Source organism: Manacus vitellinus, unplaced genomic scaffold, assembly GCF_001715985.3.
Source record: "Manacus vitellinus isolate BGI_N305 unplaced genomic scaffold, ASM171598v3 scaffold_37_pilon, whole genome shotgun sequence".
In the NCBI taxonomy this organism is placed as follows: domain Eukaryota; kingdom Metazoa; phylum Chordata; class Aves; order Passeriformes; family Pipridae; genus Manacus; species Manacus vitellinus.
Window position 1 is genome coordinate 5,319,716 of NW_021940517.1, and position 60,948 is coordinate 5,380,663.

Here is a 60,948-nt window from a genome sequence, read left to right on the forward strand (position 1 = left end):
ATTGTGTCTGATTTGAGCAGATAATTAGAGAAAAAACTTTCAATACTGGTTTGTAAGATTTATTTTGGCCAACAAATCCAAATACTATCTAGTAGGATGATCAGCCTAGTATTCCTTGTTTGTGTTTTGAGCATATACTTGGTTCTAGTTCCATGTCCTGGTAAAAAAAGAAATAAAATCCCTCCCAAAGTCACCTACCTTTAGCCAGATAACTCCTTTAGCAGTCAAGGATCTGGATAAACAGGAGACATTAATACTCTTACTCATCCCTGCTGCTGCCAATTAACAAGTATCTAGCTAGAACAGATAAATTTGGCTTTGCTGTAAGTCATATCTCAGAAGCTTTCCCACTAAAAATGATTTTAAGGTGACCTGTGTATGATACAAATACTGTGCATTTGTCTTGATGTCCTTGATTAGTCTTCCCTCCAAAATCTACTCAATCTTTGAGAAATATTGGAATCAGAGTAGCAAGTTAAAGTCACCAAGGTCTTATTTCTTTTCAAAAATTTTTGTTTTCACAGCTTAACATGTTACCTTGAGCATGGATTCATTTATGTTCTTGCTATGGGGCTCCAAGTATTTGAGAAACAAAAATATATACTAAACTCCAAGATTTGAATTTTTTTATGTCCTTATCTGTGATACAGGTATTGCAGCTTCTGATGTCCTGTCCTCAGATTCATGAAACTTAGTCTGTTATGAACCTCAGTATCTGCCTTCAGAATGAAGCCAAAATCCTTGCCCTAGCAGCTGAAACACACCTAGGTCATCATGAATCTCTCTGTCATGAAAATTACTCTGGCTTCACTTCCTCGTTATTCCCCTTCATCTACCTTTTATTTGGTTAAAGAGCATTTTTGATCTTTGTGTATAAGGCATGGCTGTTTCTGGTTAAGAGGGGGGTGAGTACAGCCAGAAGTACCTAAGCCTACAATCCCACTTAGACCTGGGTAAATTCAAAACACATTGAACTATGTCAAGTGCAAATAGTAGTGCAAGCACCTACCTGCTTTCTGGGACAGATGGTGAATGTAAAATATTCAGCTGTGGATGTTTTTGAATTCGTACTGTCAAAGTGGATACTGAATATGAAATGGTTCTAGAAATACAAAATGGACTTGATGCTGTTAATGCTGTTGTTGAGATTGTACCCCTTTTTAAATTTCTTTTTTTTTTTTTTGCTGAGTGAAAATAAGCTAAGTGACCATTAGTTTCTTTAAAAGGAGCCATTTATATTGTATGCTGAAACAGAAACATTTGATAGCATTCTATGGGCAGATATTGTAGTAGAGTGAGAGAGATGTTAAAATAAAAACTGTGCCTTTTCTTCAAGTCTTTTGCTGAAAGATTGACTCAGAAGGGGTCCGAGTATTGACCTGGAGCAGCTTGACATCAAGCAGTGCACTGCCAATTGTTCTAATGCCAGCTTTCTTCCTAAAATAAAAGGGAGATGGGATTCTTTCTTTTTAAGCTGAAATGGGCAGCTAAAGGGAGAATCCCTAAGCACAATACTTTAATCAGAGAAGGAGCAAGAAATAAGTGTAACAACAGCTGTTCAAAACTTTACTTCCAAGCTTTCAGTTTCTACTGAATCCTTTTAATCTGTACGATAACCTCTTCCTAACCTGTTCTTCTCTGCTGCAGCATTTAGTTTCTCTAATTGTATTTTGCTTCCTAGAATTCTCTGCTGTCATAAAAATGAACATTTCTCTTATATCTTAATACAGATTCTACCAGTACTTCACATTTTAACATCATGTTCTCAGTCATTATGAAACTTCCTTTCTTTTATTCTTCTGGAATTTTACTCTGCTGGACATCATGTCTTCACTGTTCCTGTTAAAATTGCAGCCAGTCAGGAGCAGGGATCCATCAAATTTTGCTGCTTAGTAAGCCAAGCTTTTTACAATTTTGCTCTGTTCCATGTGTCCAGGAGAAGGTGAAGGTCTTCCAGATTTTAAGTTCTCACCTAGCTTACACAAAAGTAACTGTTAGGGGTGACAGCCTTTTGAACTACCCTTGCTGAAAGATGGTTTGCTTGAGTTCAGTCCTTATTAGATAGCACATTTGTAGTGAGAAGAACCTGTAGGCTCCGATGGCATTTCCTGTGATGAAAAAGCTAGTTGGTGTTGAAAAGCAAGGTCATGTGAAACTAGACTCTGCCTGTTCTTTCCTTCATACTGTCACATAAAGATGACATCTGGTACTTCTAATATACCAAAATTATGGCCGGATGCCCCTGACCACACTGCTCACACTCTCCTGCTACAGCTGATGTTCCAGATCTGCTTTTGTGGGAGATGCAATATGTGAACAACTGTCACACCCACTACAACATCAAACTTATCTCTGAAAAACTGGAAGGAATACAGCATGCAGCCCAACAAAATTTGAGTTCAGTTCTAAAAGTGGTGTTTATCTATGAGTTTGGTTATCCCATGATTATTCAATTTTCTTTTTCATGAAGATTGCACTTCATGGGTGTCAGCTGCCCCTGCATTGAGTTTTGAGTTAGCATTTTGTTGGGTCCAAGGTGTAAATACATCTGTGCTCCTGCTGCCTAATAGAAGAGACCAGTGGAAGTTTAGAGGCCAATGCACTGAGTAATGGGCCCAATTCTTTACAGCAAGCATTTAAGGGATATTCTCCCTTCTCCCTCACCTTTGTATGTGTGAGTGGACATTGGGTTTCCTGTGTCTGGTTCTTCCCTTGCTTTGCTCAGTGTACCCTGGAGTCCCTTATTCCCCATACACTGGTTCTAGAGTCAGGGGGAAGTGGACAAAACCAAGTGATAATATTTATAAAGAAAACAAAATGTTATATTTGTTTAAGCAGTTTTGGTGTGGCTGTTGTTTTTCTTCTCTTTGAGACTAGCTGAACTATCTGTTCTGCATACTGGTGGAGCTTGAATGCTTCCTAAAGAAAGGAGACAACACACAGATACATTTTAAGTTTTGCTTAAAACCTCCATTGTAAGTTGCCTTGTCTGTAATTTAGAAGAGGGAGGAGAAAGTAAGCAAGCTTTTAAACTGAAGTAAAAAAAAAGTTTTTTTCCAAGCAGAGTCTTTAAGCACATCTTCTGCTATGTCTTCAAGGACTCTCTACTATACTTGTCACTACCCATTCTTTTGCAGTCTGTTTTCTGGGTTTTTTTACAGACTGCATCACCTGGCATTGTAATACTTATGTCACTAAGTCATTTCTTTGGAACAACCCTTGGCCAGAAGAAGTATGCTTAATCTCACTTTAAAAACTTGCACTTCAGTGTAGGGTTGCACTGATACCTAAGAATAATTTGATCATTGTAGTTTAAGGTTAAATATCTACCTCAGATGCTTTCTGCTGGGCTGGAGCTGAAAAGACCCTAGAAGAGATTAGTGTTGTCAATTAACTCCCAAACTGTAGCCTCAGAATTTCTTAGAAGAGATCCCTTTTGATGTTTATTGAAAGTACAACTTGTTTGCTTTACATCCTTATAACAGTAGAAAATTTGGTATCAGGTCTGAGTGGTAGAAACTAACATTAAGTCCCATGATCAAAAGGAAAAATCCATGTTTCCTGAAGAACACGAGTTTCAATTTGCTTGCCAAGGTTTGCGAAGAGTGGCCATAATCTATGGAGTGGTAGTTGGAAGGCCCAGAATAGGGACAACAGGACTTGCAGGATAGACTGCAGAGCATTTTTGTAGTAAAAAGACATCCCCCTCTTTCCCTACTGCTACGCATATTGCAGCCTCAGTTTTGCTTTTAAGATTAATAATTTGCATGGCTGACTGCAAAATGAGTTTGTGCTCTGGAAACCTGTTTCCACTAGGGAGAAACACAAGGCTGTTACATGTCCTTTTGATTTGTGAGTGATGCAAATTAAAAAGGTGAATATTGAGGGATGTGAATATAGTACATTATTCTTTAAATCCAGACAAGCGTATGAGCATGTGCTTAAATAAATGCATTTGTGGTACTACTTTAGGGATAGAGTATAGTGACATGAAAACTGTTATACTAGCGCAGAAGTACTTCTGACTGATAACACCACTCCCCTGTTCTTACAAGAAGTCAGTTTTCTAGTGGGACAAAGGGAAATGACTCCTTTTTATACTGGTATAAAACCTATAGTAGATCAGCTGAAGCTCATAGGATTTGAGTGCACACTCAGCTCTCTGCTAAAGAGAGGGTGAACTGTATCTGCTAAGCTACTTTAGTCCTGAGTGCAATTACTGAAGAACTCTAGAGCAGTGTTCTCCAAACATTTTTGATCATTTACCCCTATCAGCAGAAGCTTTTTCATCAGGTACCCCGAATCTATGTATATTTATTTATTTACAGATTATATACATGCACTGCTGTACTAGTATACTATGTGCATTACAAAGCATGCACAAAAATAGAAATTAAACCGAGATGAGATAAAGTTGAAGTAAACACAATGTAATTTGTTTATTTTGTATTTGTTAACAATACAAAAAAATACTTTCTTTCAGCACCCTAGTAGATTGTCTTGTGCAGCACCCCATGTTGGAAACCACTGTGCTAGAGCCTATGAAAGGATCTTGATACAAAGTTCACGGCCAAGCAGACAGTGCCTGGCAAGCAGGACTGTGGTCATTTGTGTCCTGCTCTGGCAAACTGCTTCAGTCCAGATTCAGAAAGATAATTTCTGTAAAGTGGCTTAAATCTCTCTGCCAGGGGTACTACCAGACCCAGATGTAGCTGTGATGAAAAGCAGTATGTTCACCTGCTTTCTCTGTCTTCTCTCTCCTTCCCAGATAAATAAGATTCTAGCTTGCCTAGCAGGCTTGGGGTTTTGATCATGCAAGGTTATAAAAACTCCAGGCCCAGCTTTGCTAATAATCTGAAGGCTTTTTTATTTCCTGCTAAAACATCAATGGGGGTTATAGCATTTCAGACTTAGTAGAGTCTGACCCTTAAGGGAGGAATGTAATAAGTTCTTCATGTGGAAGGTAGAATTCACCTATTCAGAACTATTCACAATAAGCAGGAAAGGAGCTGCATCAGATGATAGAAGAAACTGATGGGGTTGAATGAGATGCAGCAGGTCTCTTTTCTTAATTTTAGTTTATGAGGCATTCAACATAAATAAAGAGTGAATTTGAGAATAAAATAAAATTAAAAGAATAAAATGTTTAAATGAGAGCTTTGTGAACATAGCAACAAGTGGCCAAGGAACTGGAAGGGCCACGTAAAGGAGCAAATCTGTCTAAACCCAACTTCAGCAGTTAGGTCCAGAAGGCTTAGGAAGCGGGAGGCTCCCTGTGGAGATGTATATTCTTCTTCTGTATTTGCCTTACTGTTTCTACATACAGAGCCAAGAGAGCAATGAGAGACTTAGCAATGAAAACTTGAGGTTCTCGGATACTCCTTTCCCTGGGGGATTCCATATTCAAAAAGCGCTTAAAAAACCTAGAAAATGAAAGAAGATTTGGAAACAGGTGCAGTGCTGTTATCCTGACTGGAGCAGCAGCATATGCTGATCTCTTCCAGAAAGCAGGTTGACACCAGGGCTTCTGATGGATGAACACTGGCTAAGGCCTTGTCTTAGTGAGGGCATGAAAGGAGTTCTCAACTTTCTATGAAACACAGTGGTAAAGAGACAGAGATGCTTGGATGTCAGTAGCAGTAAAAGGAAAAAGAATTTTGCCATGTGAGAACAGTGACTTGCTTAAATAACCCTCAGTTGTTGCATAAGTGGAGGCTGAGACATCTAGAGAATTGAGTTTTCCTCGCAGAAAATGTTATGGTACTGGATAAACACTGATGTGCTCCACACAGATGTTGGGCATTTCCTTGCCAACAGAAACTGGCCAACGCAAGGAGGAGACTTGCAAGAGCAGCTCTATGTGAATTGTTTCACATCTACTGTGTAATTAAATTGATTTTGGTGGCCTGGCCGTCTGAGCTATATAGAAGGTTACATTTCTGCCTTTGATCACTTACGGAAGTATGTATGTCACCTTACTGGTGTTTTGATTTTAAGCCTATAGATTTGAATCCATGCTTTAAGGTTTTCAGTGTTTTCATTATGTTGAGGATGATTGAAGAGAGTGTAGATGTGGCATGCTCACATCTGTGGATTGTAGGAATAGAGGCAGAGAATACAAATTTCAGCACTTTTATGTAATGTTACACTGTCTTCAAACTGTCTCAGAACATGTGACCTTAGAAACAGCAGTTGTAGACTTGAAAAATTCATACTAAATAAACCTCATCTCATTACTTCAGTGAAATGCCAATGGAATGGGAAACTTTGAGGTATGGCAGTGTCTCAAAAATGCAGGAGGAATGGAGGAGAAAGCAGCAGAGAAGTGGAGCTGGGTGAAGGTCAGGGTCAGATAACAGCAAGCAGCTGTGAAGGCTGAGAATGTGCAGAATGGAGCAAAGGAGAGCAGGGCATAGGTTCCAGTACCAGCCTGAGACATGATAAGCCAGAAAAACAGATGATATGATTAACCAGAGATATTAGAGCATATCAGTCACAGACTGAAACATTTATGGAGGCTCACTTCCAGTTCCTGAACTCAGGAAATATTTTCTATATCTCGATGGGCAGGCAGTTTGGAAGGGAAGCACCACTTCTGTCTGAGTGACAGTCAAAATTCACAGCCCTTATTTAAATGAAAACTTTTCCAGTTACTTGTCACTGAGTAAATAGACTCCATCATATCATGAAACCATAAGCCACCCTGATACGAAGACAGCAGCTTACATCTTTTCGCTTTTTAGAAAATCAATCTTTAAGTAGATAAGAGCGTGCAGGGCAGGACATGGGGCCAGGATTTACAGAGCAAAAAACATACTGTGAACTTCCTTATTGCTATGTTAGTAAAACTTTACCTTAAACATGCATTTGACTCTGCATGTCTGTGTCGCTGTCTATGGCCTCTAATTGTCATTGGCTTTTGTTCCAGGTAGATAATTTTCAAATTGTGGAGGATCTAGCTCTGGTATAGTCATTCAAAGATCTGTTCTGAACCCTACTGTGAAGACTGTGTGCTTCTTCTGTAAGAGAAATACTATAGCTAGGAAATGTGAAGCTCCAGTCACTGAGGTCTCAAGCTATAAATATCCTAATCTGTGGTTACAGAGTGGGAAGCTATTATTTCTGTTGTGATAATGCCCAGAAGCCTCTGTAGGAATCCTTAATGTGAGGTGCTTGGCACTTTGCAAACAGAAGGACACCCTTTGCAGTAGTTATTCCCATGTTACTAATTTAAATTTACCTTGCAGGTGCATGCTTTATAATTATATTTGCAGATTCAAAGAACTGATGTTTGTTTCTGTTTTATATATAGCAGAAAGATTTATTGGCTTTGTCTTCCACTCCACTACTTAATATGACCCAGATTTCATCACCAAGAACCATTTTTAAATTTTTTCTTTTAATGTCAGCACACTGTGAAGTTCTTTGAAAATCTCTGCTGTATGAAATGTCTGTTGCTGCTAGGTCCAAGATGAGAAATAGAAGCTACTTTCTCCTTTTATAAACTGAAGTATGTTCTTATAGCAATTAATTCTTATGAAATGTTTCAGCCTTTATTGTTTCACATGTTGACAACCCCCAAGAAGCCTGGACAAGATGACCTCCAAGTATAGCTGTGATCTGGGTTTCTGGATGACTACCAGTAAGCAATACCAGTCTGATGACCTCAAATCTTTTACCTACCTAATCTCAGAGTACAGCCTACTAACCCTGTGTTTGAAGAGATAGACTTTGGCTCCAGAGTAACAAAGCATCTTGCCTGTAAGGCTGTGGGGGAAGGCACACAATGCTTTTCTTTGCAAACCTAGTTCCATGGCCTGGTTCCAGCTCCACTTGCACCCCGGCAGCTGTGCGGCGTGGCGTGGGCCGTGATGCGAAGCAGTTCTGCAGGCTGCACATAGCAGCTGGGCAGAGGGTGCAGGAGCGGTGCTGTGTTGCTGAAGGACTGCTGAGGATGAGTGGTGCTGTGCCACTGAGGATCCTGCTCTGACTTCATGCACTATTTAGCTCTGAGTTGTGCTTCTGGCTTGCTCTCTGCAGATACAACTCCCTGAAAGCCTTCCCTGGGGGTGCAGTGACTTGTAAACACGTTGGTGTCACCCCAAAGTTAACACAGGCAGTACAAGTAATAAATCCATCTCTTTCACAGGTGACTGCCTTTTTTCTTCAGTCTTCGTTGTTGAAGAAATGCACTGATTTCTTAAAACTGACGAAGTCTAGATTTATAAGACTTATTAGGAACCCTAAGCAGTTGGAGTGCTGTGGAGTGTGCCATGTGTCCCGCGTGTGGTAAGAGGATTAGGGATGTTAGTGTACACAGTATAAAGAAGTCATTTATTGAACTTTCTGGCTACTTGCCTATTTTGAGTTGAGATGTTCAGACAGCCTGTAACACTGGTCACTTCTAAGGGCAGGCAGAAAAAGAATGGAAAAAGGCAGTCTAACAACAGGGGCAGGAGAAAAAGTACAAAAATAAAACAGAAAGCACACAAAGTGATACTGTGCATGTGTAAAGGAGCCCTGACTCTAGCAAGATTGCACATGTGACCTCCACTTGCACCTTATGTGTCCTAAGAAAATATTTAAACGTTCATCTGCCCCTAAGCCTAATGCACCAGCAGAGAGACGTGGCTTGTAATTTCTTGTTCTAAGGTTTTTGAGGGTGTTGAGAAAGAACATGGAGGATAGAAAGTGAGAAAGTTACAAGTTTAAAAGCAGGTGTGTAAATGCAGATGCATTTTGGAGTGACAAGAGCTCCTCTGCCTCCTAGTCTGGGGTGAGAGCAGCAGAGAAACCTTGTCTTACTGGTCAGTTCATGAATCACAGAATCAATTAGGTTGGAAAAGACCTCTGAGGTCATTGAGTCCAACCTATGAACACCACTAGGCCAACTAGACCATGGCACTAAGTGCCACATCCAGTCTTTCTTTAAACACCTCTGGGGATGGTGACTCCTCCACCTCCCTGGGCAGTCCATTCCAATGTTTAATCCCTTCTGTGAAGAAATTCTTCCTAATGTCCACCTAAACCTCCTCTGGCACAGCTTAAGGCTATGTGCTCTTGTCCTCTTGCTGGTTTTCTGTGAGAAGATGCTGACCCCCACCTGGCTACCACCTCCTTTCAGGGAGTTGTAGCTGAGCCTCCTTTTCTCCAGGCTAGCTCGTCTAGATGAAGCTCACTTAGAAATGCATGTGTACACTTTCCTACAGAGAGTAGTAAAATTTGTGGGAGGCTGATACGACCCAAAAGAAGCAGGTTGGAAAAAGAGCCTGAATATTATTCCCATGCAGCTCCTGTTATCCGTCTCCTTGGCAGATTCTAGGTTTTGAGCTCTTCTAGCAGGGCAGCAGAAAGAGCACCCCGCTCATCACCCTATCCCAGGTGAGTGCAGCAGTACATGCTTAGTTCTGTTCATGGGAAGTAGCATCAAACACTTTGGGAACTATGCAGCAGTACATGCTTAGTTCTGTTCATGGGAAGTAGCATCAAACACTTTGGGAACTATGTGCTTACCCTGACAACTACTCTCTGTCTTCTGCAGGAAGAGCCTGTTGCTGCTGGGAAGCAACTGCAGAGATCAGTACTGTAGCTACCTTAGCTCAGTTGGGATGGAAATGAATTGTTAAGAGGTTCTGTACTGAAATCAACGTTCTTGCATGATAAGGTTGTCTCTAATGCTTTTCTAAACTATCTGGATTTCTTGGTTGATTTTTTTTTAAAATAATCAATTTTTGAGCAAAGCAGAAAAACATTTCCTCATGAGATTTGCTCAAAGCGAGGAAGTTTCAGTGGCATATGTGTGTGTTGCATGTAAATGCAGGTGCTGATGTGAAGGCTTTCAGCATCTCATTAATTGGATCATTTGCTAATTGACTTTTATTTACAAAAGATAAATGAAATGTTCTGATGATTTGCTTGGAATACATACTAGGCTATTTTCCCTCCTTCAAACACAAAAGCCCTACCTTTTAAGGCAGGGTCCTGACATCAAATATTGCTGACACTTATACAGCTGGATTTTTATTTTAAATTTCTGGAAAGGAGCAAGTTGCATGTGTGAACAATGTACCCTAGAACAGACCAGGAGCCTGGGACAGAAAGATGTGATCGTGGATTGCATCTGCAAGAGTTGCCAGCGCAGCGGGGGGCTCCGCCATGGAACCATCCCAAAGCAGCCTTCTGGGATTTAGTTATGAAGGTCACCCTGCTGGTAGTGGAAGTTGTGCTGACATAAAACAATCCATTCTGCTTTGTAGAGTTATTTCATAAATGTGCACAACTCTGTTTCCAGCCAGATGTGTAACTGCTACGTGATCTACTAAAAGCTGTATTACAGATGATGTATGAAGTCAGCACGTTGATGGTTGTCTCTAATCTGCTAGATATGCTCAGTGTCATCTGGTCTGCCAGGAGCAGCAAGTCTGCTCTGATGGTTGAGTGCAGTAAAATGTTAATAAAAAAATACAGTGGCAAAAGAAAGTGCAGTGGACTATTGCCAAGGGAGCTGCTGCAGCAGGAGTCCCCCTGATGAGGGACAAGCATATTTAGTCTCACAACCAAATGAATAATGTGAAAAGGATTTTGTAAACTAACACAGTATGGTACTGGTGTAGCGTTGACTCTGCTGCTTAAAGGTGTTTGGCTTTTTGAAATTATTTTAACCATAAGACTTGTACCAGTGTTTTGGGAGGTTCTGTTGATAATGGTGGTTGGTAGGTTGCAAGATCTCACCAGAGAAATCAATTATATAATTAAAGATGTCAACATTAGCTGCAGTGGGCTTTTTATTCTTTGTACTTGTCGCAACTTGAAAGCTTTGTAGCTTTAAAACGTGATGGTAAACACAAAGAAATACTTTCTTAATTAAATGGTTTTTTACCATGGCTTTAATCTGCAACAAACCACACTTCCATGGAAGACTGCCACAACATGCCTCACATGTTCTCATTCTCAGACCAATGCTGTTGGTTGTACAACATACATGTGGTCAATGGGAAAGGTGTAAGACCTGGCTGCCTGATCCACTGAAAATGTCCAGAAATTCAATTGTTTTCTACAGTGTCTTATCACACATGGTAATCTACTGACTAATACCTAAAATTCTTTACCTTTGGCATCCCAGTCTTGTTCTTAGGTGCCCCATGGAAGCTCTTCACCTTTTCTGGGTTGAACTGCCAGCTAGCACACAGCACTACAGGGAAGGAGGAATGGGCAGGCTGCCTTGGTTATCACCACGGGCCTTGGGTCACCATCACATTGAGTGGGAAGGTTGTCTGGTGTTGGGTAAATTATTTGTCCCTGACCTATGCCGGGTTGACCTGCTTAGACTTGACTCTCAAGGGGTTTTGCTGTAATGCTGAAGAAAGCTGGATGACAGTCTGGATTCAGTATACAGCAGGAAAACAAGCTGAATTGCAGGAAGTTCTGTGGTTTGCTAAATACTTTGTTAAATTTTACCATTTAATTTAAATTTTGCTGTTTGATTTACTAAATAAGTTCTCTATTTAATTTGTCATTAACTCAGCGGTGTCTGCTGTGGAGGCCAGGGACTCTTTTGACCAGAGTCAGCACATAGCAGCTGTGTGCTGATTTTCAGTCCTCTTTCATTTGTCCTTGGGTTGCTTTGAGACACAGCTCTTAATGCTCTCTATGGATAGAAGTCAGACTGCAGTGTGTGGATCGCTTTATTGCTGACGCTGTGAGGAAAACAATCCTTTTTAATGCCGGGGAGGGAAGAGAAAGTGGCCTTTCACAGAAGCTGTTTGGAACAATTTTTTTGACTACGGTTATTAGGTGCAGACGTGGAGGCATTGTCAAAGGCTTACTTATAAGGTTGGAAGGGTGCAGTTAAATCACACTTTGCTAAATAGCTTGGAATAAACTTAACTGAACCCAAATGTAGAGCGGAAATGCCTCTACTGAGTGCCCACGCAAAAGTGCAAAATAAGTTTCCAGGGGAAGGTGACCTTGTAAAAACTTAACCAGAAGCATGGGCTGCTGAGAGAGAGCTCTTATGGTCTAAGAGAACCATCTTCATAAGGACTATGTCCATTTTCTTCTTTCTAAGCCGATACAGTGTCTGTTTGGGAGTTGTCGGCTTTTTTATTTCATCTTCATAGGTTGGCTCTCAACTCTAAGCAATGCCACAGTATGGATCATGTTTTCATCATTTATATTGAGTTTTTGTGCTAGGCAGTCCTAAAGGAAACTAAGATTCATCTACCAAAATAACAGATGCAGACATCTACTTGCCCTAAAATACTGATCAGAACCACAGCTGGTATAAACTAGGATGACTCCTTTGACTTAGCAAAGCAGGCTTGTCACTGAAGCTTTTGTAGCTTTTTCTAATGAAGATGAACAAAATACATGCAGCATAATATCCTGAATATCCTGGATACTGCTCTCCTGTAGGAACAGGGCAGCAAGTAGCAGGTATCTGAAATAAACTGGAATAAAACTCAGAAGAGAACTGTTACATGCACTTACTTTAAGCTGTCTTGACAGGCTTGTCATAAGGCTGTCAAACTGGCTATGGTTTGAGGATGGTCTGATACACATTTCTTCCAGGCCATTAAGAATAGAGCTTATAAGAACTGATATTCTGGAAAGTCAGATAAGCTCCAGTGCTTCCAAAGCTTACGTGAGGAAACTTAGTGTGAACAGAAATTCTGAAAAATCTCACATGGCAAATATTAGAACATAGTTTTTGATTTTGTTGCTATATTTTTAGCTCTTTGTATTCCTCTCTACATATTGAAAAAGATGATAAGTTGTTTTAACTCTGTCGTATTTCATCAATCAACACTTTCCATGAAGACATCATGATTTTTTTGATGAATGTGTATTTTCTGACAGAAGTCTTCTGTCAGCGCTTTTTAATGTTCTCTAAATAAGACCCAAAAATCCAATTGTACTTTTGCAAAGGTAACTTCTCAGGAATATGAAACAGTCTCTAATTATCTGGACTTAGGAAGGAGAAATTAATTGTCTTTTCAAACCTTGGTCTTTGAAAGCTGTGCCATATGTTGGAGGAGAAAGTACTTCGTTATGGCCAAAAAATAACAGTTTCTGCATCAATTTTTCTTAGATAGGTATCTGTGTTTAATATACTTAAATGTACTATCCTCATGGGTGACTATAAATTTTTAGATTTTTCCTCAAAGAAGGCAATAAAATTACTTTTAGATTCTCAAACTGATGCTTCTACCCACTCCTGTGCCTGATTTGGGAGTACTGGGGTCTGCCAAGCTGCAAATGAAGTTACATTAATTTCAAAGTCAGCCCTGATTAGCTCTGCACAAGGTTTGTTTCCAAGTCATGCAATTTGGATTATCATTTGTAAGGTAATACCTGGGCCTATCAACATAATGGTATATTTTATTATGAACCTCCATTACATTTTGAATAAGAACAGAGTTTTTTGCACAACAGAGCAAAAGGAGAATTTTCTTTCACTGTGTTATCTTCTTACAAATCTGATTTATCTTGCCCAAAATGACAATGCTCTTGACCTCCTTAAGAATTATATGCTATGTTGTAAGCACTGATAGCTTTCCATCTTTTATCCATCCTTTATTCTGAGTCTGTGAACTCTGAGCTACTAAATTACAGGTTGGTAATCAGAACAGAAAAAGTGAAAAAGGATACAAGAACTTCTTAAAAATGCACTCAAATTACTTAGTTCTGCAAACCAGCTAAGTAAGAAAAAACCAGTTAATTCACTTGGAGTTCTTATTTTTTTTGTAACGTGTTGCTCCATGAGGAAGACTAGAAACACTGGTGGGATTGAAGTGGGGGGAAGAATGTGACTGGTGGGGACCCACTCAAGAGAGAAAGCAGAGATTGTAGGAGGACATGGAGGGGCTGCCTGAAGGATTGTCATATGGAAGTTTCATCTGAACTTTTTCTTAAATCTTTCTGGTTGTCCTCAATGTCTTTGTTTGCTGAGAAGTTGAGCATGCAACCTGCTCTCTTGCTAGGCATCAGACCCACAAGGATGCTGCAGTTTGCCCTGAGCTGAGTTGAACCAAAATGGGCTCTGCAATGCACACAGCCGGAGGGTGAGGTGCCAGCCTCTGCTTCACAGTCATATCTCCAATATGGAAACAAAAATAGCTTTTCCTGTTTAGTTTTTTTCATTTATTTTGAGTCTATTCTTACAATCTGAAATAACTGTGGCCCTGTAGGAGACATTCTGAGTGCAAAATAGAAGATGGAACCAAGTAGTCACAGTAGCAGTAATGACTTGCAAACTGGTTGCTGTGGATTGCACGTGCAACTTTTTGCTGGCAGACAGGATGAGAAGGAAGAAGAGCTTGAGTTTGTACATTGTATCATAGCAGAAGTTGTTTGTTATTTTCCATGTTCTACAAGGTCACATAAAGCAAGCCCAAAGTGGTAGTGCTGCCGTGTGTGCTGCCCAGTCAGAGGTTACTCAGTGGAGCTCTGACCCTGTCCTGAGTGTGCACAGAATACTGGGTCTAGCTGCATGTTTGGACACTCCAAGAGTGCTTTTTCACTCTGACTCTATAACTTGTATTGAAAACCCTGATTGGCTTTTAGAGCAAAAAACCCTATGTAAGTAAATATATTCTCCATGCACACCCTTTATGGCAGAGGAGAGAGAAAAATCTGAATTTTATGTACAGTCGTAATTGTATAATTATTCTGAGAATAGACAACTAGGCAAAGCCACTCTTTCATTTGACTGAGTAAGCTTTGAAAAGTAAACAGTGCATGTATGGAACACTGAACTCTTTTCATGTCAGTATTTTCTGGGTAAGTGTCATTTAAGTCGATGTAAAAATCCTTAAAAAGTGCAAATTTGCTATTTGAGTTTCTTGTGCAGACAGTTGGATCTCTATATGGGCTATATTTGTGTACTTAGATAGAAAGTCATCTTTAAATAATTTATTTTAGGCTGGTCATTAACTATGCATAACCCAATTCATGTTAAAATTCAGTTCTTTTCCTACTGAAATTCGGTGTCATTCTTGTTATATGCATATCAGTAAATTATGAATCAGTTGTACTCACATTGCCAATAAAGGCTGTTTTTTAAGACAATGAGATTATACAGGGACTTTCATAATTTTATTTAATCAACAATTAGATTGACGTTTGAGTCAGAAAGTGATTCAGCTTGCTTTTTTAGAGCTGTGTGGGTTCTGCATGACCAGTGAGACACCAAGCCTGCATATTTATTTCAGGAAGGAGAGAAGGTAGCAGATTCTATGTGGCTGGAGCAGGACTGCTGGGTAAGAAAGGATAGTCCTATCCAGTATACCTGGCAGTTTTCCATACTCACTTACCAAGATAAACTTGTGCAGCTACTGAAAATTTAACTACACTAAACTACTTTTTTGTGCTTCTGACTGCTCTTGTCTCCCTAAAGATGGAGTCCAGCATGTACCTATTGTCCATATCCACGTGTCTCAAGACCAGCATATTTCACTTCATAAGACTTAATGCTTTATGAATTCCTGTTTGCTGTAGACAAGATTTAAAATGTTACCCCCACTCCCAGCTTCTGCTTCTGAAGGCAGGAATTTAAAAACTATCTCTGCACTCTACCTGGAAAGTTGCCTGAGCACTGGAGTTGAATTCAATAGCTACTCAGGATTCCATAACTAGGAATACACTCTGTGCTTTGTGTTGTTATCAGAAAGCCATTACTACTGTAGAATATAAAAACCTGATTAAGTTGTGGGGAAGAAGGAAGTGAGGTGCTATAAGTTGTTCACACGGAATCATTTGTAGAGCATTTTATGTCAGCTGTAATACTCAAGTAGGTGATAGCGGAATATAAATCTCCTTATCAGAATAAGAGAACTTTTTGTTAAGAGACCTTATTATTGCACTAGCAGTTGAGGTTAAGTTAGTATATATACTCTAGCCTCATAATTTTTACTTGTTAATGAAAACCTTCTATCATTTAAACTGAAATTTTCTTCTCTGTCCTTACTGAAACATGGTTTGTGTGGGGCTCTTTACTCTGGTCTTACTATGTAGAGGAATGTGCTTTCAGCCAAAGTGTTTCACTTCCATTTTCTCAATCTCACTAATCAAAACTGGAAAGTAATCTTTAAATAGATATTTTTTTCACCATTTTTACAGCTTGTAAAAAAAATCCACTTCTGTTTGCTTTTTTTGGCATTCTTTGCAATCTGAAGGTTTACTGTTTCAATGTCTTGATGCTATCTTTCCATCCTTCTAATAGCTTGCGTTCACCAGAGTGCCCCCAAACATTAAGGCTTAAGAGCAAGTCCAAACACAGTATTTGTGTAGTTTCATGGAAAATTTCTGCAAGCTATAGTTGTTGCTGTAACTAAGAATGTGAGCTGAGACACAGCAGTACTGGAGAATGAGACCTGACTGATATGGTAGTGGATCTTTGGAGAGCCAGATTGTAGAATGGCAAATCCCATGCTCTGATCCAGGGGGAGAGCTGATGCTGAGATCCAAGCAGCCACGTAGTGCAAGGAAGACTCGCTCTTGTTAGGCAGAACTTCAAGTGAGAAGCTATGTGCCTCCTGCTTTTGATCAGGAAGGTGTTTTTCAGACAGTCCCAAGGCTGAAGGCTGCTGAACTAAGGTGCAGTATTTATTTGTCCAACTCTTGGTTTGGGATTATACGCTTGTCACTGTCTTTTTCACAGGGAGGTGAAACTACTCTTTAGTACTCCCTTGTCCATTGGGTTTGTCCATGCTGCTCTTCTCAGGTGTATTGGTTTTCAATGCTTCACTAGGAGAATAGAGAATGTCCCCTCCCCTTACCTGGTGACTAAGACACTGCCATGAGGTGGAAGCATAAACTACCACTTTTGAAATGGAGCTTAATTAATTTATGGAAGGGATTAGAGGAGAGAGGGTTGTAAGGACTGGTGTCTGTGTCCCTGGTATTGCAGGCTCAATGTTCCTAATTTGGCTTAATGTAATCTGGTGTCTGACTGGCTAACCTCGTTACACTGATACAGTGCTGCCAATCCTTAGAGCCTCCCCTTTTTTTTTTTTACCCCTCCTTTTATGGAATAGTTGAAACTGGCAGAGAATGTGCAATATCAGTGAAAAACTAGAGTAATGATAGCGTGGGACTGCAAGGCTTATTACATTATGGGAGGAAGAGGACCACAGTATATATGCATTGTACTGCTAAAAATATTCCCTGTGACGTGGGACAGCAACACTAACCACATGGTAGCTGTGACTTGTTCTGGTAATGTGCTCTCTTGGGAGTATCAGAGTGCAGGATAAGGTTCCAGAGTGGTGGCAGAGACACAGAACTCAGAAACACATAGACATGACCTGTGTGACTCTGTGTGGAGCAGAGGCAGATTTGAGAGTCACAGAATTAATGAAAATGAACTGGGCAGGGATTAGAGCTGCAAGAGAAAAGGTGGGATCAGGTTCTAGTGCCCAGGAATCATGTCATATGGGATGAGGGCAGCACTCTCTCTGGAGGACTCAGGCACTGTCCTTCTGGGACATTTTGAGGAAGGCACTGCTTCGACAACGGTATGGACAAATAAAAGACTATCTGAAAAAAGCTGCTGAGGATAAAAGGTGCAGGTAGTGTATAAGTGGAGAAATTAAATGCATGCTGCCCAAAAGGCCTGCATGCTACAAACTAATAAGTGTGCAGAGCAGAGGAAGAAACTTTTCAGACTGTGTTGTATCATATAAGAGGAAGACACAGAATACGGGGGGAAGTTTCCTGGTGAAGTCTGTCAGACAGTGAGTACATGCCATCACTTTGGCCTTGTTTTTTTGCTCTAGGGAAGTTAATTATGCTTTAAATTTCTGGTGTTAGACATGCCTTGTGGTGATCAGGAGTGTGCCTATCTTCCCTTCTTGCTTTTATTCTAGGTCCAACACGAAAAATGCCCCTGACTGCCAGTGCCATGGACTTCTTTCAGCTCTTTGTCCCTGACAATGTACTAAAGAATATGGTGGTCCAAACCAACATGTATGCCAAGAAGTACCAGGAGAGGTTTGGTAGTGACGATGCCTGGATTGACGTCACCTTGACAGAAATGAAGGCCTTCTTAGGCTACATGATATCAACCAGCATCCACCACTGTGAGTCTGTTCTCAGTATCTGGAGCAGCGGCTTCTACAGCAACAAGAGCATTGCACTTATCATGACGCAATCACGGTTTGAGAAGATCCTGAAATACTTCCACATTGTGGCCTTCCGCTCGAGCCAGACAACGCATGGCCTCTACAAAATCCAGCCTTTTCTGGACTCTCTGCAGAATGGCTTTGACTCTGCTTTTAGACCTTCACAAGCCCAGGTAAGAGTTAACCTGTTGGCAGGGAACATCCAATCTGTGCGCTCTTGGTTGTCTCACTATGATGGATAGTGCAGAGCATCACTGCTTGAAGAAGAGCTGGGGCTTCACAATGTGAAGCCATGCTGTGGTGCTGCCATGAAACAAGAGAGAAAGCAGCACTGTCCTGTGTGAGTGCTCATCGGTGTCTGACTGCAGTGCTGCAGTGCATGCACCAAGCATGTTTCAGTGGGAATAGTGCTCTCTGAGCTGGAGCTGTTTGCTTTAGTGCCTGGAGACTTCTCAATGAGGCTGGCACCGCTATGTTTTGCTATCCTGAGGATGGGAGGGTGCAGGCTTTGCCTGTGAGGGAGAGTGGAAAGGGTAGAGCTGATGCAGCTGGACTGGAAGGAAAGCTGGTAGCTGCTTCTGCTACAGGCTGAGGATTGGATGGAGGAGCTGAGTTTGCAAGGAATGACTGTCCCTGACCTTAGCAGAAGGTGCTTGCTGTATGTTCCAGTAGCAGAGCCACCTCCTCACAACTGAGCAAGGGAAGATAAGCGGAGGGAGTGGTGAAAATCTTTTCTTAGTATTCATCATACGCTGTTTAAACTTTGTTCCAGTATAAGTGATCTGCTTTTGGAGCTGTTGCTACTGGTCATGTTCAGAAGTCTGAAAAGAAAATGGAATAAGCATGAAATATATTACTGCTTGAAATAACTTCTCAATCAACTCTCTGTTTTCAGAATATAAATATTTCACTTAGACATTTGGGAAGGGTATTGTGCACATGGTCCTCTTTTTCTTCCTGTTTCCCTTCTGAAGCATCACATTTTTGCCCACTGCACAAAATTAATGAAGCCGTAGATGCATCACATCCATTAAAGTGTGCCTGAAATAAATGGGGAGTGATTACAGCTTATTTTATGGACAATAAAAATCAAACCTGTATAACTCATGAGAACACAGCTGCCTAAAAAGCTGTTAAGGTAGAGAGGGGAGGAGCGGGTGTTCTCACTAAGCCATGCCAGCAAGGTTCGTTTCCATTAAGTCAAAACAGAGAGTGAGAGACACGGTATTGTTGGGACTGAGCTCTCATTAAGGTATGAAATCTAATCTTTATGGCCGCTGACTTCAGTGGGCAGAAGATAAAGGCTTCAGAAATGTGATCACTGTGTCTAATGTAAATGCTTATAATGGTGTGCTGCGGGACATACTGTGAGTGAAAATCCATTAAAGGATAAATTTGATTTGCATGTATATCCTTTCTCCCATTCCCTGTCCTGAGCAAGGTTTGAGAACTGAATTGACAAAATCACAACATCCTGTTTGCAGTGGCAAAGTATCTAAATCTCCACAAGCAAAATGTATGTTTGTCCTGAGCTTCATAAGGAGATGCTGCTTAAAAAATATGGGGAAAGAAGTAGAGACAGCCAGTTCTCTTACTTCCCCTTCCACTTCTCTGCTCCCATGTCAGTGTTTACGTCAGTGAATTCTGTGCAGCATGTTTCTGTGGTATTGAGTGGAACAAAAAGCAGTAAAATACAGCTTCAAAAATAACTCTGTGAGAAAGAATAAGGGTTTGAATCTGTTGTTAAAAATACCCTAGTGTACCTCCAGTAGCCTACTGGGGGATGTTCCAGGCCTCCTCCTGAAAGGAGCCTTCTGCGTAACATCCTCCTGGGTGCCATCAATCAGGGCTGCATACTACCTATCTCAAGAGATGAGGACCCCATCTGCTTAGAACAGCAGGAAAGACCTCTCCCTGCAAATTGTCTTGAGTGCAGATTAGCAGACTGCAGTAAACATAAAACCCAGAATGTCAGGTCTAGTGAGAAATAATAGAAATAATTAAAAATAATAACCCAGTTGCACAGAAACAAATGGAAAAGATGAGGGGAAAGAGCCATTTAGATGGGCTTTTGGATGTGCTGCTTCTGAAAGCAGTTTGGAAAGAGGAGCCCAGCTTTCTGTAATCAGAGATACCCAAAATCCCAAGTTCAAAATGGAATTGTTGCTTAAAGTACACCTGTATCTTAAAGATGAAACTTTTGGTACCTGGGTGGCTTGCATTCAAGCTTTATGCTACCATCTTGTAAGCAGCATCAAGCAGCAGAATGACTTGTGTTCCTTGCTGAAAAATGCAGCAGGGCTATTTGGGCTTGTACGTAGACTTGTTACTGACCTTCTTCCTCTGGCAGTGTGGACTCACAGAAGTTAGGAAGATGCCATGTTTAACTCACCCCTATGGACAGAGCAGAGACAATCTGCATTCAGAGTCAGTGCAACATCTGCCTTCACAGTTGTTTCTTCTATAGATTTGATCTTTTTTTGGAGAGCTAGAAAAGATTCTTCAAGTGGAATTTCTGTCAGAAAATGCTTACGGGGTTTTTTTCTCATCTGTGACCCCTCCCCTCCTCCCCAAAATGTGCCTGTAAAAATAGCACCACTGTTGCTATGAAAAGAAACAGGGAGAGAGAGAACTATGCCAATATACCAAAACAAAGAAAACAATCAAGTGAATTATAATTATTTTGCTAAATATACTGAGCAAACAAAAGAAAATAATTACGCTCCAGCTTATGAAAGAATTGAAAGCCCAGAACATTAATAATTGTGTATCAGCAGTGCTAGCTTCAGTTTCCGAAGTTAAAAAATGGTGTTCTGACCTAGATTGGATAAAAAATGACAGGAATATTCTCTACATCTTATCCTTCCTCAACATCTTCTATATAAATAAGTGCTGCCTCTACCTGAGCAACAAGAGGTGGAGTTTTGGGTCTGTTCGTGTAATCAGTGTTGTTTCTTCTTGCTTAGCTTGGTAGCTGTGCTGCTGCTGTCTGCAAGCCTGAAGGCAGGGAAGATGCCCTGCCTGTGCTCAGGAGGTATACTGCACCAAATTCAAGGGTACTCGCCTGCCAAGGATGTACACTGAATTCTAGAAACCAGAGGAGTTCAGGGAAAATAACATTGCTGCTCAAATATCCTTCTGTGCCTGCTGAGTATTTATATGCTTGACACCAGGATGTGACTAGACAGGATTTCTGTCTTTGGCTACCCCTGACTTGTGTGGGAGGGGTCAGGAGCACAGCTCCAGGTACTCTCTCCTTCCCTATCCCTCCAAAGTACCTTCTCTTTGGTGTCTTGGAACCAAAGAGTTTTGCATCTGCCCAGTGAAATGTCAGCTGGAAACGTGTGCTTAAGTTCCTGTCTCTAGCTGGAGTGAAAGAGAGGTGAACTGAACCTCTTGCTCCAGGGGCATGGTGCTAAACTTTGGCTTATTACTAGGCAGCTTGTTTGTGTTTCACTCTTGGTGGTATCATAGGGTAAAGCAATTTCAACATATTTCTTCCAAACAAGCTCACAGATTGGATGACAGCTTCTTTGAAAACATAGAGGGGGAAAAACAGGCTGATCAACTTGCTTTTGTGTCCTCACGCATAAAAGTTCATTTGGCATTGAGCATTTCCAAATTATAAGATCCTGCTCATGTCCTACCTCTATATTTCAGATTTTTTGTTTTCAAAATGATTCTGTAGGAGTTGAGGGTGCTGGTTCCAAACTAGGACCGTTCTGTCTCAGGGCTTTTGTGATTATGACACAGATACATAAATATTCAGAGAACGCCAGGCACAGTGGAGCAAGATGTGGAGCAACAGAAAGACAGTCTGAGGAGCAATAAGAATATTGAACAGGAAGGTAAATTTCTGATGCTCTGTAGCTCTTGACCAGTTGATCCTTTGGTGAAGCCAGATTTTAGGGAGAGTTTGGCAACAGAAAATGATGAAAATTTATTGCTATTTTTAAATTACCTAATGGTAATGGAGTGCTGTAAAAACTGAGATTTTGTTTTTTAAAAGCGTTGATTGAAGACTGAACAAATGGGCAAAGGAGCATGTAATCATGGCTCCATTGGAGGTGGGAGTTAACCTTTGAATGAGGGCAAAGAGGATCCATAAAATGTGGATAGGTCAATCAAGACTTTGAAAGTGAGAAGAGAAAGAATCTTTGTGATATATTGGAGGAGAACTATCAGAGAGAATTAAAGAAAAATGATGTGGTCAGAGTGATGGCCTAGGAAAATGGCTTTCCAGCAGCAGTCTCTAGGGCAGCATTGCTTTAGCTGGAGGCCAAAACTAAAACTGTTGCAGGGTGGTTGTGGGCTTTGGATGTAAAGTTGGCTGGGTGGGTGAGTTGTTACTCTAAAATGAGTAACATTTTAGAGCTCTTACTCAGAAAGAATGGAAAATACAGGCATTGCCTGGCTGAGAAGACTTTGCAAGGAGTAGGAGGTAAAGAGTGACATTCAGATTCACTGGCCAGTGAGATCTGCAGCAGGAAGAGAGGGATGTCAGCAATGACCAAAAAAGGAGATAGTAAGGGGGTTCTTAAGGGAGGGAGATACTCTCAAATGTAGCATAATGAAATCAGAACTGATAGCTAGATGTGCAAGCAGAGATGTCAGATACCAGCAAGAGAATTTAGTTTAGACAGGAGGAGCTTTGGAGCAAAGAAGTAGAAGCTCAAGCTACTACTGCAGAAGTAGTGACCGACTCTGTGCATACAGGTGCAGTTACCCAGAGGACTGTTTGCAGCTGGATGGTACCCACCAAAAGCCAGAGACAAGGCAAGCTGAGGCAGTTTTTCCAGGAGACGGGCTGAAGAGACAGCCTGTGCTGTGGATGGCCATGGAGCTAAGGAGAAGATGAGCTATCTCAAGGACATGTTGGTTCATTATCTAAGTAAAAGGAGTGCAGGAATTCCAAGTACAAGGCTTAGTGGTCCTGGGGCTTTGTCTACAAGCCTGTTTGGGCTGTGGTGAGAGCAAGATGGGTGGAACTTTGGTGTGGCAAGAGAGTTGGAAATTATCTAAAATGGAGAAGAAAGGCACTCCTGACAGTGGCTATCTGTTTTGTTCTGGGAATGAAAGATGTTGCAAGGTGGAGCAATTGCTGGAGTCTCATCTTGGAGTCTTGCCTCTCTGTCACTTGGAGTGTATGTACATATTAAGGAGAAAACAAAGAGTGAAAGTTTAGCAAGTAAATCTAGCAGGGATGAGGATGACCATAAAGCAGAGGAAAAAAATAAGAAACCCAGTGTGATAGCTGTGGGGAAGCAAAGCAACTGGATGAGGAGCTTCTTAGACCTAAACAGAACTGGGAATTTGAGAGAAGAAAATGGGAATGATTTGTATGAAGAAATCCACAAGATTTTCTGGCATCAAAGGAAGTCAGGAAGAGGGGAGGGCTTGGGGAGTGAGTCAAAGATGGTGAAGAGGCGGCCAGGAATATGTGTAGGAGTCAATTAAGCCTGAATGTAGATTTTTATCAAGATGAGAAGCAGGAAAGAATATGCCATGGGGGCAGTAAGCTCACTCCTGTAAAAGTGTATATTTCAGCAAGAAAGGGGAATAGGGAAGGAGCAAATATCACTTTGCATGGGGATTTGGCAAATACATGGATTTGAGATTACAGGAGGAGCAAGGAGACTGAGAATGCAGGAGAGTGAACAAACTAATAGTACTGGCCAGTGGCAACAGGGCTAACTTTTGTCATAATAAAACCACGTCAGTGCCAGAAGGAACAAATTGCTCCCTTTGAAAACAAGATGGGGATCAGCTGTTCCACCAGCAGGCTCAGCCCATAGAGCACTCTGCTTGCAAAGTTCTTTACAACTATTGAAGCAGTGGCTGCGTATGGAGGGGTGACAACACTTGTCTCCCCACCCTCTCTAACGGAAGCAGGAAGAGCAAGCTTCAGGGTTTTCATTTCATTTTCCTTGCCTGTCCACATTCCTTCTTTGCAGCAACAGCAAATCTTGCCCTACTCTGTTTACATTTTTGTTCCCTCTTCACAGCCATTCGGTAGAGACTTCGGTGGAACATTAGTCTTCTTATGGAGAAATGACTTAAATGTTCAGTACAGGGAAACAAAGGAGGGGAAGCTCTGGGTCCTAGAGGAAGGCAGGGCTGAGCATGGGTAGGGAGAAGAAGAAGATGGGGAGAGGTTTTAAAAATTCAGATTTACTTTTTAAATTTAAGGCTGACAGGCCTTACTGTGTCATAGAAGGCAGAAAGAGTGTGAAGGGTAAGCAGGATGCAGTAGAGCTGCTGTGAAGAGAGTTGATACTGTGGTGCAGTTGAGGGAGAGAAGCTAGACTGAGGGTAAAAGTGATGCTTACACAGCCTTTTCCTTATGCTACTCTCCATCCTACAGCAGGGGAGATTAGTGGAACACCACTCAGTGGGATCTGGCAGGTAGAAGGCATTTCCAGAAGTGAGAAATTCTTAACTGTGTATCCAACCCCATCCCAAGGGATGTGCACTAGAGAGGCAGAAAGGCAAAAATGCGGATGAGGGCATGTTTAATATTTGCAAAATGCCGTCAGAATCCTCTGAGGTGGACATGGGAAATGCCCCAGGTGACCTTTAGAAGGGAAGGACCGTGTTATGTGTGGACCTTGAGAGAAGAAGATTTGGTTCCAGTGGGGAAGCAGGGCAGCTGCAGCTATGAAAACAAATAGCTTTGTGTGCAGCTCTCCTTTTTCACATCTGCGTTTTGGTGTATAATTTGAACATTTCACAAGAGTGCTTTCAGATGGTCCTGTGAATGTTTTATGAGTCGTTAAGAAGTGCAGTGCGTGTAAATGACAGTGTGCAGCCATCACTTCGTGGGGAGGGCACGGGTGCCTATTTTGGGTTGACAATGATGTTCAACAAACATCTTGTATTCAGGAGGCCAGCAGCTGCTCATCACTGGTGCTTAACTGCTTACCCTTCACATCTCTCCTGAAAGCATTTTGCAGGTTTAATGCAGCTTTGTTCTCATTTCCGCCACTGTGCACAGATGCGCACAAAAGCAGCACACATGCAGGCATGGAAAGGATTGATCTGGGGGTGAGAGTCTCTGAGCCTGTCTCCTGGAGGGATGGTCACTGGAAAAGAACGGACTCCTTTATATATACCCATATATATATATATGGTACTAGTAATTTTCTATAGGTGAGTTCCACAGTGTAAAACCTAACAGTTTTGCTACTGAATTAATGAAGTGTAACAAAACAGTTAGAAGGATCAGGGAACCACTTATATCATCTGGATGCAGAATGCAGATTGCTACTTGCTCCAGTCTGCCTTGTCTTTTTCTATTCCTGCCTCTGGTGCTTTATCTTTGTCTCCTTTTGTCAAATTTTTCAGCTCCTGAGGGAAGAGAGACTTTCCTGAAGCTGCTGCCACCAGGAGAGCACCACCTCCCTAAGTGGCAGCAGAAAATATCTTTTTCTCCCTTAACTTCTCCCTCTCTTTGATGTGTATTTTCCTTTACTGTAACCAAGGAATGTACTTTACAATATATTTTAGGGGATGTTTGGGTGGAAGACATTTTGCCAAACAAGATGAAGCTTATGATGAAACTTGGAGAAGGATGCTGTTAACAGTCCATTCTCCTTGCCCCATCCCTCCCATCATTTTGGACTGATGTTGAACTGTTGCTGATAGGAAGAAGTGAGAGCCATGCCTTGCAGTGTTTGCAAACCACATGTAGAGCAGCTATCCACAACGGAGTGTGCTTCGCTAGGCTTTGGTTTTTGTTGGGTGGTAGCATGGAACAAAAGTGGGTTTGCTTCTTTGTATGGGGTGATGTGCACAAGCACAGTGCAAGGGTTGTATTTCCTTGAAAGAAATTAAAGCACCATTTTTTTTCTGCAGTTGTGTATTCTTCTGGTTTTTCCCCCTTCTCTTTTCTTGTCAATTGCAGGTACTACATGAGCCCCTCATTGATGAGGATCCTGTTTTCATTGCTACCTGCACAGAGAGGGAGCTGCGCAAGAGGAAAAAGAGGAAATTCAGTCTCTGGGTTCGGCAGTGCTCATCCACTGGTTTCATCTGCCAGGTGGGTTTTACCTCTTCAAATGTCTTGATTCAGTTCCAGCAGGCCCTTAAATGTATTGCAGGTAACAGTCACTTCTCTTCATTATGTTGCCGGGGGCTACAGTCTGAATGCAGCCAGTCTCTGACTCCCGCAGATAGTAGATCCAATGGACAGTGATGACATGTTCCTGATGCTCTGTTTGCTGTATGATTTAACTGAGAGTGTCTGTCTCTAGTACTGTCCATCTGGCTGCCAGCCCTAAGCTAATTAAATTGAAATGCAGTTAAAAGGTCTGTGTGTTTGTACATCCTAAATTTATCTAAATGGCTAGGTACTGTGACTTCTGTCATTTTTAATGAGTCAGCTTCCCTCTCTCTAAGTATAACACTGCATCTGCAATAGCCAGTGGTGTCCAGTAAACTAAATCAATATGGTATCAAGATGTCAATTTTATTTTGAGAAACATATTATGGGGGTTCCTATTATGTATCTTTTCACACATTTACTTCTCGATCAAAGAAATAAAATTTGATGTGACTTCGAGGTGAAATGTGAGCTGGAGAGGACGACATGCTAAAAGGCTTGTTTTTAGTGTTGTGAAGCAATGGGAACATCTTTTCAAATTCTCAGATTGCTCAATTGCTGATTTATTTTCAGACCTCTTGAAAAATCTGGTCATTTATTTTGAAACCTAGAGGTCAGGGGGCAGATGTTTTCTGATACTTCTTTTTCCCAGGAGCTTTTGTGAAAAAAATATATTTCAGAGTGGTGGTTCAGAGATGCAGGTAGCCTGTGCACATTGCTTGCTCAGGCTGAATGCATGTCAGAACTGCAGGGCCTGTGGATTTGCTACGGTTGGACATTTTTTCAGAGTAAAGTTTGGTCAGTGAATCATTACAACTGTTTGAGTAAATGTGCAAGAAAAGAGGCTCGCTGGGAACAGGAATTTGCATTTTCAGCAGTGCTGTTCACTCTGAGAAGAAACGTAGGATCATATATCTTCCATTCATGTTTTAAAGCAGCTTTTTTGTCTGATACAAAATGGAATCACCTTGTGAAGTATCCTTTAAAGTTTCTGCTCTCAAGGCTCTTGGAAAGTCATTTTCTATATAGAGGCAGTGGTTTTGATCCCCTAGGAGAACTCCACTAGTCCCACACACAGTTTATTACTGAAGCATATTGGGTATAGCGAGCACAAAGTTTGCTCATCTCTCTTGCCATGCACCCCCCAGCCAACTGCCACCAAACTAATGAGTCTTCAGATATGCCAGACGTTTCATATTCTGAGCTATAATTATGTTGCACCTCCCATCCTGTCTATTGAGAGAGTAAATTATTGGAATGCAAAATTAGACAGAATAGATGCTCAGCACCACCCTAATTCTCCTGCTCCCTTAATGAATTAGATACGCATGCTTCACTTGCATCCGGATGATGTCCAGGATTATTTTACCAGCTGCCTTCTATTTCCATTCCATGACTTGGCTGTCATTATCAATATGCTAAAATGATTGGGCGAAAGGGACCTTAGAGAAGGGTGAAAAAGAATAGATGGGAACATGAACATTCATGCTAAATGGAAAAACCTAGTCTGGGAAGGATGGGCATCTTCAACTTTATATACTGGAAATCCTATGTTCATTTTTGTGTCACACTTATGAGGGATCTTGCAGAATCCAAAACACTTGATTGATGGTTGTTTGGTTTATTTACAGTATTGAAACAGAGGGGGTTTTTCACTGTGTTTAACATATGGAGAGAATTGATCTAAACTGGTAGAAAATCCAATGTTTTCCCCTTTGTGTGCACACCCTCCCCTTCATCTCTTCTGAAGCTGCCATCATGAAGGAAAGACTAGTTGCCTGTTAGTTAAGGACTGACTGGCCTAGCACCTGTCTGCTGTTACAAAAACCTTCAGGACCCACTTGGAAATATGCAGAAATTCTATTATACTGCCTGGACGAATTCCCTCCCTCATTGTTTCCACATGGTGAAATTGGGGTCCTTTCATTCAAGATAAAATAGGACTATCAATACTTCAGAAATCAGGCTAATGCAGTTTCAAAAGTCTGAATAATAAATATCTATAATAAAGTGAGGCACCCAAGCAGACAAGAGAATTGAACTACTTATGAGTGGTTCTCGGGAATGGAAGGAACCTCAAGAGGTCTATGATGCTCCTGGCCAAAAACAAGGTCCTCTGAACCTGATTGATAAGCCTGATGTTAAAGAAATCTCCATTTGAGGAGACATCCTAGTTTTCCCAGTGTTCTGCTTTTCCTACGATGAAAAGGGTTTGTTGGTCTGTTTTGCTAATGTAAAATGGCTATCGGTGTTTTGAAGCCATATGCTGAGTTACTCTGTGAACTCTGGTTGGCAGCTCACAGGTCAGTTGTTAATGTCAGGAATTTCAGCTGTTTGATTCCCCAAATTTCTCTTTCTGCTAATTCTCATGAACAAAGCTGAATTGTGTTTTTGGGTGTGAGCAAATACTTCTGTTTGATGACTCATCCTTTACTTTTTTAAGTAAATGGTGTTTGGTTAAAAATCCAGCCCAATAAGCCATACATGGAACAGAAGTGGCATAAAACCCAAGTGCTGCTTGTGGATATAGGAAGGTGTGTAAACTTATATATGCATAATGCAAATAATGTATATATATTAGACTACTTTTCTGTAGTACAGGTAACCTGACTCCACTCTGACAGTTAAGTCTCTGTTTTAAGGTGGGTGCACAATTTCAGATCATATCTCTGCTTTGGAATTTCTCAAGCAAAGCATCTTCTTGCAGTGAATAGCTTTGTTGCTGAGTATCTTTTCACGGTCAGCTGGCCAAGTGGGAACATGCAGGAAGGACACATCATTCAGACAATGTAAATGTATGTCTACTGCAGTTGGGAACATGAACAAAACCTTTCAGAGGGTTCAGAAGGGCTCCAGTAGAGCTGACTTTGGAAAAGTAGATGGCAAAACTGCCCTGATACTGTTGCCTTTTACATCTGCCCTTGATACGGGACATCAAGGTGTCAGCAGCTGCTGCTGCAGGAGAGGGCTTGGGTCTTTTTATTTCTTTCCTTCTAATTCAGTGAGAACAACACACTCAGCTTGCAGGACCTCAGGTGTCCCTCTCTGCTCCGTCTTCTCTTTGCTTTCCTTGTTTCCCTCCAATGTATTTCCCTATATACTGGTTAGCACTTATATTTCTTTACTTATCACTAAGGCACTTTTCAAACCAATATTTTTATGTCTTGATTGCATTTTAAATGGTTGCAGTACCTAAGAAATCTTTCTTTCTTAGAGCATTTGCTGAGTAAGTCATCCTATTTAAATCAAAACTCCAGTTGGGTCAGGTTTTTGTCAGTTTTTATTTCTCTCTTTCTCTCAAAATCTGTAACTCTTGTTTGTAAAAGGTGTTCATAAATATGATTTGTAAGAATCTTTTTCATTTTATATATAGCAATATTGCTCATCAAAAAATGATGAAGTAAGCGGCCAAATATCTGGTCAGGGCTAGTTACTTTGTTCTTTGTAGGGCACTGTACTCTCTCTTTGCATTTTTTGTGTGGCTCAAAAGGAATGAGTGTGGTTATGAGTACCTGTTACTAAGTGATGCCTAGTCCTTGCATACCTCTTCTTGCACAAGAAGGTTTTCTGATTATTTTGCAGGAGAAGGAAGCACAGGATGCTGGTGAACCTCAGCACTGAACCCCATGGAGAGTCAGGCAGAACAAGCCTATTCCCATACTGCCTCATCCTGAACCACAGACACTTAGCACAAATGTAACCCTAAGACAGTCCCTGACCCAAAGAGCCATCAATCAACAAAATGGAAGGCAGTGTGTAGATGGTAGAGAGCACTGCAAAGTGACAGTCAGGCAATATTAATTACTGTGATAGGCGGTAATGGAATTAGCTCATCAACGTAATTATTAGCTTAAAAAAACTGATAGCACGGTGAGAAAGAAATTACTTTATGGCTGTGTATATCCTCTATTCATTGAGATTAATTTTATTCTCTGAGGCTGTACTGTACACTTTTCCCTTTCCACACCCCCTTCCCTGCCTCCAGTATATGGGCTCTGCACTCGCTTTTATTCCCTGGCAGAAAATTCTTGCAATAGTGCATTTAATTTTCACTAATATCCTTGTGAAATATGTTGCTCAGATTTATGAAGTCCTTCAGGTCCTTGTGCTGGGACTGAATTTCCATATTCCACTGCTTACCCTGAAGAAGTGATGAGTCAGAACAGATTAAGGAAAAGTACTGTGTATCTGCAGCTTGAGTCTTTCCATGTTCCTGAAGGATCAGTGACTTGCATGATAGCTATGTTTAAAGAGTGAAACTTGGATCAGGGTGGCCCCTGCCTGACAGGGTAAGAAAGGGTTCTCTCACCAAAGAACAGCAGTCTCAGTGAAGGGAGATGTTTAAGGTAACTCCACAGATCAGTGGCAGAGCTCTCAGTTGCAGCAAAAAACCCCCAAACAATGAAAACACCATGCTTTTATAATAAATGCTATAGTTCATTTCAGACAGGGTAAGTACAATCAGTTTGAATACTTGTAACCTTGTTGATTTTACAGAGTAAGAATTTACTTCCAGAATTTAGAGAAACTGAGATTGTGCCCCAAAGAATTTATAATTTCATACCACACCACTTAAGTGCATTTAGTCAATGGGAAAGGGAGAGGTAAATAAACCTGGAGTGAGTTTTGTTTTCAAGGTCAGAGTTGCAGGAGAGTTAACCATCTGTGCATTTTTTTAATAAAGCTGCTCAGAAATGGCAGTGTTTCAGCCTATTTAAGTTCTGTTTAGAGATTAGTCTGAGCCCTTGCATTTCTTTAAACAGTGCACTGATAATTCCCCTATTGTTGGAACAGTTGCACCTGGAACACACAGATGTAGCAGCTGCTTTGAGGAGGCTCTCAAGGTCAGGCTTTGGCTGGAAGGGGATCCCAGAAAATCTGATTGCCTTCATTTGTCAGTCACTGTTAGCTGGAAAATCCTATCTGCTTTCTTCCTCTGGCACCCACCAGGCTCTGGCTTTTTATTGAATGTGGTTCTGTATCATCAGTATCTGAGAATCCTAGATCTCAGTTAAAAGTCAATTATCCTCTTGATCCCCGGTTTTAAGTGGGAAGGTAGTTTTGCAGATGTATGATGGGCCAGTTCTATTCATTTTTTGGAGTTTACAATCTTACCATGTTTCTAGATGAATGGGAAAACCAAACATCTAAATGTGACCTAATGCAAAGATCTCTCACAGAGTTTACATGCAGTCCTAGTGTCTATTTTCAGGTGGGAATGAAGGTTTTTTTTCAGTTCCTGTCTGAGGTGCTTGGAGTTTATGGCAATAAAACTACCTGTATAGTCGTGTCCTTTCTGCAGCTCTTCTCACTCAGTGCAAATCTGCCTGGGGGAGGAGGCTAAAAGGGCCAGAGCCTCCTACTCTTCCGTACGCCATAGGAATGCCCCTCATGGATCCTATCCCTTTGTGCTGGGTGCTGTAAGTAGAACAAAAAGATGATCCCTGCCCTAGCAAGTTTAGCATCTAAGTGCAAGATGGAAGCTTAAGCTTCCCACAGCAAATCACTTTAGTTCAGATACATTTTGGCTGCCCAGAGAACTCTGGAAGCAGGCTGAGTGCTTCAGTATTTCTTGGCTAATGCATACAGCAGAGTTGGGACTAACGCACTGCTAGGCACCAGTATATATCCTACTCCCAGTGAGCCTGCATGGGCCAGGTAGTCATCAGCCTTGTTGCTCCTCCTTGGAAATGAGCTGGGTCCTTGATGTTACTGATTTGTCATCTACTGGTTGTATCTTAAGACTTTATGCCCTTTTTATGTAAGTATATTCCTCCTGTAGCTACTATGTGTTGTCCTCTCAGCAGTAACAGCACTTCTGATAGTTTATACTTTACTTGCATCACTTATATACCTTCTCACATCTCCTCAGTTACACACCTTCTCACAGCTCAGCAGTAATTTTCTTAGAAAAACTGAGTCAGTGTTACGCAATTGTGTGGCACCAGAGTGAAGCCTCAACCATGGACCTGAGCTGGGCTGCCAGTTACATGGAAGGAACCTGGAAAAGCAGCATTAAGAAGCAGCAGGACCAATGCATTGATTAGCAATTGCCTTGTGGGGATTGCATGCTTTATAGGAAAGGTTTTGAAGATCAAGAGGAGAGAGCTCTGCCAAGGTTAGTGGTGATTTCCAACCAGGCAGGAGAAGGGCAGCATGGAAAGAGGCAAATATGGGCTTCTTTGACATTACTGGTTGGATGCCTGGCTTCATGGGGCAGATGCGGGCAGGAATCAGTATACTGACAAGGTATGGGAGGAGATCAATAGGGAAGCCTAAACCATAAAGGCTTGTCTCTATTTTCCAGCCCCATTTTCATTTAATGCTGCAAAGAAGAGGGAACTGGCAGACGGCTGATGTGGTTGAAGCAAAGGGTTAGGCAAGTGATTTGAGGGGCAGAGCACTGTCTGGATGTCAAGATACATTTCATCAGGGCCAACGAAAAGAAGGATGATTGCAGTAATTGAGAGGAGAGACAGTCAGTTCTTAGGTATTTGGAAGAACAGGAAATTATTATATTCATAATAATGAATCTGCTTGACCTAGATGTGGCTGCCTGAAAGAAGGTGCAGAGAGAAATCTGTGTTTGGTGATCTATGGGTTGTTGGTCTGCCATACAGGTAAGATGTTGTAGTGCCCTCAGTGGTAAGGAAATAACATGGAAGAGGGATGTCATGACCTTAAGCCATACTGGACTTGCATTGTCAACTCTACCAGCATCTTTTTGCTAGTCTCACTAAGATCTATTTAAAAACTTTGAAGAACATGTGCAGGCAAAACAGACATTTGTCAGTCCTCAGCACAAAGATATTAGCTGGATTTTTACGTTCATGCAGATTGAAATAATTCAAAATAGGATGCAGAGGGAGAAAAGAAGGGGACCAAGGAAAGAGCTTTGTAAGGAACACCAAGAGCTAGCTGGGAACAGATTGGGAAAACTATGTCTCTCTTGCATACTATTTTGAAAGTAGTCTTTAGAATAGTAGGAACAGAATGAAGAGAGACTCAAAAAAAATGAAAATATATGGTCTTGGTAGAGCACCATTACTGGTACCAACAACTGCTAGACCTAAGAGCTGTCTGGGTAGAGATGATTAAAGAAGGGGGAAATATGAACTGCAACAGGTTTAGGGTGAGACTGGAGGGGAGAATCTCCCAACAGTGTTGGTAATGGCAGCCATTAGAGATGAGGTTTGGAATGAGAGGGGGAAAACGGAGTGAGGCAGGATCTAGAAAATAGTGCTAGGAATTAGCAGTTGTGTATTTGGCTGTGAAGTCTATAGAAAAAAATAAAGGTTTTTTTTTTGATAGCTCTTTAGGATCCAAAAAGTGTGACTGCTTTTCTTTGTTCTCTTGCTTTTATAACTGTGTCATCTTTCTGTTTTGTGGTTGTTTAGGATCTGCCCTTTGTGAGATATTTTTGCACAATGTAGCTTTCAAAATCTTCCTTCCGTTTATTACTACCTCTGCCCTTTTTTTTCTTCCAAATGCCATCTATTTCATTTGAGAATTGTACCCTGGGGTGCTTCAATTATGTATGAAGGTGGAATATTTGGGATGTGCTATTCACAAGTGCTTTCAATATGCCATCTGAACTTTGAATATGAGCAGAATCGCTAATATTTTAGTTTCTAGGGCACATTCTCTTAAATGAACAGTCAAGATGCAGCTTTTGTTCCTAAGTGCTCAGTATTTTACTCAGTCTCCGTGAGACCTTATGAACCTTCCACATGAGGATGATGAAAACATATTGGATTGAATGTATCTGGTGCAGTAGGGCTGCCACAGATAGAGACGTGGTAGAATTGACCATGTTGTTGTTCTGATAAGAAACAAATAGTTGAGGGATGACTAGATAAAGCTCCATTTCTGTCCCAGTACTGCAGGTTAAAGATCTTCAACCTGTAGTTGCCTCCTAAGACGTATGATGTTGCATCTATAGAAGTTATCCCATTTGGTGCTGTAGATCAAATGGATTGGTAGCCACTAGAAAAAGATACACAGTGAAAGAGATCTCTGCAGATATTCAAGAAGCATCGCTTTGACTGTCACCTGCAGAAGCAGAAGATATTGGCTGCCAGAATCTCCATCTGTTATCCAGCAAGAGTTGTTCAGCCTGTACTTCCGATGATATATTGCTGATGGTGCACATGGAAAGGGCATAAAGCTCTAACGCTGTCCCAGGGCAAAACAGAAAGTCTAGTATATGGTTTAACAAACATTTTTGAGGAGCAGCTTCCAACTGTGACTGTGAAGGTCTTGTAGCCAATTTCTGGCAATTTATGCTTTTTCTGCAGACTGAGATTCTTAAATACTACTAATGTATTACAGAAAAGGAGGGAAAGCTGTGGGAGGTAGAATGAAATAATCTGGATGAGAGGACAGGGAGAGGGGAAAGTAAAGGCCATATGGGATCTCAGGCATTTGCAAAAATAATTGAAGCTGTCAGTTGTCTGTACCCAGCCACTGTTTCACAGCAGCCTTTATGCCTTCCAACATTGTGCTGCTGTCATCCATCTTTCCAGTAGAGGTGGACATGATAAAGTTTTGAATGATGCTTCTCCAAAACAAGAAATACTGTGCCAAGAACAAAGGTTGTTGTTGGATAGGCAAGTAAGTGTCCAAGGAGAAAAGAAAGAAGTATATTTAACATTGAAGAAGGAGGGAAGGTTTAGCAGTGTGTATGGATGTTTGAGTAAAGGGCACTGGGGAGGTGAACAGAGCGAAGGGAGATGAGAATCACAGCCAGGTGCACAGGGAATTCTGCTAACAAAACCTATGGAGTTTGTAGCATCCTACTATGAAAATAGGGATACCTCAGTGGACAGTTGCATGGTGGACATGCTCTTTAAAGTAGCTGCTTGCAGACACATACCAACCCACAGCGAGGAACCAGTTGGCACACCAGCAGAGCCAGAAGACTGTCTCATCCCTTAGAGGGACAGCACTCTATAAGAAACATGGAGTGAGCATGGTGCAGCAGAGATTCCTGGTTGGCTAAGACTTACTGGATTAGGGGAGGTAAGGTGTAGGACACTTTTATAGACTTAGATTCCTGCTTTGTTTTCAGCTCAACTGCTAATCCAAGGTCAAAACTAATTGTCCACATCTTCTGTCTTCACTGCCATGTCTGTAGATTTTAAGAGTTTGATGTGTGGTCTCTGTGCTGATGTACTAGTACCCTAATCTTAATTTTGTTGCCAATAATCATGAAACACCTTTACTGTAAATTTGGAACAATCTGCCCTTTGAATGCATTCCACTGTTAAGCTGCTTTCTGAATCCCTGATTAATAACCTAAATGACTTATCATAATTAGCTAGTCCTCAGCCTTAGAATTGGGGAACGCACAAATTTGACAGTTTTCAAAAGTAAGTGGAGCAGGATCAGGGAGTCTGCAAACATTTCTGCCTTTGTCCTCATCTGGAAGCTGTTTCTATCAAAAAGGGGATTTAATTTTTTTTTTTTTAAGCACTGTGTATTTAAGACTTCCTTTTTAATACATGCTCTATTTCTTTTTGGAATTAGTGCGCATTTGTCCTTCCACCAACTTTGTTCTTTAGCATGTCAGTACCTTCAAAATACAAATTATGTCTCATTTCTCAGAGATTTCATACATAACAGACTCTGATGAAGTCTATTCCACAATACACGAATTGCTAGGGAATATTACATAAAATATATATAGAATGTCAGTGCTGGGAGATGCACCATCTAAAATAGGGAGAAGCTGTTTAATTGAATTTTTTTCTTCTCTAAGATCATTGAGTTACAAATTCCTGGGACCACTACTGCAAACATGAGCATTTTTGTTCTCTGAGCATTGCAATGAACTTTCATTTATAACAGGGTGTAAGAGAAATAGGCTATACAGGAAAGCAATGCTTCATGCTTTGCACGGTTGAAGTTTCAAACAAATTTAGCAAAGTCGTTGTGGATACATCACTCCAAAAAACAAGGCAAAATTCCTTTTTCCTGCCCTTGAATACTGAACAAGTTTCAGCTTTTTCTGTGACAGGTAAAATTTTCTGGAATTCATAAAACTTTTGAGTACTTTAGAGCCAAAGTCATGAAGGCAGGCCTGTACAATTTTTTCAGAAAATTTGCATTCGTGTATGTTTTTTAAATCTTTCCAAGTTCCATGGTGTTAAAGTACTGTTTGAGTGACTGAGCAGTGTCTGCCTCTTCTCATTTTTCTTTCCAGCAGGTTATTTTGCTGACTCTCAGAATAAGACGAAGGTTAGATGCCTAGTTGGCTTTATTGGGTGTTGAACTTTGGTAAAAGTTATACTTGTAAAATACTGTCATTGAAATAAAATGGGAGTACAAATGTGTACAAATTTGTATACAAAGGAAGGGTTACACATTTTCTCCCTCTGCATGGCAATGTAGGAGACTCCTCTCCTGGAGGGGTCTCTGGTACTAATGAAGCAATAGCTTGACTTCAGTGCTCTTTCAGTTGTTGGGACTTTGTTTGGTTAATTATAGTCTCATTACTAAGGGGTCAGTGTTCCTGCACTCCAACACAAACACATGTGTCCACCTACAGCTGATGGTGACAGCTCTTGAAATACATAGCCCTGTGGACTGACTGTAGCAGGGTATGCGCTAAACTCCTGCAGCGAGACAGGCATTTCCCTACTAACCACAGTGTATTGTGCTGTGCCCAGCCTCTGGTTCAGTCTGTTTTGGTGGGTTGTCTCCAAATCATGATCTAAGTAAAGGATCTAAGAACTAGCACTGTGCCTGGAGAGTTTGATGATGATGTTCTGGCTGGTTGGGTATGTGTTTAGCTGGCTCCTCTCATTTATGGGGGTGCAGACACACTTTCATCACAGCCTGACAGTTGCTGCCAATGGGAAATAAATCTGAATATTAATGCAGTGAAGGTAATGGGCCATTTCCTTCTGGTCATCTTGTACTGGCCTTTCGTGAAACTGAAGTTCCCATGCTCTCCTTTTCCGTCCCATGCTCTCAGACTTTTGCTGACAGATTCAGTACAACACATAATCTCAATTATGATTGGAGTCTTTTCCTGCCGAGTAAACAATTTTCAAACTGCGCAACAGTGAGAGGAGCCTCAGGAAGTCCTTAAGATGAGGTGAAGGATGCTGTATTTATTGGTAACTGTGCCAGCTAACCTGAGGTGGTTTTAAAGCAACAGCCCCTTGACAGGGACTTTAATCAGCATTTTATAAAAAGTGTCTGCTGCCTTGATTTTCAGCTTGTCTCACATAGAGCTGTATAAGTTGCATCTGCTCTCTCTGGATTCCTTATAACCTTCTGACTTTTCTTACCATTTCTTATTTAAGATTTATGTCCATCTCAAAGAAGGGAGTGGTGCCGATGGGCTGGATGCTTTAAAGAACAAACCGCAGCTTCACAGTATGGTGGCTAAAAGCCTTTGTCAGAACGCCTCTGGGAAGAACTACATCATCTTCACAGGCCCAAGCATTACCAGCCTGAATCTCTTTGAAGAATTTGAGAAGCAAGGTGTGTATTGGGTGACTGACTGGGTTTTAATGGTGACAGACCTAGATACCTTCTGCCAAAAACAACGTCCTAAAACTTCCTAAAGTCTTCACTGATATTTTGATTCCTTGTATAGGTAAGTTGTTCATCACTAAGAAATGTTCTCATTCACCAGAAGGTACTATACAGAGGACTTTCTAAGTTGTTCTTTAAGTCTTATGCTTTAAGTCTTCAAAATGAGGATGTAAACCACATTTTATTAAGATTATTTAAAGCCCTTGCTTTTGTCCTTTGCCTTAGAAATGGGAGGTCAAATCTATATGGCCTGGGGGACTTTTCAGGAGATCTCCTATCTGCTTGTGATTTTTCTGTTCCCGTTGTGAAAGACTATGGGTGGGATGAATCCTTAGGGATGTACCTTAGAAGTCTTTGTTGGTTTAATATCTGTTGGAGATATAACTTCTCTAGATGATATTCTATGCCACTGCAAAAGCCCTAGAAAAGTGTGGGCTTGTTTGTTTGTTTGGGGTTTTGTGTGGGTTTTTTTGTTTGTTTTTGGGGTGTTTTTGCTGGTATCAACATACCTCGGTAGGACAGTTTTTAGTTTTGGAAGCATAATAAACTCTACATTAGCAAAAGCACACCAACCAGCAGAATGATGTCTCTCCCAGCAAGTTTCATGCTAGTGCAGAGTAATCCCAGGTCATCCTTTATGTCGAATCCCCCCTCACCTTGGACGTGGAAAAGCCACGTGTTGCTTTACTTTCAGCAATGCTGAGGACTTGTGACTCCCCTTAAATTACAGAACTACACTCTTTCCAGTCACTTATAAGTCATTCCATGTAACTCTTGGCTTGTTCTTTGGTCATCATGGCCTTACAGAGTTGGTGTGATGTGTAGAATAGGTCCTTCATAGCAGTAAGGCTGGAGGCTGCCAAGATGCATCACGGCGAGGCCATTTCCTGTTTCAACACACCACTGATGTCCAAGTTTTGCTTTTGGCATTGCAGAAAATTAAACTCATGCAAACCATTATATTAATGAAACATGGCCCAAAACAGGGGGAAGGTCTGGGAATTGAGACAATATGTTGATTCTTATTTAAAATGAGAACATCAGTGAGCTGCACCAGTGCTGTAGTTGAGCGCTTCAGACTGTGCTGGCACTGAGGGCTGTCTCTGTTGAGTTCCATGCAGGACTTAGCTCCTACATTGTTTTAGATAACCTGAAAGCTCACTGAGTACAGTGGAATACCTGCATATTCTTGTAAAAGAGCCACGCTTTCCCAACGGCTGCAAACAGCCAAATGGGAAAGAAGTCAAGCATATTTGTAGCGCACTGGAGTTTTTCCTCTGAGCAGAGGCTGATCTTTAGTAAATAGTTTTTTACAGCTGATTATAAGCATTACATTTTTAAAACTACTAAATCAATGATGCAAAATGTGGGTTTAAAAAAATGGAGAGAATGACACACATACTCCTAGTACCTGAGATTAAATTTTAAGGTTTAAATACAAAGACTGACAGACAAAAACTTGACTGTTGAATTGCATCCTTTATGCTCAGCTAGGGAAGGATAAAGACAATCTGGTGTGATCCAGTTGATCTGTAACCCTGGTGAAAAAGATGCATGGCTACTAAACCAGCTGAGTGTTTATTACTTGCAGATAATTCAAATTGTTCACAAGGTTGAATTATTCATGGGCTTTACACTGCCCAGATCATTCAAATTAATGGTTTCTAGCAGGTAACAAATTCAGTAGTCTTTTTAAAGCATGTAATTTTTACTCACTATCTGATCAAATATGCTAATGCAATACTGAGAATTTAGTTTGGTTCATGACTTGTTATATAGCTTCATGAGACTTTATGATCTTTGACAGCTGCCTCCAAAATTAAATTTCAGATCTAGTACACACTATCACCTTCCTAGGGGTGAAGTTATGAGGTGGGTGGGGGGTTAACAGTAAGACAGCAGGTTTATTGACTTTGCAAAATAGCATGGCACTCCTATGTCAAGAAGATCATGGGGAACAAAGCATTTCTGTGTAATAAGGTGATGGGATTGTCTGCATTTGCCAGGAGTTACAAGGGGCTAGCTCAGAGGTTTTGCGGGGGGATGTTGAACTGGAAAGACTGTGAGACACTGGGAGAGGTGAGATGCTTGACATGCCAAGCTGTGGTGAAGTCAGTAAGAGCCTTGAAGGAGATGCTGTTTACTGACTCTCTGCAAAGCAGATGGTGTATTGCCAGCACCTGCTGGGATTCTACTGCATTGGCAGGACACTTGGGAAGAGGCAAGCAAAGAAGCCTGGACTGTACAGAGAGATCTCTCCTGATCTATCAGAGTAAGTCCATGTTGGGGTTTTCTGGTAGGTGGCTTAGCCATCTAAATCTGAAAAGGGCACACCGTGACCAAGATGTGTCATGAGAGCCTGTTGAAAAGCAACTATGCTCAGGTGCTCATGACAGTTCAAGACCCATTCTTAAACTGATGAATTTACTTCTTTTGTTAAAGAAAATTTAGTTTCTGGGCTAAAGCAGGATCAGCAGTAGAAAGATCTCATGGGGAACTGAAAAAAAAATAGATATTATCTTAAGTGCTTTATTGTTTGGGGTTTCTGTGGCTTTTTCTCGTGACTGTCAACAGAGAAATAGGGGAAGATTTAAATAAGCTCATGCTTGGAAGCTATAAACTTTGTGAGAACATAAAAGTTTAAGGAAACTAAAGGGAATTCTGGAAAATCTAGAAAGAATCACCCACTAAACCGATATTAGTTTCTCTCAAAATTCTTGATGAAAAAGAATCTGGGGTCTTGGTAGCTAGTGAGCTGAACAGGAGTCATCAGCGTGCCCTGGCAGCAAAGTTGTTCAACACTGTCCCGGGGTCTGTTAACAGGAGTGTAGCCTATAGATTGAGGGAGCTGATTATTGTCTCCTACGGTTTTGGACAACATGCCCCCCAGTAGAAGAAAGGCATTGATAAACTGGAGTAAGTTCAGCACAGGGCCACCAACCTGACCAGGGGCTGTACTACAGGCTCTGCTGTGGGGAGGGAACTGTTCTTGTTCAGGTTGGGAAGGGGCTTTGTGGGAATGCAACAGCAGCCTTATGCTACCCTATTGAGAGAACAGAGCTGGCTTTTTACAGTGATGCATTGTGGAACGACAAAATACAACAGACACAGGCTGAAACAAAAGATATTCAGGCTAGATGCAAGGTTTTTCCTGAGGGCAGTGAAGCAGGATGTCCAGACAGGTTGTGCAGTCTCTGATCTTGGAGGTTTTCAAGCCCAGACAACATAAAGCCCTGAGCAGTGCTGTCTGGCCTCAGAGCTGACCCTGCTCTGACAGGGGATAGGACTAGAGACCTCCCAAGTTGGTTTTCAACCTGAATTGTGCTTTACTCGATTGGATTCTGTGATCCTATAAAAATTTTGTGGAATCTTAACCATCATTCACTTTCCCTAACCCTAGCCCCCACATGATAAAAACACAGTGTTCTTTATTGAGAGCCTGCTGTGTAGCATCTTCACTGTACCACACGAGGCAATAATGTGCCTAGTAATATAAAGAGATGTCGCTGAACATTATTGTAAGGTCTGTGAAGATACCAAGAACTGAGAAAACTTCAGAAAATAAGACAGAACACTTTGATCTTTTTCCAAATCAAAAACCTGAATAGACCTCTTTTTTGTTTTTCAAGGGATGTACAAAGAATTTCTTTCTCTGGCCGCTAAATAGAACTGGAAACCTGCACTGAAATGCCCCAGATTCTCTGTTCTGCAAGCAGACAGCTGTCACTGCTATTCACTGTGACATCCATTCATAGTGCATGTCCCTTTTTCCCTCTCTAACCATTGGTGGTGTTCTTTATAGAGGACAGAACCTCCTAAAGCCCTGTGTCTCATGTTTCCCTTAAACAAATGATTCCTGGAAGTCCCTTTTGCACATTCTGAAGCAGGAGAAACAGCTGGCTTTGTCCTGCAGAGGGGCTGGTGTTGGCAAAGCTGCAAGTGCTATCGTTCTGGGTGACCATGGCATTCCCACAAGCTTTGCAGGATCCTGCAACTCCAGCACATGGACCAAAGCAAGGTCATTTCTCCACCCCACAACAGCCCCCCCAGCTTCTGACTTGACCCAGTGTTTCATGCAGAATAAATGATTGCAGAATGTGTATGTTTGCCAGAATTAGCTCTAGCCTGATGTCCTTTGCGAATGGTACTAGTGAAGAAGTGATGAAACAGGCTTCAGCACAAGCTCTCTGGGGACTGGTGACTCTGGGAATGAGTTTTGGTGACTACACGTTTCCTCTTCTTTGCTAAACAGTCTTAGGTTTATTCATTTATATTGCACTTCCAATTTAAGAAGTCCAGAGAAGGACAACCTGTCTCCACTGACTCCCATGTGTGTGGCAAATACCTGTTGTGATCCTGATTTAATTACACACAAAAACTTCATTGAGCCAGATGGACATAATTTTTATTGCTTCTATTGCCATAGTAACTGGGTGGTTTTAAAAAATTCTACAGATTAAGGGTGTCATCCACAATGAGAGATGCTAGTAAATCTGCAGAAGTGCTGCACTTTTCTAGGCTATACAGCAGGAAGGTTACACAATGTGTTCCTGAGAGAGAAAGTGGTTCCCATTATTCTGTATGAGGAGTGAAACATCTGCTGGAGGCTTTCTGCAGGCTTATTCCGACAATAAAAGGAAAGGCTACAATTAATTATTATGGGCTCTCAGAGGTGGCTGTTGCTGTTTTGAAACTCTACGACAATAATGTAGTTATTAGCTTGGTTTTATACCATTGCAGTCTGCTGGAGAAAGTATCACATTTCAGTGAATCATAAACTTTAGGCAGCTAAAGAAATTCTTCTCAGGCTTGCTTATCAGAGCAGGCAGATCTTCATATTGGCTAGAAGAAAGCTTTCTAAAAGTTAGCTATGTTAATGGCAAAGTTTGCAGGTACGTGCCCTGCTGTTCGCGTACCTCAGCAACAGAAGACATTAAAAAAAAAAACACCTTTATATTGATTGTTGTCATCAGGCTTCTCTCACTGTCTTTTGTGGAAGGAACTTACTGATTTCCAGGGACTGATTCATTCATTAGAAATAACCAATGGAGTGCAGGTTTCCTCCTTGAGGATGAAGTTTCCCCGTTGCTGTGTTAGTTACCACCTTCTGACATAAGTGGCTTAAATTTCTGATGGAAGAGCCATAGCTCCTTGTAGATCAGCCCACAGCAACTGGACTAATTAATGAGTATTTTCAATTATTTTATTAGTATTCCTGTAGTATCTGTGAGCTCTTGAGGGAATGCTCAGCATGCCAATCAGTGTATGAACCAAGGACAAAAGCTTCACCTGCACTGAAGAGCTTAGGTCATTCCAGAAAGACAGAGGCAGAAGAGCCACATAAAAGGAAACCTAAGAACAGAGGTAATGTGGTTAGGGGAAGCCAGACACTGTATTCTGACTTTGCGTTTCCTCTGTAAGGATACCATGCAAAATTTGGCATGATGGAAAATTTGATCAAGCAGACTTAGCTGACAGATGAGCTTTAAACCACCACAAGATGTGCACAGATGTCACCTGCTTCCATGCCCATTGTTTTTTTCCACTCAAGTGGGTTAACATAAAACTGAGGGAGACCGTGGAAATTTCCATCCAAAATTTCCTGGGAAAAATTTGATCAAGATCTGCTTCTCTTGGACGAACAGAAAGAGGCTGTTATTATTTCACAGCCTAATGACAAATTCAAGCATTATTATTAATATTGTTTCCAAATCTTGTTTGTGCCCACCTGGCTGCACTGAGGTGTGTTTTGTGGTGTTAGATTTTATTCATTGCCTCTTTCACAGACCAAGAAGCTGTGAGCAGCAGACTGTGTCGCCTGCAGAGCCTATGATGTCTGTGCAGGACAAGATCAATGTTCGCTCAGCTAGGGCACTGTGTGGTTTATCTCCTTTCCCCAAAATCAGTTTTCACTGAACTTGTATTTCCATCTTCTCCATCCTTCTGGCATACGCATTTTTTAAATCAACCAGTGGTTTCAGTGTTTTTTAACTGCTTAAGCAGCATTTCCTTAGTAAACCAGATGATGCAGGCGCAAGGGGTAGTGAACTGAAAATGAGGAACTTGGCAGCACAATGAAAGCAGTAGATTAAACCAGAGTTTGCCACCTATGTATATTGTGATTAAAAGCATCATGGGAGTCATGTAGGAGAATTTATTTCAGTTATCATCTAAGATGCTATAGCTTTCTCTACCTCTCTGCTCCCTCCACAATTTATTCTCTTAGCTAAACATCAAAGACTCTCTGGGATAATAAATTCTGATTTGTCCCATAATGCGTATCACCATTGGAGGTTTTTTTCAGACCAATTTTAAACATGTTGTGAAGACAGTTACACAGATTGTAGATGTTATTGCTAGGAAGATACCCTGAATTATTTTTCTTGTCATTTCATCATGACTATGCAGGAGGTGTGAATACATTTAATCAAGAGAGCAGACTTTCTCCACTTGTCTCTGTTTCCAGAGACATTAATATAGGACACAAATCTTTGGTATTACAGAAGAAAACCAGTTGGCTGACATATCTCTTTGACTAGAATGTTGTAGGGCAAGTTCTTTCTCTACTTAGGTCCCTCAGACTTGCTCTTCTGTTTTTGCCCTTTGGGTCCATGCAATGAGGGAATGTTTGTTCATATGCAGAGATTTACTGCTGTGGGTTGCTGAGCACCAGGAAGAGTGACTGCACAGGTCTACCTCCATCCATGCTGAACAATTCTGAAACTCCACAGTCCAGAGGGCAGTACAGAATAAGAATGAAGGGAAACATGTCCTTGATCTGCTGGTACAATAAAGGGCACTTTCGTTTTCTGACCAACGCCTATTCACCGGTTCAACAAGGTAAGCAATATTCCTACTTCTCATCTCAAAAGTGCACATGCTTTATGTCATAAGGCAAAATGAGTCACTGATTTTGATAATAAGGCTGAACAAAGAGCTTGATCATAATTGGTCATAACATTCTAGATAAACAGTAGCAGTAGTGATTCCCTTTTGTGTCTTCCTACAGCTGTTCTTTTTTTGTATACAAAGGTTAAAAGCCTACTGCAGCCTCCTTTGCCTGAGCTGGTGGAGGCAGTATCCTTTCAGGTAGAAAGATTATATCTTTGGTGATGGTCAGAGAAGGGAAGATGATTATATAAGACTATATAAGACTATATAAGACTTATATAAGACTATACTAGCCCCATTTGCAAAGCGTCTTCTAGGATTGCTGCTAAAGAAAAATTAATACACATCATGATGTACTTAGAACTCTGAGCAGATCCTACAATTAATTTATCTTACTCAGTAAAAACTTAGTCACAAACAAACATCTTTTTGCCAGAAGTAAATATGATTAAGGTTTCCTGTTGTATGTTAAATTGATTTTAGCAGTTGATGAAAAAAACCCAAAACAGATAATTTGGATGGTTCAAATAATGGCAAGAGCTTCTTGCAACTGAAGTCTTTTCCTTTTTGAAAGTATACAGATGGTATTAAGAATGTTTGGAAACTTCTGTTAAATGCAATATGACTAGCTAACTCCTTAAAATTAGTTTTTCGGTGAAAATATTGTTTCAGTTTCTTATAATTTTTATTATTCAGATTTATGTATAACTGCTAGAAACAAATAAGAATAACCTGAACCTTTAAATGTAAAGCCATCAATTCAAAGGCACCTTCTACACTCATTTTCTGAATCCCAAGCAACTCTCACATGCGTGTACAGGCTGCGTAAGCAAAGTTAATGCCAAAAATGACTGTATGGTAAGCTGAGAAGCTGACTTAGTGTGTTGTTCAATGCCTTCCCAGGAAGTTTACTACCTTAACAAAACGTGGCTCATCCAGAGGAATTCTGCTGGGCACCCCAGTGGAGTGACAACTTGGTGACTCAGATGGGCTGGTGGCTGAGCACAATGCTGAAAATATGTGAAGGAAACACTGCACTTTGGAGACTCTGCTAAAGTCAGTCCCTGGAACAGTGTTGCTTCCCATGAGGGGCATTCGCCATCAGGATTTGTGCTGTTTTCCTTGTGCATTTTGCTGATTTAGATTATTCAGCTGCACTAACTGGACAAGAGTTATCACTACATGTCACCTGTTTTTTATAGACAATCATGGAGCATTTGGCTATAATTCATAAATATTATTAGAAAAATACTCTGTAAACATCAATGTTAACTGGCCCATTAAAAGGGGGAGCAAAAGCAAACTGTCCTTACAAGGAGCACATGGAGGTGTGAGCCGTTGTGCTTGTGATTGACCTTGGGTCTGTTTTGGCATAGATGGGATTGTAGGCTCTATGTGTGAGGTAGTTTAACATCCACCAATTAGGACCTCTGTGTGTGATGGACAAGGCCTGCCCAATACATTGCTCACCAAATGCTGGCTGGGACAGTTGACATAGTTCACAGTGAATCAGAGCAGAAAACAGAGACTGGTTTTTTAGAGTGATGCTGGGGAAAGAGAGTCTCTAGTGAAGACCTAGGAACAGATGGAGACTCAGTGGGAAGGCAAGAGACCAGATTGCCTGCCTCTGATTTGGCATCTCTAAAGTCAGTGCAGCAGAGCTAGTTTAAGCCAACTTGAAGCTAGACCACCAAAGTCTCCTCTAAAGTGTGTAAATATAGAGGAGGAAGGGGAGGAATGTATGCTCCTTGAGGCAAGCCTCTAATGTGAGCACATGTGAGCACCTGCTGAGCACATGTGTTATATGGGAGAGGAGGTAAGGACAAAGGGGATTAAAACCTATGCAGGGTAGTTGAACTAGAGTGGCACCAGTGGGATTGCCTGGTGATGCATGGTGTGTGTTTGCACTTGGTTGAGCATAAATGTTTGCAGGCTGCAGGAGTCCATAAGGAGAAAACCTTAAAAACAGAAGGCAAGAGATGGTCAAAAGAACACTTAGGATAAGAAAAGGGGTGGACATAGCTAATAATTAGCTATTTATTGCAATTTAGAGGCAAGTCAAGAAGGTACTTGCCTGTATTAGGAGTGCAAATCCCACCCTAGCCAGAGCCATCAGGAGGGCAGTACACTTGTCAGAGCTGATCTAGGAATACTATTCTTAGATGCAGCAGGTTATTTATTATGGATGTTTTAAACCCACATGTCATAAGGCATCATCTCAGATACTAAAGGATGAGTCTCATTCCTTTAGTCCTGCAAAAATGTCCTCCTTTCTCTGCTGTCAAGTATGTAGTTTCTGCCTAGAACAAAATCTGATTGGGTTTTTAATTTCCCTTAAGCTTTAACTTGAGTTTAATTTTGAATTGTGCCTGTATTGTAGAAAAACTGAGAAGTCAAAAGAGATTGGGACCCCTAGAGAGTAAAAAGTTGCCCTTATTCTAAAGCAGGTGATCTATGTGCTGGCCCAAACCTCCCCATCTCTGGGACAAAACTGCATTTTCTGTTTTTTCACTCTAGATCTGGTGCCCACTTCCCTAGCATCTCCATTAGTACCTTCTAGAAATGTCTACAATATTTTCTGTTTTTCATATGTAGCAGGATGGAGCAGGCAGCAGCCTCACTTGCCGCACAGCAAGATGACCAGAATAATGTCTCTATCAAAAAACTGTTGAATCCAAGATCTTTTTAAGAAGTATCTTCTTTCTGAGAACTGTCACAGGTGCTCTTCACCAACTAGCTCTACTTAAAAGCTGAACAGACAATAATTGAGGGTAGAAAACAAAGCTTGGGCCACATATGCAAGGAGTAAAGAGCTGTAAATGGAGTGTTGGCATCTTGCAAGTGACTTGTGAGGAGATGGGAGATGCTGTGGAGCCATCACAGTTGTATGAAGCAGTTGTTTAAGTCCCTGTGTGGTTCTTAGCCCAGGAGAAGCTGGAGTGAGAAGTGTCTGGTGACAGTCTAGTTTCCTGAAAAAATCAGCTTTTAAGATTGGCCCAGAATTCGGAAGTCTGGGGCAAGAAGCATAATGTTAAAAAGTATGTTTCAGGATGGATGAGCTTAGGGTTTCAGCTTTACATTTCCATGTGCCCTTTGTGAGCCTACAGTCAGGAGGTTATGTCCAAGTATGCTGACAGTGGGGAGGGGGCCAGAGGACCCTGATGGGGAGACCTTGAACAATCAGACATTGTGCAATGCTGACTGTCTGCAATTTTGATCAAGAACTGTAACAAATCAAAGTCCTGATAAAAAGCCATATAGCACTTGGATCACGCAGTGTTATATTGTTATGAAATCTCAGTGTTTGCCAAGCTGGATGCAAGTGCTGGTATTAATGAGACTCACATTTAAAAAAAACCCAACTCATGATTCTTGTAAAATCACAGATAGGCTTAGAAGTGTTCTGAGGAAACAAACACGTCTCAACAAACCTTTGTCTTTCTCCTTGTTTCATTTGGAGTGGTATTTCCCAAGCTTTGCTTGATGAGCATACAGTCTAAAATTTTAAATAAAAAAGAAAAAGGGTTTAAAAAACCCCCAAAAGCTGATGCCTTCCTAAGGTGACAGCATGGAAGCCAGAAGCTGGCAGCCCTTCCAGCATGGAGGCAAAGGCAGGCTGTAGCTGCAGTGCAGGCGGTGCATTCACTGGAGTGCTTCCAAGGATGGGAACACAGTGATGCTGGGGGAGGACCAGGAGGGGAAACAACTCATCAGATGTGCTGGTGAGTCAGCTGGCTTGGGGCTGGCTTTGGACCGCTTGCCACAGAGACCTGCAGCCAGGAAGGACCCAGCTCCAGCTGTTGTCTTCCATGGGGAGGTGGCATATGGCTAAGAAGCAAGGCTAGGAAAGGCCAAAAAATAGTGTGCCTATAAAGCTATTTATATTCTCAAAACAAAGGAATGTTATGTGGAATATAATAGAAAGTGAGAGGGAATATATGGTACCTATATAGCTGCCACTGCAATGCATTCTTTTAAGGATTATGATTACTAAGCAAATTGCAAAGGAAATATGAATCTCCAAAAGAAGAGAAAGGGAAGAAAAAGAGAGCAGGAGAAGAAAGAAGGGGATTTTATTTTTCTTTTTAAACACTGGTACCAGAACATACTTGTCCTTTCCTGAACTGCCCTGGTGGGATGGCAAGTGATTTTGTGGCACTGATGCAGCAGGCTGGTGATGTATCAGTCCTCTTTACCTCATGCTGGTCAGATTTTGTAGTACTCATTAAAAGGATCAAAAACACACTATAATAATTATGTGAATATAATGAAGGATTTATTTATTTGATTGTTCCTCCCCCCACTCCTCTCCACTTGAGCTACATTTACACCCAACTTGGGTGAGGCAGAGGTGAAAGGAGAGTGCATTGAACAATTTAGAGATGATATCATTTTGGACTCTTGAAAAATCAGACTTTAAAGACCCCAAATAAGTTGCTGCATGGCTCAGCTGTAACATAACATTTAGTAAGTGTCACAAGTCTTGCTTCAAAATAGCACAGGGGGCTTGGCAGAGATAACAAATGGAATGAGACTTCCAGTTGAAGGAATGAAATGGTGAAGTCTATAATCAAAACGTGAGTAGCATTTTAGGGATGATTGTAAAAGAGTTGGCAGAAAGAAGGCAATGAAAGGTTTTTTTGAACGCCTGAGAAATGAGAAAGCCCAGAATTGTACCTGTACTGAAACAATGCTGAGAAAGGATGCAACAAAACCTATGCTTCTCTAGACCAGGAGAAATTTCGCTGGTATATATAGGGAGACAGTATGGATCCCACTAGACAGTGCCGTAGACATGGAACAAGGGTGGTCCACACCTTGGAGAGCTGACCACTGAACCCTTTGGGGACATAAGTCAAAAGTTAGGGAACAGACTCCTATACTGTAAGTTTGTTTTAATCACCCTTCCCTCCTACAAGGAGCGTCCCCCAGGAGTGGGGAAGGAGGACAGGAACAGTAAATCAGAAAATAGCTAGGAGAGTTTCTTAGGAGAGCTACTGCTGTAGTGTTGAATAAGGCCAGGTCAAAGATAGACCATGTGAGGGAACGGGGCCCATTTTTGGAGTAACCTGCTCTAGGCATCACATCTTTGTCAATGCAGAGAGTGGTTTGTAGGTGGCTGAAGGTGACCTGTTGCCTTACCATGGACTAATGCAGTAGGCAGCATAATTGTCCCCCATGATGAGCTGAATTACCAAGCCAGCTGACCAGGCAGGGCAGGGAGCATCACTCGCAGGCAGAGAAATGTGTGCTTAGCTCCACTGAGCAACCTAAGTGTACATCTGAGCTCTGGCTCCCCACAGCAGGAATCAGGCTGCTTTCCATTTCAGAGATACTGCGTGGCTCCTTCAACTCATACACTAGCATCACCTCTGTCTTGACTGAGTTTATCCAGTTGACTCCTTCTTATTGTTTTTTCTCTTCTGTGTCAATTAGCATCTGGAAAAGTGGAGGTAATGTTGCTCTTGGCCCCCGTGGGTGGAGATAAGCAAAGGATTTAATTTCAAGGGACTCATTTGGGACTTCAGAATTCAAAGCATATAACAGCAGGTCACCACTCTAGAGGTGACCACAACTTATTGTGAACCAAAAAAGGAGAGACTAATACTGTCTGTAAGGGGCTACTGTGGGACTACAGCAATGTATGCTTTTTTCTGAATGTATGGCAAAGATGTTTGTGTCTAACCTCTCTTCATTTCCAGCTGAAAAATGATCCCTCTTCTTCTCCTTCCACTTGCTCAAGGTATTACCAATGGGAAAAAAAATCAAGTGAGCATCTCTGTTACAGATAACTTCCCAGTATTAGGGCAAAAACTGTCAATAAGTTTTATTTTATAAAAAACTGTATATAGAAACCATATCTTTTAATTGCTAGACTTATGATGTTAATTTGAGACTGTTATGTTTCTAATTGATGCAGGAGTTATAATTAAGAGAAAAAGTGGAGAAATTCCATGTCCATTGGCAGTTGAAGCCTTTGCTGCTCACCTTAGCTATATCTGCAAATATGATGACAAATACAGCAAGTAAGTAAGAATATGTGCATGCGTGTGTGTATTCCTTTCACACCTTCTCTCTTGCTGCAATACTTGAGTCCTCCATGTTGAGCTGCAGCTGAGGGCCCAATCCTGCTTTCACCGAGTCTCAGACAAAACTTCAGTTTAAGTCAAAGATCAGAAGCTGGCTCTGCACAAGGCTGTTGTTTTGGCTCTATCTCCACATCCACCAGTCAAAAAGAGATGTTGAGACACAGGTCCTTAGCATCTTGTAAATGACTTTTGAGAAGTGCTGGGAGGATAAGCCAGCAAGCCGATGCTCTTGGCCCCGTCAAATTGAAGGCTAAATAAAGAATTCAGCAAGGGTCTACTAGCCCCACAAGTCTCTCAGGCTAGCTCAGATCTCCACCTCTAGCAATAGATGGTGTTTACTTGATTATCTGTCCTGGTGATATTTGTGTCACCTGGAGCCAGAAGAAAAAAGACATTCAGTTGCGCCTCTAAACCTGATCTACATGATCTGAGAGGGCAGAATGTAGAACTTTTGTCTTCTGCATTCCAGTTGGGGTCTTCAGTGTTAGCTCTTAATGTAGTAGGGAGAAACAGAAATGAGTAAGAATAGCAGTGGTGAGGCTTGGTTGTGGGAATAGTGATGAGGTGCAGAAGATTTCAAGAACTAAAAACTGAAGAGAGAGAAAGAGTAGCATGGGTTTTTAATGCCAGTTCTGGGCAAGGCAGCAAGAATTCAGTAGAATATACGAAAGACGAGGAGGTGGTTGCTGGAGAACGGTACTGGGATCTGATCTGAGGAAATCAATACAGAAAAGAGCTGAGGTAGTAGATTTAAATAATTACTAAAAAAATTAAAGTAGGAAAGTGGGAAATCTTATGACTGAAGAGTGAATATTCTGGCAGTCTTAGAATGAGTCAGAACCTAAATATAAGGATGTCAGTCCTTTCTAGTTCTGCCTTATGGAGCAGTGCTCCACATATCACCACTGTACACTCTGGCTCTACACCCACATCCTCCCACCTACTGTTGACAGCAGCAGAAATCATTCTTTGCTCACAATAAACATGAGGAAAGAATCACCAAGCTTCCCAAAACTGTAACATAATGTGCCTGAGGCTTTTTTTAGTTGCAAATTGAAGGGATTCAGACCCACAGCTCCATTCATGTGGATGTTTGTCATGGGTAGGCTCTAGGAATCTTTATCAGTACTCTTATTTAAATGGAGTGGTAGAGAGGTAAGAGTGTTGCTGAAGCAAGCAACTTGCAACTTCTTCAAGCTCAGAAGAGCTTCCGAGAGCAAGGAAGTCTGTTCTTTTAGACACTACTAGAAATTTCCAAAATTGTGCAAATTAGCTGTAAATGACTGTCAAATACATTGTACAAAATTTCTTAAAAAGATACTTGAACTAGGTATGAAGTCCCAGGTCTGCTTCTCCTTTATGACTGCAGGATCTTTGTCTGAGATTATTTCTGGCATCCCAGCTGCAATTGTTTGGCTTAACAGTGCTTTTCTCTACTCTCTTGGCTTTTTAGGTATTTCATTTCTCACAAACCAAACAAGACCTGGCAACAAGTATTCTGGTTTGCCATCAGCATCGCCATAAATAATGCCTACATCCTCTACAAAATGTCAGAGGCCTACCATGTGACAAGGTACAGCCGTGCACAGTTTGGTGAGAGACTTGTAAAGGAGCTTCTGGGCTTGGAAGACACCTCACCCTCCCATTGATGCACTGTTCCTGGTGGCGTAGGCAGAGGCTGAAGGGTAAGCAGAAGATACCACATCTGGAGCAGCAAAGCAAGGAACTTGTGACACCACCAGTGCTGTCATCCAAAAATGCCAAGTGATGCCACTAGAGAGGTGGAAACTTTGTTCCTGATAGCAGCTGGATGTAGACATGTTGTGCAGAAAGTGCCACTGGAAAAGCTGACACAAAATTGCATATGTGAATGCCCTGTGGGAATCTGTACACCCAAAAAAGACTTAAACTAGTTGTCATCTCAATACTATTTGTTGAACAGGGTCATCTTGTAAAGTTACTCTTGGGCCAAGAGCTTGTCATAAGCTGGCATAGCTCAGCAGTCCTAGACAGGTATTATGGAAAACTCTATAGCGTACTTGGAGTTACTAAATTCTGGGACAAGCAATGTAAGTCTGCACCATGGGCTGTGGCTGGGAGTGCCTGCCATCCTGTAGGGCGTTGCTGCTGTCCTCCCAGTGTGATAAACGGAGCAGTTCAGATACATGAACACTGAAGCAAGCATATTGACAAACAAAACCTTCACAGGCAGGCAGCCAGGAACTGAGGACCGGTCAAGATTTTTTTCTTTCTGTGTTTTTTTTCTTTTTCCTGTTTTTATTAATGTCACCTAAGGCAATTTGATCCCAGTTAGTACACAGAAAAATTAGGAGAAACCAAATACATTAGTGAATTTAAAATGAAAATACATTATATTGATTTTCTTTTTTAACCAGGACAAAACATTTTATACACAAACACACAGTGATTAATACTGTAAGTATTAACAATGAGTAAACCATTAAGTAATACTGCCTCACATCTTAACTGCCACGGTCAGTGTACAGGTGAGAAATCAGAGTATAACATCTGTATTTTTTCTTGATTTCAACTGTATCTTAAATGTTGCTTAAAAAGCTAATCTAATGGACTGTTAAGGTTTTAGGAACAGCAGTTTCTTGCTTTTTCCTTTGTAACTGTCAAGAGTTTTTTGGTCCAGTTTAGAACTCTATTTGACACACTGTTGGCAGGAAAAAAATAAGTCACTAATAGCCGTGTGTTTCCCATTATCACTGTGGTGTGTTCTGTAGGAATTCTTTTAGTTAGAATTCAGGGCTTGTTACAGTAGTTGTAACTGAGCAGATTACATGTTTAGCAAAGTAACATAGCATCGCTTTTTACAAAAAGAAGTCCAGTTGCAACCAGACCTTAAACCTCACTAAAACAGAGCAAGCCCAAAGAGTTCTGTTCTTAGTAACGCTGTAGAGGACAAGCATCACCATGAGCTGGTGGCCAAGGCTGAAATGCCCCATTTTGGTGCTGGTGGAATCTGAAGGCTGCTGGAGCTTCAGAAAACAATACCTAGAGAGAGAGGTATGACGGAAACAAGGGAGAATCGATACTGAAGTGAAATGCTACCCTGCCCTCTACACTTTATTGATTTCAGTCCACAACTCAATCAGCAAAAAACTCCATGTTCTAAAGGTTAGCAGTGACAAACACAAACAGAATTGCATTAACTTATGGGGCAGAAACCATGTTGCTTAGAGGACCACCTGGTTTTAGGTCCCCAAGTCTGAAAAGTTTTACTGAAGAATGACTTGAGTTGATTCAAGAGGAATGGAGTGATCAACTGATTTATTGATTTATGATTTACAATCATAAATCACCAGGTTATATGTATCTATCTGGCAAGAGGCAATAGAGGGCAACTAACATGAATTTGAAAATTCCTGAGATTTCATCATTATGTGATGTGCAAATGCACAGCACGTAAATAATAACAGAGAAAGAATGGAGCAGGGGTTAGTAAGTTAATGACTAGCCCATAGAGTAGTCTTGCACTGATACCTTTCTGTTTCCACCAAAGTCTTATTTTTTGGAGTAGACTTAGAGGCAGATCTGGTTGCAGGGAGAGTAAGGGAATGGCCAACTCCACAGTGATTCTGCTTGTCATACAGCCTGGAGCCTATCCCGCATGTCCTGCTCTGCCTGCCGGCTGCACAATGTACAAGAGTGGGATTCCTAAGCATCCCTTTTCGCTTCTCAGTCCACAAGGTCTCCTCCCGGGAAACATGGGAGAAAGGACAAAACCCTGTGCACTGAGGCCTCCTAGCCTCAAAAGGAGGGAGAAGGTTTGCACCACTCTAGTCCTTGGCAATGCCAAGCTGCATAGGAAGCCAAGGATGAGTTCAGAACTTCTTAACCCCACAGAGAACTGAGACCACCCCTCTTCAGACTGTGTGCGATAGCTGGTTATTGTCAGTCTTCTACATATTCAGAGAGAGGAGCTAGCCTGAAGCATTAAAAACAAATGTTCAGCAATATAAGCCCACAGTTTCCTTTTTTCAGGAAATTTCACAGAGGTACCAAAAGACAAATGGTGTTCTTATTGCTCCCTGCTTCAGACAATGCCAGCTGATATTGCATTAAGAAGAGTAGCTAATAGTTCCTTATATCCCATAAATTTATATGGTAGTCAAAATTGGGGCAGTAAGGAAAGGTCTGGCTGGAACTTTGCTGATGGGATGGCTTGAATGAACAGTATCTGCTTCCTTGCATTCCCCTGCCATGCTGGAGCATTTGCAGGGTACCTTTACCCCAGCAGAGATGGGATGGTTTGCAAGACCACCTCAGAGCCACTTGGCATTTCTGAGGAGTAGGCAGAGCACTCTCCAGCTGTATTGTGGGCCCCTGGGATAAACCTGGAGCCCTTGGCCAATTGTTAAATTACTATGTATGCTTAAAGGCCTGGATCTAGGCCACCCCATACAGAAAATGCCTTTTCTTTTTCAGGTGAAAGTAGGTCTGAGGCCTTGGAATATTTAATTTTTCACTAATGTATGCTGTTAATTATGTGGATTACTTGAGCTCAAATCATGAGGTCCTAGCTTTTTGCCTCAGGGACTGGGTCCTGAGTAGTTTTCCCTAGAATTAGTGTTGATGGGGGATTACACAGTGGCTGACTATTACAGGGAAGATGCTTTAGTCTCCTTTGTAAAGGAGAAAAATGAAAACAAAATTATAGCTTTGCAATGAATTTCATTTTCTTAGCCTTAACCATCCCTCATCATTTTGAACTGGTGTTCTAAACATGCACAAACATTCCATAAGTAAGCAAAAATATTTATATATATTTATATGTACAAAATGCTTGAATTTTGGCTCTTGAAGCCAACAAGCAAAAGTCACCAAAGCATAGCCTAGATCTATGGATGACTCTTCCCCCTCATCTTTTCTTTTTATTGACTGGAAGTGGATAGGGTTGGGGAAAGTTAGGATTTCTGCTTGTTGAAAAAGCATCTTGCACTTTCTCTGTTACTACAAACAAGGCAAAGTAATTAAGGAAGAAATTGAATAATTTTTAAAAGGCTAAAGTTTGTTAACTGCAGCTCAGCCTCTGTAACATTTCGTTTACTGCAAACTGGCTTTCTCAGATTTGGTTCCCCACCTGCTCATAATATTAAAGCTTCTCCCTAGTTAAAGGGCGGGGGGGAGGGAGGGGAAGTTAGTCTCAAAGTAGTGCAAGGATGCTAGTTATAGTGTGTGTGTCTAATTGTGCAATGACTTGTGAAATGATAGTTTGGTTTCTTTGGGGGGCTTTTTTGTAGCCTTAAGACAATCTAGGTAAGATCGTAAAACTCAGCAGTAGATGAAATGCAGTGGAAATGCCAGCCGGGTCACAGAGGAATGTCTCTAAAGTTTCTCAAAAAAACCCAAACAACCCCAAACAACAACAAACAAAAAAACCCAAACCAAACCAAACCAAAAAAAAACAACAACAACAACAAACTTTGATGCTGAAGAAGCCAAGGGAGCACAGCATGGCTCATTTCTCTCCTGCTGAATTGAATTTTCATTCACATGTACTTCTGAAAACTGATACGGACTTATTTATGGTATGCAAACTTTGTTTCAAAGAACTGAGAGCATCGGTAAGACATACTGATCACCTTCTATGCACAGTACTTTCAAGAAATGTCTGTCATGCCACGATCCATTCTTGGAAAACATTTCTTTTCCCAGTGTGTGATATAACGCTCACTAGAGCTTGGAAGCCACTGTGAAGTGGTTTCCACTGTTGTCTCAGTTGAAAAATGCTTCAAGGGCTTGCAGAAACTCTGCCACTTTTTACTTCAGCCCGTCTGTGCACTTGACACTAGGGCACAGTATAAAGAAATCTCATCTTCATTTTCCATTTCTATTCTCTATCCTCAACCCTTGTATATTTACAAGTAGTCCAAGAATCCTAATTTATAGAAGTACAACTTTGTTTTCTTCAGGTAATTCCTAGAGAAAAACGAATTTACCTGTTTCCAGACTGACATTAGGGACAGCAACTCAAACACAGCATTCCCATTCTTTACCTCCAGCTATATTACTGTGGCCTTCTTTTTTTTTTTTTGGGTCTAGAGAGGGTACTTTTTACTTTCCTTCTAACATTTATTTAGGAGTCTGTCTTGAGCTGGTGAGTAGTGAAAGAAGCCTCCAATATCTTATTCTTACATGCCTTAGTCCCCTAGTCCTAGAGCTGATTTTAGGGATTATGCTGCACTGATAATTCTGTGCATCTGTGGTAGTTTCCAAGCAAGGATTGCAAAGTGGTTTAACAACCTCAGCACTCATGAGACATCGTTAGCTTCTCAAACAGGAGCTTCCCCTTTCTTAATCAGACACCAAGGCACAGCACAGATAAAGGGGTAATGAAACTGTAAAGTGGAGTTTGCACTTCTGTGATTAAGGCCATGTTCTGTGTTTTCAGCTACTTGGTTCTTGTTCAAATGCGCTTTTCCAAACTAGAAATGAAAGCATGCTAAATATCATTCTCCCGCTGAAGTAAGGGCTGTGGGACCTAGCACAGGTTCCATCATACAGGCCAGCATGAGTCAAAACCAAGTTGCACCAAAGGTAAGAAAAAATGTGATAAACATAGGAGCGCAAACAGTTCAGAGGAACTTAAAGGAGATAAATGGAAAATGTGAAGCTCTACGATAGTCCAGTAATGAGTGTGAAATTCAGGCAAAGAATTACTGAGTTGAGAAAAGTTGGTGAGGCTTAGATGGAATATGAAGTCTTCCATCCATCTCTGTTGTGGAGTTTGCCATGCCACTTTCTTCTTGGTAGGACTGGTGTAAGATTGGTTGTAAAACAAACTCATCTCAATCTGGTTGAGAAAAACATTCAAGTGTTGAAGGCTGCTGTTTCACAGAGGCAAGGAACTCTTAAGCTGAAAACAGGTATATATTTGGCCTGCTATTAACTAGGATATTTGCACCAACAGATCACATCATCTGCTCATATGCAAGCCTGTCACCAGTGCTGCTTGATAGATATTCATTCTGGTAACAATTCTTCCCTAAGCTACCTTTGTTTCCAGAAGCATTATGAACTGGAAGCACCCCTGTATCATCATCATATCACTGTTGAAAACAGTTAGGAACAGCTGTGCTTTGTTCAGAAAGGGTGTCTTCCTCTTCTTTTGAGCAAAAGCTCTGTCTCTTCAGAAACGTAACCTTGGAGAAGTTTCCTGCCCTATGCTTTCCTTTGCTTCCCTCATTCCATGCATTTAAAGCACATCCAAGTCATCCTGCAGGTTCTTGGTCAGTCTGGAAGAGTTGACAACACAGAGTTGGCCCTTCAGTTTACATTTATAGCATTGCTTTGCTGGTCCTTTTTGCTATTTTGCAAATCTCAGATGAAACAGGGTATTGTTTCTGAAGCCTGTACTGATTGCAATCACTGTGAGGGTGTTGCCTGCTTTGCCCCATTAGTGCTGCCCTGTCAGGTTCCTGTGGACACAAAACAGGCATCAGCACCACCACACCCACTGCTCCAACTGGAATGGCTGTAACATTCCTCAGCTCTGGATCACTGTCAAAGAGGGGCTTTGACAGGGTCTGGGGAGTCTTTTGGGGGTTTGTTTTGTTTTTAAACCCTTCCACTCTGATGGGTCTGGTATCACAAAAAGGCCTTAAGTGGTAAACCCCTTTTGTATCACTTTGCTGAAGTAATAATTGCTTGTATGAGATGTCAAGGTGGTCCACATGATCAGTGGTGCAAAAATCTTTCCCATGAAAGCATCATTTGCTGTAACTGAGTAACCCTTGAATGCCTGGGTGACCTGGATGAAGAACCCAGTGGGAGTGGACCATCCTGCCGTGCTGTAGGACCACAGTGTGTACAACCTGACCAGATACACAAATGGGGGAAGGAATAAGTGTAATTTAGGATCCAATCTCCTTGGACAAACAGACTTCATAGTCAAGATAATCTCAGATGTTTTTCTAAGGCAGGGAAGATGCCAGGCCTATGCAGTTTGCTCCCAGCCCTGGCAACTCCGTTTCAAAAATAAAGAATCTGGCAAATACTTTCACACTTCAAGTATTTACAGTGTGCTCTAGACTTCAGAGTATTTTGACCTGTTTCCAGTAGTTCCCCATAAAAGCCTAGAAAGTGAAAAGCAAAGCACCATCCAGAACCTAAACCCGCTGGTGTCAAAGTAACTTTATGGTCTTGTTCTCAATCTGTGTCAAGGTATATGCAAAACATGACTGCTGAACAGTTTGCATGTCTCTATGAAATGGAGTTACTCATTTGATGGAAAACAATTTGCAGGTGTTTTGGACTTTCTTTTCCAACCTGGATTTTTCTTCTAGTTATAAGCCTGGCATTTCGGTACCAAAATAAAAAAAATAGCTTGACCCCATGGTCTGGGGGTGAGATTAAAGATAACAAAACTCAGGTTTAATCCAGAGATTAATCTGATCCTGTAAAGCTAATCAGCATGGTCTGACACAAGGAGGCATTCAAGAGGAACAGTGGGTTTGAGGAGGCAGAGGAAACTTCAGAGGCTGGGTATGTGGAGGGAGAGGACCCACATGATCCCTTCAACTCTCATCATTCCAGCATGTGTGCCCCCCTCCCCTGCTACCTTTGAATTAAAAAGAAAAGGCTGATGTTTAACACATACAGTCCTGCACAGCTGCTTTAGCAACATAAACCCTGCTTTAGCTACATCCCTGGCCTCACTCTATGCCTTTCCTTATACTATACATGATCAGTAGTCATCAACCTTGGAGTCACAGCACTGCTGCATGTCAGCACAGCATGGAAGTAACAGACTGTGGAAGCACCACAGTAGAAACAGGAACAATGGGGATTCTGGAAAAGGAATCTCTCCCTCAACTTTTTTTTTTCATTTATTTTCAATGTGTGCAACTTACATTCCATCAAATGCAGTGACAGTACCAAACATGAGGATGGGCCTTAGCTGGCCAAAGGCTTTCAAGACTACTGGGCTGTGCTCACACCATCAGCAACTGCAGTTCTGTTGCAAAGTTCCATATTCTTTATAATTCTAAAGATTCCTGTTGAAAGCATAAATCCCAGAGGTAAACCATACACTGCAAATTGCTTTTTTTTTTTTTCTTCTTTTTTAAAACCTTCTCAGAGCAATTTTATAACAGCCAAGTCTTTCAGGAAATGCAGGTGTGTGACCTCTTTCCAGTAAGAGATACACAACTGTATTTCTGCACAGGACAGGGAACTACTTTTGTGACACCGGTTTTGTTCTACACAAAGGCACGCTTGCAATAAATTTTTACAAGTTTTGTACACCATGAGCTAAATTCTGAGTTCCAAAAATGTGAAGTGTGGCAACAATAACAAAATGGATTTATAGTATCACTCTGATATCTTGTCATGTGATTTTATTTATTCGACAAAGTTTGTTTACAATCAACAACTTTGAAATACAGTCAGATATATTACCGGTTGCTTTTCTGTCTTGATCTTTTCTGAAATACATGGGGAAGATGTTTGGTTGTGCTCTGGGTGTGTAGGTGAAGGGATGTAGAGAATATACTGCAACATAAGTTACAGGTTTACACTCTAAGACCATTAGAGGCAAAAGCCAGCATCTTTATCCAGCCACTGAGTATAGAGCCATTTTCTTTAGAAAGAACTGAATTTAAAAAGCCTTTCAATGTAGTCTGCACACAGGCGTAGGAAAGGGGACCACTGTCCCCAGCATGCCCCCCAACACTCACAAGCAATGCTTTCCAGCCACCTCAGGGCAGGGCGGGCTGGACACAAGGACATGAGTGGCTATCCCAGCTCTCAGCACTAGCCCTTTGTCCTTAACTGCTCTGGCTCTTCCTGGCAAGGTTTGTCTGTACCACTAGTGGTATTCACCGAAACCATGACCTGCACACCAAATAGGTGGCATTTGCAGGCAAAACCAGGTATGTGTGATCTGTGGATGGCCACTATTTCACAGCTCCAAGTCAGCAAGTTACTAGGACCTGGTTTAAATCTTATTCACTTAAGGAGCAGAAGTCTTACAGGAGAACATGTAAGTGGGGGTACAGTGGGTCTCTGTCAACAACCACAGTAAAGATGCCCCCCACACCTTGGCCCTGTGTCCCTTATTTCCCTGTGGCTGCAAAGCCTCTGCTGGGGACCAGGCTGCCTGGCACCTCCAGTTGTGCACAAGTGTGGCTCAACACTGACCCCTTGCCACTATCTGTTGGGCAGCTGC

General features: G+C 41.4%; 1 protein-coding gene across 1 annotated transcript; it reads left to right on the forward strand.

The window, feature by feature from the left end:
- Positions 1-17,872: 17,872 nt before the first annotated feature.
- Positions 17,873-56,133, forward strand: PGBD5 (piggyBac transposable element derived 5). Its single transcript, XM_008923572.3, has 6 exons — positions 17,873-18,295; positions 26,026-26,160; positions 37,536-37,716; positions 44,413-44,610; positions 50,582-50,687; positions 52,204-56,133. Exons 1-6 carry the CDS (start codon positions 17,882-17,884, stop codon positions 52,397-52,399), a joined length of 1,230 nt encoding a protein of 409 aa, XP_008921820.1. The 5' UTR covers positions 17,873-17,881; the 3' UTR covers positions 52,400-56,133.
- The last annotated feature ends 4,815 nt before the right edge of the window (positions 56,134-60,948 follow it).

Bases quoted from the DNA above. Each gene is read 5' to 3' on its own strand.
- PGBD5 (XM_008923572.3), top strand. From the start codon at position 17,882: ATGCCCCTGACTGCCAGTGCCATGGACTTCTTTCAGCTCTTTGTCCCT. The intron at 18,296-26,025 runs GTAAGAGTTAAC...TGTCAATTGCAG, and splicing joins TTAGACCTTCACAAGCCCAG to GTACTACATGAGCCCCTCAT. The intron at 37,717-44,412 runs GTGTGTATTGGG...GTTCATATGCAG, and splicing joins TGAAGAATTTGAGAAGCAAG to AGATTTACTGCTGTGGGTTG.